Genomic DNA, 60,948 nt, shown 5'->3' with positions numbered 1-60,948 from the left:
TTCAGTTCTTGAAGTTAAATTATGCAGACTGTCAACATCTAAAGCTATTGCATTATGCAGAGAAACATGTTGAACAGAATCTCATGCTTTAGTGACAGAAAAGAGAAGTATCTTTTTCCAAACAGAAACTTTATTTCTATTGTGCTTTATTCTGATATGAAAAGTGACCTTTCCTATGACTTTCCATCATTCTTTTAAAGATCAGTTTCTTTGCCAGCTGCAGCATTTTAACAAATCTGCCAACATCTGCCCAGCTTGGCTTGAGACAGCAAATGTTTCTGAGTGTCTCTTTGCTCAAGACCTTAGGATCCTAGGTCCTTATTTTGGAAAGGCTTAAGAGTATGTGTTAGACTTTCCAGAATTGGAGCTTTACGTCTATAATGTTTATAGTACATAAATTTTCAATGACAGAAAGTAAATATTCCTAGAAGTAGATATGAAGAGACGAAATACAATAATCCCTATTGCAAATACACGTGTTCCTGTCTTCAAATGTGTCTTTGTTTACTTGTATTTCTTTTAGATGTTTTATTTAGCATTAAAAAGCCACTCTAAGTGGAATGACATATTCCAGATGTAAACGCGTACAGATGCTCCTCAGGTACTAAATGTCCAAACCATCACTGTGTGCCTCACAGCACAGAAATGTTTTGTGTGTGTATATTCATATGTGTATGCACATACTTTATAACACAGTGCCTTCACATGTTTTTCTCCCTAAATAAAAGCTCACACATAGGGAAGCACCGTTTCATAAAATATCCCTGTTGGCACCTTCACTGCTCCCAAGGAAGGCACGATCTATGATTTATTAAAAGCTGCAAGTACAATTAACCTTTTGTGATCTGTTATAATACATTGCATTTCATACACTGAATAATCTCACTGACGTGTTACTACAGTGCTATGAATGCCAGAGGTTTTGGGCAAAAGGTTGTATCTGTTTCTGAGCAAGAGGTTGTACCTGTTTCTAACCATCTCAACTTGCAGATTTTGTTTTGAGTTTTTGGTTCCAAGAAGCAGGATTTCGTTCTAAAAGCAGGATTTTTTTTCTTGATTAATGTCGATTTCAATGCAAAGCAATGCATATCATTTAAGTATAAAACCTACTCTGCTCAGCCTTATGTAAATCTTCCAAAATACACTAGGAGAAGGCATTTTTGCTGATAGAAATATTAGACTGGAAGGACAACTGTTTGGCAGTGAAGTACTAACCTTCCAGGAATTAATAACTGGTAAGTGTCTTTACCTCTCCATATTTATAGACTTTCTTTACAGTTGAGATGGGATGGCAAGAAGAAGCCAGGTCATTCTATGAACTGTTTATGCCTTCAAAAAGGAACAGATCTTATGGTCTTTTGTAATTCCTTAAAATCAGTAAGATGTTCTACTCAAGAACACAAGCTGAGATTTTCCAAGACAGAAGCCAGAGTGGCAACATGCCTTTACATATGTCAACAAAAGGAAATGAGCCAATTATAGCAAAACTAGTCCAACAAACCTTTGGAATTTTAGATGGAAAACCGGAAGATCATGTCCTCTCCTCCAACTGCTTTGGTCAAACTCATGAGGACAGTAAAGGGCCAACAAAGTCATCATCCCCATGACAAGTATCAGGGAAATCTGGAGCTATTGCTGTGGTCATGTCAGGTTTCTGCTCATGTTTGTGTGTCTTGCTGTAATTGCTTACTAAGTTTCATGGAATCTCTTTGTTGGCTCACTAAAAGTGTATAGATTCAACACATTCTCATATTTTTGCGTCCTCTAATTTTTAGAATAGGGATAGGTAGGACTATTGCAGTAACAGAGGGTTAAAACTACACTTCATGCCCTTAGTTATGCCACATAAAAGAAACACAAACTCCACAAACGTCACGACTTTCTGTTTCCCTTTCTGTTACTTTGTGTGTTAATGCCCGTTGTAGAGAGCTTGGAGTTTCCATTGAAATGAAATGCACTTTTATAGTTCTGTTATAACAAGCATCCTGTGTCAAAGATTAAGTGAGAAAGAAACTTCCCATCCTTCTAATTTTGGAGATATTCCTTACGAGTTAGGCTGGTAAGGCAATGCAATAATAAGCTGCTGCTATCCCTGTTCTCTCGATAAACAGAAAATTCAAAGCCTATCTTCAAGTTTTTGGCATGTACATTCACATGCCAGATGTGGGTACAAACAAGAGGAAGACTTCTTTAAAAGTCAATAGGATCAGAGTGTTATCTGCTCAAATTCATCAAAGGTAGGTATTTTTAAAGCTTTCAGTACTATTGTATTACTTGGTTCCTTGAATATCATATACAGGAGTTCCTGAGCTCGAGTCATCTCGGTCAGATGGAAAATAACATTGGGCAGGTCCATCATTCTCAGAAGATGCCTGCAACTGCCTGCTAGCACCTTGCCTTGTGGGACACTACAGCCTCCATCAGTGAGGAGGATCAGATCCTTACTTCTGTTCCTGGTGGCTCAGTCTCTAGCCAGACTGAGCATTTTTGCCCAGCTTCAGATTTCTAAGGGAAAAATTTTAAGAAGCTGAAATAAAAGCAAAATAGGATGGGAATATGAAAACAACATTTCTGAGCCCTGCTGAGTTCCAACAGCAACACAAAACTATTCCGTTTATATATTTAGTGAAATAAATCCTGGCATCAACACCAGTATGTTTCCTCTTATTGTGGGGGATTCTTTTGACTTGTGCTGGGACAAATATAAGTTGAATGAGGATAAGGTACAGATGTCAGTGATGTAAGTTAATGGGAAATGGAAACTCCCTTCATCAGCTGCTTTCAGAGTGTTCCAACCTGACCAGCACCATTCACCTGAACCAGGAGTGCTGAAGAAGACTAGCTGACGGACCTCTGCTTCAGCCTTCAGTTCCTCATGCCTGTACCAAAGCTGGAATCTGAAATAGCAGGATTAACTCATCCTGATGCTGATCTTCAGGGAGGCTTGGCCAACAGGGTCCCATGCCATTTGGCACTTTTCCTCAGCCCTTACCTGAAGACCATCACTCTTGCTGCAGCAGCCACTGACCTCAGCAAGGCACTGCTGGCTGATTTCATGTTGGAGAGAGGAAAACACTCCCCACGTCTGCACCCATTCCTCTGGAGATGCACATCTAGAGCCCACAAACTCACCACGTGCCAGTGCCAGCTATCTAGCTGCCCTTCTCCTCTCATCCAGGGATTTCTTCAGCTCGTCGCTTGTCCTTTCCCCCCCTTCTCTCTCCCTCCTGGCTTTTACATTTCTTCCACCGTGATGCATTAGGTATTTACCGGCAGGATAACGTGACTTTTCACACCGGCTCTCTGTGTGCGCTGCCCTGCAGACGGGGCTGGATAAAGCCTCTCCCCAGCCCCAGCTGGCTGGACATCTCCCCCCCCACCTTCCCCTCCCCTTCACACTAGCCAAGCCAAGGATTCCTCTCTCCCTCCCTCTTTCTTTTTCCACCCCTCCCGCCTTCAGTGCAAGCCCAAGACGCAGGATCCTGCCGAGGGAAAGTGCTCCTTGAAATCATCACCGCAGACCCCGCTGCGAAAGTGCGGAGGAGGAGAGAGAGAAAGCCTCGGTAGCCAACCTCCTGCGGCTGAGGGCTTTGCAAACAGGGCAATGGCTCCAGGCTCTGAGAGATCCCCTCTCACCTTTCTCCAGGGTGTGGGATCTGTCTTCTTCATCCTTCAGATCATCTCTGTTCAGGCTGATGGTGAGTCTCCCATTCAGTTTGGGCTGGGTTGCTATGGCTGGAATGAGAGCTGTATGTTGAAATGTGTTATTGCAAAGGAAAAAAAGAGAAAAAGCCAAACCAAAAACCTTTTTTTTTTTTTTTTCTTAATGAGAAGCTTAAATACACGCCCCAGTTTGGATTAGGAAACTTCTGATTCAGAGGTTTCTGAGACTCTACAACAATCCTGGGGTTAAACAGAGAAAGGAAATAAGATCCCAGAAGGGTAAGATTATTTTATTACAATAAAATGACAGGATAGTGAACTTTTCCAGAGGAAATAAGAATAATAAAACAAAGCCAGAACACGACTAAGAAGACTCAACTATGTTTTAGGAGATGTCTTTTCTCCAAAGAACTTCCCCATCTGCCCACTTCAGATGCTCTGCAATGTCAATTTATTTGGGCAGGCTCTTGAGGAAGGGAACACAAAAAGTGCAAAACTTTCATAACACTTTCTGTTCAGTGCCACACACGCTGAAGATGGCTGCTCACCTTTCTGCACATGAGTTTCATCTGCACTTCATTGCTGAGGGATGTGCTCAGGACATGAATTTGGCTGAAACACCAGCTGCCAGTTACTCTGAAATAGGACTTTTTACTCACTGATGGTAATCCTGAATAACTGTATCCCTTGAAAGTTTCCAGCAGCCTTTGCCCTTTTAATGATTCATCCTGTGATAATGATGACCACCTTGCCTTAGCAAAAACACGATTTATTTTTGAAACCACTCTGTCTTTTCCTGGGAGAGCAATGCTGAGTGGTCACATTTTTCCCCTTTCACAGCTGTGATAGATTTATGCCTGATCTCATGATTTTTTTATTTCAGTACACTAATCCTTTACCATTGATGTTTGCTGCATTATTCCAGAGAACAGATATTAAACATTGCAGGGTAACAAAAACCTCTTTTTGTTTTTTTTCTCAGAGTATTTTTCCTGTTTAACTTAAATTTGTTTCAGCTGGTGACAAAGTATGACAAAGCAAAGGGAGAAAATTAATCTTGCTTGTATATTTCCACCGTTTTGTGTAAAGTACCATTTGTACAACAGAACCCTGTCTTGTAAATATGAAGAAAATTACTTTTCCTTAAGCATTTAAAAAAAAAAAAAAAAAGCATCAGGAGGCTGCACTGTGTTGCAATAAGCAAAACTGCAATTCTGTTTTAGGATATACGCCTTCCCTAGCAAAATACCTCTGAAATGAGGGAAGAGCGGAAAAGCATACCAATGAAAAAGAGTTCTTCATAGAACTTAAGGAGACAGGACAGGAATAATAATTTCCCTTGCTAAGAATGATTCACCTGAAGAATCCCCTTGTTGTTTCAGGAGCACCTTCCAATTTATTATTTCTGTAGAATTAATGGCATCATCTAAAAGAGAAACAGGTGTCCTCGAAAAGAGAAAGGAGAAAAAATGTTGGAGATCATTTTCAGGCAGAGTTCATGACAGATTTTAATGATCATTCAACAGTTTGTCAAATTTACTCCACACGTGGCAAAGCATTTTTTAGAATTAAAGGGTAGAATATCTAAAGTACATTACAGTTGTCATGCATTATTATAATACTGTTGTTTCCATTTTTATCTTAATTCCAAGTGGCATTGTGAAAAATGTCTAAGTCTGTTCTTAACTTGATCTTCAGTGAACTGATCTTAACTTGGTTTTCCTATTATTGATATTCAAGCAAACAACTGTAACACTGTCCTATAAGCCATCTGGGTTATTATACAGTAAAACAGCAGAAAACAACGTATGTGGACTTTAAAATTTATCCCTATGTATTTAAGAAGATCTGAGAGGATTGTAAAGGATTCTGGCCTGATACAACAGAAACCACCTTCTCATTTTTTAAGTTGTAGGTGAAAATACAAAGGACCATTCTGGGTGACACATATGTGCTTGTGTATTTGTTATTTTTAACTAAAAGTAACTGACTGTTTTGTAAACCACTGAAGGGATTTTGAATTTGCCTGGTAAAAAAACGGCGAAATTCAGATTGGCCCCTGTTATAGTCAAACCTCTGAAACTGATTACGATGTATTTCCCTAAGGAAGACTTTTGCTTTATTATCTCACACACAAATAATGACAGAGGGTTGGCAAAAAAACTAGAGGCCATTGAGGTCTGGTGAAGGTGTAAAGCCACAAAGCTTAATTGATCTCTTTTGACCAGTATTTACAGCGGTACATAATGCTGTAGCACAGATAGGCTCCAGAAAGACCGAAGTAAATGCAGACATAAAATACAGCTTTGTTTCACTTTGCAGCTTTTTTTTTTTTTTTTTTTTACAATTAAAATGTGTTTGCTCATAGTTGTTCAGGTCCAGGTCAGATGGACAGAAGGCTCCCTGAGGGCTTGTTCCTGCCCTGATGGACCATGGAGTGCCACTACTGTTAGTGTGGTTACTGGAGAACAGTATGGGTTATTGTGGCAGTTCTCAATGGTACCAGTGCGGGGTGGAGTGGGAGTAAAATTTCTTTGAATTTGTGCTGGACTAGGAGAACAAGGTTGTGGCTTCCTATGTCCTCCACTGGAGTTGCCTCTGCTTTTTTTGCCTCCTTGTTTTGTCTTTCCATGGCTGCTAAAATATGCACATATATGAACCACAATTTTCTGCAGAGCACTTGCTCTGAGACAGAGCATGTCAGGAGAGGATGATGGCAATTCATCTACCCTACCAAGACACTCCTGAATTGAAAAAATGTGCTAATTTCAAAACTTTGCTAATTATTCCAAAGTGGAGTTGGTCTATTGGCTAAATTTGGATTACACGAAAACCCAATTGGTCAAGTCAGTCTGGTATCATTCACACTATAGTGACTGCAGAGGTTGCAAGGGAAAGGATCCAGAATGCAGAAAGCTAGGAACAAACAGGTGAGGATCTGAGATGCATACTTCTGACTAGAAACTGTTGATGTCCAAAGCAGGAAAAAAACCCTACTATAGTATTTTCTTTGTCTTGTTTTGTGTCCTTTTTTTTTTTCAAGCAAAGGGAAAAAAATGTGCTTTCTCTGATGCTCTCTCTAGATGCTCACATTTGAGTAGCAGGTGTCTAAGCATTTCAGGCTTCTGCTTTCAAAACAACACAGATTCTTCCATAAAAATTCCAAATATTTGATCCTAAAGTGTGTAGTAAAATCAAAATTTAGGCTCCAACTGAGTTTAGCTGAGGAGGAACCCAAAGGCAACATCCTGATTTTGCTATTTTTCTGATGATGTAATATTTTTTGAATTTAGGAAGACATCATTCACTTCAGTTTCTCACAGAAATAAACTTCACAGTCATGAACACCAAGCAGAACCAGTAGCTAACCAAATCTCTGTCTGCAATCTTAGAGTTTTACTGAATCCTTCACCCTTACTCTTACAATCAAGGCCATTGTTACACACACCCATAGAAATGGAAATTAAATTGCTCTTGAGGTACTTTCCCTGCTCTCTTTACCTCAATTTGAAGTTTTTAACATTCAAATAAAATTGTATTAGACTCCACATTTGCACATCTTTCACCCCATTTTTTTCCTTGAAACTGATTAGTTTTTATCCTTTTAACTAGGAAGTGTCATACCATGAGATTAGCACACTGGGCACGCCTTTTAAAGTGTTTTCATTTTATATTGTTTGTGAGAGTCATTCATACTTCAGAGTATATTTGGCTATACAATTTTATGTTCCTTCTTCAAGCATAATGCAAATCCTGCTGAGTGCATGGAGAAATTTGAATTAATTTCAGTGGGCTTTGAGCCGTGCCTCTGCACCTCAGAAGAACTTGTTGTGTCTGTTACTGTAATAGAATAAATTAGAAAAACTCTCTTCTTAATAACCAGGAGAATTCTGTTAATCCACTGACATTTCACAAAATATGAAGAAAAAGATTTTGGGTTGGTGTTATTTTTGAAGGGTTTTGGTTTTGGTGGATTTTTTGGGTTTTTTTTTGACTGCCATATATTTAATTGTAGATGGCTCTTCAATCTTGAAAAAATAATAAGGATCAGTTGTTAGAAGCTGAGTTTAGCAGAATTTGGAGCTGGAAATAAAGTGGCGTGAGAGTAATGAACCATTGGAACAGTTTACTATAAAGTGTGCTGTAAATTCTCCATTACTTGGAGGCATTGAATCATGACTGGATGCATGCTGAAAAGACATGCTCTAGTTCAACCATGAATTTTTGGACTTTATGGTGGAATTATTGGGGGAAATCTACAGTTGAGTTATGCAGGAATTTAACAAGGTGATAAAAACGTTTCCTAGAAACCCTGAGATCTATATTTTCAGAATATGTTGGGCTACTCCTAAGTAAAAACTATATTAATGTCTTTCTTGTTTACAAAGTTTTAGTGCAAATATTAATTAAAATATTATCAATATATCAAAATATAATCAAATTCTGTAATTACAGTGATCAGATAATGGTAGAGGCTAGCAATATAATATAGGCTAGTTTCTAAAGAGAATCTCTTTGATTTCAAATGTCTGTTTTCCATCAGAACTATGAATCCTGCTGACAATTAACAGTTGGAAGAATTATGTCTTATTATTTATGTCTTACTATTGAAGTTAAAAACTTTTTCACTGGTTTCAAATTGGAATCTGAAAGAACCTTACTGTGACAAGGATATTTTTCATTCTGAACCTGCTAAACTCAACATGTTCATTAAGCCTCCTGAGAAATACTACTTTGTGGATTTTATCTTGATCTTTAAACCATAGGGACTTGCTTTGTTCAGAAAGGCTTCAGAAAAGTACATAGAGTTTTGGAAACAACTTTTCACCCCACCTGTAGGGGTGAAAACATTATGGGAAGCAAAGGTTAAGGGTCAAAAATGAAGGAAGAGAGTTGAGAGGAAACTCAGACATGGTGGCTGTTCAATGGTGCCACAACCAAAGGCATACTACATTCTTCATGTAGACATGATCCTTCATCCTGTGTCTTATGGAAATATAGAACAGTCTTATATTTAAAACATAATGACAACACATCTCTTGATACTATCCCAGAAAGAAAACTGATCTCAACTACCCCAATGGGAAAAATTACTGTAATTTCATCAAGTATGTGAGATAAACCTTTTTAAAGAAACTTTTCATTAAAACTAGCAGTGGTAAAAATGTTACAAATAATTAACCAGAATTCTTAGATCCCCTTAGACTGATAATGATACCACTTTTGTGATGGAAAGTGAGAAAAATTCAATACATCAATATCTTGAGCATGTTAGCCATGACACTGTAAGGTGCTGAATTCAATTTTGGTGTTGCAGTCTTTTTTATTTAAGAGGATTTCCTGTTTTGATGCACTTTTGTATTTTTCCTATTATCATGCTAGCATGTCTCCTGTATATTTTTCCTGTAAATGCCCCTCAGTAGTATGACACATCTCGGGATATTGAGGATCCAGCTATTCCATTGGTCAAGCATCTGATAAGCTAACCTTATATCCTATTTTCTAGGCAAGAAATTAGGCAAAACCAGAGGACAAACCTTTAAAACTGGGCAGATAGCTATAGAGCTTCTAAAACTTTGGAGAAGATTCACAGTTTGATCTGTTAAGCAGGTCAGCCCTCTTTATCCACTTCTGGCTAACCAGAATTTCCTGTAAAGCAGCTCACTGTAATTTTCCCAACCAACATGTCTTTCCTAGCTACCCTAAAATCCACTTGTGTATATAATTTGAACATCCCAGATAGCTGTACAAACGACAAGACCCTGCTTTGAATCAGCACCTTCATAGGTTGTAGTAAGATGTTAGTGTATTTTAAGCAGTAGCAAACACATAAAAGCAGTTAGGGAAAGGTGTCTCAGCCTCTGTCTTGGATATCTAAACTCCTTTAAAAATGTAATTGTTGCTTACTGGTGAAAAGACTAAATTACTAACTCAATTTCTTCTAATTTTATCTAGATGGAACTCCATGCTTAATCATTTTCCTTTCTTTAACTCCTCTAATTGAAATACTAATAGCTGGAAAATAAAGATTACTACCATGTCAAACTAACATTTATGATTTACATCAGACACTATGCAAAATTACCCTATATGTCTTTGATGATGCATCTCAATCCTGACAGTCAAGTGGTGAAATGTATGAGTGTGGATGTTTTTAGAATATAGAAGTTCTTACCTGGGACAAAACCTCAGCAAAGCACTGCATTTGATCTCTGATTTCCTTTAGGAGCAAAGTTGTTTTGCAACTTCAGAGTGGTTGCTTAAAACCATCATCTTTCTGCTTTTACTATCTCTCTCCCTCAGCCATGCATACTTCAGTAGTCTGTTCATGGCTTTAGAAACAGGAACTGTGACATTAGTGTAGTGGGCATTATTTGGGACATTTTGCAAAGAAACCTGATGTTTGTGTACTTAGGAACGTAGAGGCTTGCTTCTTTCACTACTTTGTGTAAATTCCCCCCTCTGATTACAATTCATGGTATTGATTGCAGTTGAGGATCAAGATACAATGTAATCTACTGTTTAGGATACTGATCTGGGCTTCTGGTTGTATTCCTTGGTCAACTACTGTTAACTGCCTGAGAAAATCAGTCTGGGAACTTTGAATTTCTCTTCCTCCTCATAGCTGTTTGCCCTGCTTATTTAAATTGCCACCTGTCCAAGCCAGGATGATTTCTTACTGTGCACATGTAGAATTCCCACCAATGTAGAGATTTTCACCAGGACCCATCTGCACTTGCTAGCTAATGTAAACACAAAAACCATGCTCACTTGAGAGAAACCTTCCATTTTTTGATGTAAGACTATGATTCTTCCAGTGGGTTCAGCTGTGGACAGGTGGGAACAGAAATCTCTTGGGGACAGACCCACCCTGTATAAGTTCCTTGTATTTAGGATTAGAGTCAGATTTATCAATTTGTTGAAATAATATGTGGTGGGGGTGGCACTTGGTACAGAATCAGGCTGAATCAGTCTGAAGGATTCCTAATATTGGTCAATACATCCTATGAGTGTGAAGCTAACTACATAGTGAACACTCAGTATGTGCTGGAAGCTATACATTCCTATAATCACTACCACTAATCCACCTTTGGAAATGAGACATAAATGTGTGTTTCCAGGCATTTACTGGATGACCAGTGCTTAAAAGTTGTCTTCCTGCACCTACAAGCAAATTCAATCTGTATCTTTGAAATTTAGAAGTTATTCTGACTTAAGTATCGTCAGAAAGAAGATAGGTATGGCAGCTCTAATGTCAGCACTGTAAACTGCCTCATTGTTTATTTCTTTTTCTGGAGACATCCAGGTAATATGTTTATTCCATAACCCAGTAACTGCTCAAGTGTCATTGCCAAAAACGCAATTGCCTTGTTCCCAGGTTGCCAAAACCTCTAGCTTTCACCCATATAGCTTTCAAGGTATTAGAGAAATTAAAGTAAAATAAACTGAACTGAAAATATAAATAACACCAAAAAAATGTTATGCTAAACATGTTCTCATGCTCATTCAAAAAAAAAAAAAAAAGCCTTCCATTAAGAAAAAATTGTGTCTGTCTTTCTAAAAAGACATGATAAAAAAGTTTCTATTTAGACTCAAGTTGTCATATACTGCTATAATTTTGATTTTAGAGAAATTATAAATATAAATCTATTTCTACATGGGAGACTGGGTTGCAATACTGGCTTTTAGGCATGTGCTTACTTTATAGGTGTAGCTGTTATAAAGTAACTGTAAAATGTTTAGCAATGAATTCCAATGTTAGTAGCCTACAAGAGATGTTCTGACTTTGACTATATATGTGCATATGAGAGAGTGTCGTGGTTTTTTTCTCCAGATCTTAAGCACAGACCTACAGAGCAAGACAAGCTTCTCCTACGAGCTAGGAATGAGTAGGGGCTTAGCCATACTTGGTTTTCTGCTGGTGAACAAAATTAAAAGAAAAGCTAACAAAGATACTTACAGTCTTGATAAAATTATCCATTCCAAAAGGTAAGTTGCCCGTTAAAATAAACTTAGTAAAAGCATGAAGACTTTATTTGGTGATAATTTGCAATATTTCTGTTGAATATGTATTGAGTATAATTCCATGACGAATGGCATGTCCTTTCTTGGTGTTGCAGGGAAAGTCTTTGCACTTGAGTCCAAGAACAACTCTCAGGGTCTGGATTTAGCTGAAGCTGAGAAAGCTTGTGTTGACCTGAGTGCTCGCTTAGCAACTGCAGAAGAACTGAAAAGGGCTGTTCTGGACTGTTCTTTTGCTGGCTGCACCACGGGATGGCTCGCCAGTGGCTCCGCCGGGTAAGGACAACAGCATAACACTTTCTGAGAATTATGAATGACAGTTGTCAAGCAAGTTTTCCTCCTTTACTAAGAATATAACTGAAAAACTGGCCACACTTCAAGCACCATGGCATGTAGCTAAATATGCTGCTGTTCCCCCAGGAATTAATTTTTTGCAGTTAATATTGCAAGCACACAAATCTTCATCAGCCTCAGGTTACATATTTCACAGATTTGGTGCAATTTGCTCTTATTCCTTCTGAATTACATCATTGTGGTTCCTGTTTACTCGGCCTGCAGTGGTGTGCCGAGCCCTAAATAAGCTTGCAAGTTGAGGGCACAGTGCTGCAGTTAGTGTCAGTGCTCCTGCTGACTCTGTTATTCTCCGCTGTTTAAGAAGCTCAGCAAGTTGAACTTCTCATGGAAATCATGTATCTGTCTTAGGTATTGACCCGTGCCTGAACAGACAGTAGGCACGTTCAAATAGGTACAGCTTTAGATGCACTCAGATATGATAACGCACCTGTAGTAGAGAGTTTGTTTAGAGAGCCCACCAGGGAAATGATGGGCTCAATGTGTTTGAGGGCAGTTCAGGGGACTTGGGCAGCTTAGGTGGCTTAGCACTAGGCTGAGCTTTGCCTCGCACTACAGATAGTGTTGCAAGGTGTGCTGCCCTCCATGAAGCACTGTTTCTCCTGTAGAGACAAATTTAAAGCAGGAATGTAGAGGTGTCCTGTGGTGGAAACCACTTCCCTCTGTTGATCATAGTTTCACGAGGCTACAGTCAGCCTTCACAAGTACTCCAGAGGTCCCAGCTACTTTCAGTGGAATTCAAAATTTTGAGAACATACATCCACATAGGTGCAACTACGTGCCAGAGGCAGTATGGCCCTGCCACAGTGCCACTCTGCTGTGGCTGATGAGGGCTTCCCAAACTCAGCCTCTCTCATTCCAGTCTTGCACAGAACTGGCTATATGCAACTGCACAGGGCCAAGCACTCACATCCTAACTGCCTGGTCTCTTCCAAAATCAAAGTCTTCACAGCGTGCCTCAGGAACAGGTAGACAGGCTTCATAGTCGACAAAGAGATCAAATCACAGAAAATTCAGTTTAAAAAGAAAAAGCACCAAATGGAGGAGTTGAGGGTTTGCATGAATGTCTCATGTCCCTGAAGCTGGGACCATACAGGAAGAGGTAGATATGTTCCCAGAAGGATTATACCTAATCTGTTGTCAATGTTCAATGGTGATAAAGTTTTGTTTTATCAAAATACTGTTTCCAAGTTCCCAAACTTTAGCGTGTTATTGGATTTTGTGACAGTTATCAGTCACTCAAGTAAGCACTGGCGTTTCTGTATTTTTAGTGATAAAATTTCCAAAGGTCAAAAAATTGCTGCTATTAAATGAAAGGTGATACTTAAACAATTTCAAGCAAAAGCAACTCTTTTCAGTGATTCTCATTTTTCCCAGGTGAAAAATAGTTTGAAAATTTGCATGTTCTTCTGGTCTTTAAAAAAAAAATCTAGAAATCTCTCAATATATAAGACAGCGATCTAAACCCAAAACATTTTTCTAAAGACAGTTTCTGACATGTTACGCAGGCTGAAGAGCCAGGAAAACTATATAACTCTAAGAAGTGCATGGTGAAGTTGTAGACAGGGTCTTGTATATAATTTCTGTATTCTGGAAGTAAGGAATGATGATGAGTAGAAGAAACCATCTCTTTTGTATCTAAGCAATACCACTAGTTAGTCCAGTGAGATCCTTCATTACTGCACACACTGGAGTTACAACTATTAATAGACAAGCTGTGGACCTACCCCTGAAAATCCTCACCATCAAAACTGTGTACAATAATGAAAACACATCATACTAATGGGAAGGAAAAGAAGATTTTTCATCCCTTCCAACTTACCATACACATTCCTCCAGTAAGCTGTCTTTAGTGTGGAAGTCTGTAAAATATTCATCAGAAAGAACGTTGTGGGGTCACATCAGCACACCATTGTTGTGCATTCACCACATCTGACCTTCACTGGAGAGCTTCACCAGAGAGAAGTTCTGTGGAGCTGGAATTTTATACTCTGGGGCTATTTTACCCATGGTTGGGCAAGCACCAGCAAGTATGTTACTTGGTTCATTGAACTGGACATGTTTGACTCTGGGGGAAAAGTAGAAACTGTGTAATGCCTAAAAAGGCTATACTGGTTTCATTGATAGTTAATGTAGCTCTGGAGAAAGAAATGAGCAGTCGAGTGCAAAGTATGCAAACAGGACGAAGATGTTCAAGTTGAACAAGTTCAAGTTGAATATAGAGATTTACAGGGGGATTTAGATGAACAGGCAAAATTATGCCAAATGGAGTTCAATGATAATACATACAGGAGAAACATGCAATCTACTTGAAAATATCTTTACAGGATTCTGATTTACCTCTGTCAGTCCACCAAAGATATGAGGACAACACTGTGGGCAGCACAAAGAAAACCACTGTCAGACTGCAGCTGTAGTAAAAACAGACAGACAAACAAACAAGCAAACAAAGAAGTTGCTAGAGTGCTTATGGAATGGGATGGAGAATGTGAAAAAAACCCACATATACAGATAGCTCAGTGTAAAAGACTCCTTTGGAATATTATATATATTGTTGCTACTGCATTTTAGGAAATATATTAAAAGAGTCTCAAAAATTGGCTCAAGAATGATAAAATGAATGGAAAAGCTATTAAGAAGTGACTCAAAATATTTTACAAAATTAGTTATTTAGTTTTAAAAATTTACCTGTTCAATACTTTGGGCATTTACTTGATAAATGGAAACATGACAGCAAGGACAGCACTGGGCATGCCTTGTGTTATTTATCTTGATGGACCTCCACATCTTTGAATGAGAAGTGACGTTCCCACATTTGCCAGCGCCAAAACTGTTCAGGACTTTATAGGTTGGATCACAAACCTTGGAATCCTCCCAGCAGCTGACTGGCATCCAGTGCAGATCACAGAGCTTTGGTCTAATATTCTCCCATATCCTTTTGGACTGTGTACATCAGAAAGGAGATGAATAGGAGGGAATATCATAAAAGAAGTTCCTTATTTCAGGAAGAATGAAGTTTGATTTATTTATTTGGTGGCTGGAAAGCATCCCAGTCTTTCTCCTGAGGAAAAATGGATTAGACATTGGCAGTAGAAGTAAACACAAACAAATTATGTGAGTGAAGTCATTATAGTGTTGCAGATTCCCTTACATGCTTCAGCCCTCCTTTCACCACTTAGACTTAAAACTGAACAGGACCTCTAGCAGACATGTAAAGAGTTTTTCCCTGCTAGATCAATTTTCCAGGTTTTGTACGTCAGTGATTTTTTCACTTCTGATGGCTATTTTATGGTTTTAGTGAATGATCACAATCCCACTCCAAGTAAATATATCCATTACTGTTGGTTGTTGTGTCCTTACTATTATTTTTATGGCCAAATCAGGGCCTGGAAACTTGTAGGAGTTTTTCCTCTTACGACTTAGGCACATCACTGAGTCAGTGTGAGCATGTTTATATTGCCTGCTCTCTGGGCTATACCTCTACATGGACAAGGACAAGAATTTGGTCTAGAGAACCAGCCCAGTTTGGGCAAGTGGCAAATTAGTTTATGGTGACTTGTATATCCATATGTAAGTATGCAAAGTTTTCAAGATTATGATGGAACGCCTTCTGCCGACTTGTGGCCACCCAACTCACTCCAAGCTACTTTTCACTTACTGACCCACTGAAAGGACTGTTCCCTTCTCAGCTGTGCAGATAAATGCACTCATGTCTGGTCTATTTTAAGTCAGAAGTGAACAGGGTGGGCCACCAGCTATGTTAGGGTGTTAAAAACATTGTTCTGCAGAGATTGATGCTGGTGAAAGAAGACACCAATCTGCTGATGGAGATGCTTGTGTTGCACTCTCTAATCCACTTCAGTCCTTGCAAACTGGGCTAGCCCAAGCAGCAGGTCTTGACAAAAATGATTCATTTCAACTGATGTAGAATGGAAATTGCTTAAACAAATAGATCCCTGCCAGCAAATCCAGAGACACAATAAGCTGGGTGGTTTTGTGGTTTGAGCAGCCTGAGACAGAACCTCTTTCACAGGCATAAGGGGATGTTTTCGTCTTCCACTTTCAGTTGTTCATACCAACCCAATTCAGAGTTCAGGGCTCTTAGCACAGACAAGTCACTGGCAGGTCCAAGAACTCGGGAACTTTTCGAGAAGAGCCACTGACAATGTAGACAGGGCTAACTTCTTCCAGCAGCCCACAAGTAAGTAGTTTACAAGTCAGTCCTGACATGTGTAACTTATTATTATTACACATTGTTGCATTTCAGGAAATGAAATGTCGTTAGGCAAGTCTCATTTGTCAGATGAGCCCTAATAACTATTTATACTAAAAATGACACTCTTATGACTTACTTGCATGTCAGACAAGTGAGTCAGTAAAACCATCAAGTAATCTGCCAGAATATAAATGGGAAAAAGGTGGCAGAATTCTCTGAAAGGCTCTCACTGCTATCTTTTGAATTTAGATGTCATACTGGAAAACCTTGTGTCAAGTCTTCCAGCCATGGGCAGTGTGTCCTGTAGGGTCTTATATTCTTTTCTGGGGTCTTTGAAATTTGGAAAGTGAACATGACACAGTCTTATGATCAACCCTGTGCACGAAATATTAGAAAGCAGCTATTTATTTTAGAAACTGTTAAACATCCTCGACAGCTTGTATTAATATATTCATAGCAAATTTATTCATTTCCATTGCTTTTCTAGGACTGAAAACCTGAAGCTGTCTTATTCCCTATCCTGTTCGTTATTTGCCTACAAGAGAATGAAGCCATGTATCCCTTCCATGACAGCTTTGAATCTCTGCATAGAATGTCAGTTCTATGATAGACCTGCCGCAGGGCTGTCAACCTGTTCCCTTGCATGAAATTGCCCTGTGCTGGTTCCTACCTGGTCCCTGGGGGATTTATTTCAGAGGGGATAACTCTGGAGTGAGCAAGCAGAATCAACTAGAATAAGCTTTGCTGTGGAAGTCAGAAGGCTGGAGTTCTTTTCTTGGCTGACCACAGACCAGATGTTTGCTGCTAGGAAAATTACTTCATCTCTATTTTTCCTTCCTTTTGTTAGCTCTTTGGGTTTTGCCCTGACTCCTATTGAATGCTTCTACAGTGTCAAACACAACAGGGCCCTCATTGCAGATGACACCAGTGTGAAATGTAATAATAACACTCAGAAATGGCATTTCACAAGTCTACCTCCTTCTTTTTCTGCCTACTACATGGGACTTGCCCAGCACCTGACAGTAGGGTAATAAAAGCACATTTCTTGGGAAAGAAAAAAAGTAATATCCAAGGAGTGAAATAAAGGGTCAGTTGCTGACCCTTGCCAGTCCTCTCATCCATGTGTGCAAATCCCTGGATTTGTGGGTCCCTTGAAATTCATCCCAGGGTACATGCTAAAACAGCCCCAGTTGCTTACTTGCAGAGAAGCAGTCCTAGTGATACATCAATTTGGCAAGCTCTCTGTTTCATTTCAAGACTGTGCTCTGCTGTCTGATGATAACGCATATGGATTTGCTCCCAGATGTGTTTGAGGCAGGTCAAGTAATTCCCTTCAACAGAAAAATCCAGACATAGCTGACAGGACATGGTCTAATTCAAAACGCTAAAGTTGCTTATGAAACTGTCTGAAGAGGTCTTGTACTCCGAAATGCCTTTATGTCACAGCCTCTGGTCCCACAGCTCTCAGCTGGTGTCATGCTCCACTAGAAGATGACTTTGTCTTCTCATAGATTCTTGTCAACCATCTCAGAAAGTCTTACACAAAGTAACTGTATTTCAGGAAAAGAGATTTCTACATAAAGCTCAGCCAAGAGACTTGAATTTAAGGTATGAACTTGGCCAGTTTACTCCAATATCACTGAGCAATGTGGACATGAGCCACTTTGCATCAGCTTAGGGACATGGGAAGCAGGTCTTTTCTTAACACAAGAAGACAGCATGGACAAAGTACGACAGCCATGGTTCTTGTAAAACACACAACCCAATAATTGAAGAAATTTTTAGAAAATGTGCTTTTTGAGGAAAAACATCATACAAAAGAAAGTATATATTTCTGATGTATTTTCTAGGACAAGCACTCCAAACCCCCATCTGCTAAACTGTACCTTTGTCATAGTCCTCAGAGTTGCTGTTTACTTACATGTGACTTGCACCTTGAAACTGTGTTTTTACTGGGAGGGAGTTTTTTTTCAACAAACTCTGAGGGATTTAGCAAAGGTTTAGCACACTTTGACACAAAATGTAGGGGTTTGCTTGTGAAATTAATTAATGCCAGAAGGTTAGAAATGATTCTTAAGACCAAGGGAAATCACGATATTGAGCAGGAAGGTAAGCCTGACTTCGGAGATGGAGTAACAAAAATGGGGTGCAATGCAACAGTATTGTATGAAGACTGATAGGAATTTCTGCCTTAAACTAGCAATTCATCTGGAAAATGAAGAGTAGGAGAAAGAGCTGGGTGCAGTCACAGAACACAGGACTGCAGTGAAGCCTGTTGTAAAATAAAATAACTCACATAAAATTTGTGAGAAAAATTAATGCAGTCCACCTAGAAGACATTCGAGATAGAGGGCAATACTGAAGGGCTTGAACCAGGCACTAGTGAGACACCACCTACAATAATGTAGTGTAAGTCTTGCCATACGACTTCATATCTGAACTCAGACTAGGATTAGTCCAAAAAAAGCACCTCTCTTATCAAATGTGATTAAAGGTCATCAGCTTGTTTAGCTGAGAAAAATGAAGTCAGAAAGGGGATATATTTACTCTTTGCAAATGCACAAGAGTAGCTAGTACCAGGATTTTAACTTGCCAGATAGTTCTGATGAGGTTGATTTTTTAATTTTCAAAAGAAATTCACCTATTTTGCCCTTTTTTTTTTCTGGAATCTCTGTAATGCTTTGTCCTATCTGAAAGCCTTTTCTTTGAGAATTGAGTTTCCTTATAAATTGATAGCATTCAGAAAATACTATTGTATTTTTAAACCCTTTGATAACTAATCAGTAACATCTGTTATGAAAACCATGGATCAAACTGAAGCCCATAAAACAAAATTGGGTAAAACCAATTTTCTAATGACGTGTCTTTGAGCATGCAACTAGTCCAGGCCAGGAAGCAACATGATTCTCCTTTATATGCACTAAGAATGCTCAAATTATATGTACCTAGTGATATTAAAGTAAAATGGCTATATAAAATCTTTCACACTAGGCTACAGTATGAAAATCTGCATGAATGGGCCATATTTATTTAATGAACAGAGGCCTTACTATTTCAGTAGTCATATGTACAATTTTAAGCACAAAAGGCTGCATTTTGGTGCATATTTTTAAGAATCTAAAGGATATTGGTTCTGCCTTGGTAAGACCTCCTTTTGACATTTCCAGTGGCAGTATTGCTGTTGGAATGTCTCTTCATGTCACACTTAGCAGCTGCTTTCTTTGGGTCCCATCCAGCCAAAATTAGCCTCTATAGTTCCCAGTCAATGGACTTTCCAAAGCCCACCTGTGCTCCCCTTCATGACTTTTCAGGGAAATTTTCTTCCCTTCGGTAATCATGAACATGTCATTTATATTTTATTCCTCATCAGAGCCAGCTTTCTAATTTGCAGTTTCCCAAACTACAGAACGGAAAGACTAAGAATAAAAATCCCCAGGTTTGGCTTCCATACTACTGTTTTTTGTTGTTTTTGTTTTGGTTTTTATCTCTTACCTAGTTACTGCAACACAAACGGTAAAGCTGACCAGTGGGAAAAATTAGCAGAAGATGTAAAAGATTTATCTTAACTAAGAAAAGTGATGAAGTTTTTAACTTTCTAATTAGGAGGTTTGTTATAGTACACTATGAACCAGACCTCCACAGTGCCTCAACTAGCACATTGATGATGTTCTTCTGAGTGAATATATTCATATATGCAAGTTCATACTACTATGAATAAATGTCATAAGACCATTCTGACTCAGTTCAGTGAATTTATTGACTAAGACTACAAAACTTACAATCAACTGGCAGATAAAGTAGCGACTACAAAAAACCCCAGTCCCACCTACTGGTTTCTGTGCTGATGGATCATGCTTTGTCATATAAACTCAGCTGTTAGCTCCATATGTTTTAACTTGGGCTTACTGAAAAAATTTCAAGTATTGCCTTGTAATTATCTTAGAAATGAAAAGTAGCTGTGGATACGACTACAAACCAAAATGTATATAAAAATACTCTGTGTCTATTAAAAATACCTTTATTATACATACATACAATATATTACTTTGAGTATCATTACTACAGTTTGAGCATATCATCATGGTGTATTTATTAGTACATATTATATAGTGGCATATTATGACATAAATACTATTCATACCAGTTTTTCTGCTATTTTCTTCTTTGAACAGAGGAATTAGGAGAAGAGCAAAATATACCAGTTACTCATTGGTTACATAATATATTAGAAAAAAATTCAAGCAGCACAAGAGTAAGCAGAAGGCTTATGGGAAGTCTGGTTCATCCTTTATTGTGCTGCAGATTAGATTTTCTCCTCATGTGTGCACATGATAACTGCAGTATCTGAGTCATGGCACAGGAAAACAATGAGCAGCTTGGCCAACCTCTGATCTTTTTTTTCGATGTAGGTACAAAAGAAGGACTGTTAATTGTTTTTACTTGGATGAATGTGTTGTACAGCAGAAATTAAGCTGAGCTTCAACGCAGTGCAGAGTCTCCAGTCTCTGGTTTCCTCTATTGAGAGGAAAACCATGAAGCTGGTTGTCCTTCTAGGCTGGGTAGCGGGTGGTTGAGAAGATTCTCCGTAGTTTGTCTAGGAAACAAAGGAGACACCACCAAGCACCTTCCTATTTTCCATCAAAGATCAGGGGCTGTTGTTAATACCACTAAAATCCTCTCCTTTCCCCACTACATTTTTACTTTACTGTATAGTATATGGTATTTACATGGTCTATAGTGATAGTGTGTGTGAGTGATGGATTGATTGATTTTTATGCTGAGATTGTGAGTTCATGGCCATGTAAGAATAGTTTTCAGGGACACACGAATGTTTCAAGCAGATATGTATCCCAGAAGATTATTATGAATGATCTGCAGCCTGAACTCAGTATGTTTCTTCTGAGCATGTTCTACCTTCACAAGAGATCTCCACAGAAGAAGCAACAAAATTGAATCTATTTCTTAACTACAAGGTACAAAATCAGGAAATTGCATTGCTCAGAGCATCAGATGACATTGTATGCTGAGTAATGAGAAAGTCTGCTTCAGTTCAATTAATACATGAAAGTAGCAATAAATAGAATCAAAGTTCCCTACATGAATGGCTTTGTAGGTGGATGTATCCCCTAAAAAAGTGTGAAGTGACATTCTGTCAGCCATGATGCTTAGTTCAGTGCAAAAATTCAAAATAGTAAAGAAACGCAACCTCTCAGCAGAAGTGCTGAAAAGACTAGGAAAACTGTACAATTTTTTGTTTCTTATTTCAGCATGGCAGTGCTGCTGCTGAAGAAATTTTAAAATATGTTCAAGTCTGAATTGACAGCCATTTTTCAATCATGAAAAGTGTAGTGAAGTTAAGAGCATCAAATGCTACCTTTTAGAATGGAGACAAAAGTGTACCTGTATATTTAAACCGTAATTATAGATTAAAAGCTAGCATTTTAGGATTTAGGGAAACCCTCAAGAACTCAGAGAAAAGAGACTATTACTGTGTATTTTTAGTCATACCTGAAGTCCTACTGACTGCAAAGAGACTATATCTATGCCAAGGGCATTGCAGGTCTGATCATTAGACCCACTGCTAAGAAATCCTGAACACTCTTGAAGTTCAGCAGCTGTAATAATAGCTTACTGAAGATGTTTGCTTGCAGGACTGAGCTTGTGGTAGGAAACTACTGACAGAGAATGTGGAATGAGAGATACGAAATAGATTTTTTTCCTTCAGTTTTTTAGAATCAATATGCTGTGAAAAGATATCTAAGAAAATCAAGTCCAATCATTAACCCACCACTGTGTCTTGTGTACAAGACAAGATTTCTTTCATTTCAGAAGAATTGCTTTAGAAAGTTTTCAGTTTTAATCAGTTCAAATTTAATATGACAACAATCCAAACTAAACTCCTAAGTAGCAGATTAATCAGGGTCTAGTCTGCTGTAGAAAAAAAAAGAAATAAGCAGCAAGGGCAATTTTTCAGCTTCATGCAGGAAAAAAATTTAGTGAGAAATTTTTGTGAAAATATTAACGTAATTTAAAACCTTTCTTTATGTATAATGTTGAAAGGTACACCTTTCATGTATATGCAAGGTACACCTTTGTAAGTTTGGTCAGATTGGATAACAGCTGAGAAATGTTCTTAAAATGAATTAGCTAATCAATATATTCTATCAACTACAAACTTCTAAAAAGAGGTGAGAAAAACTTGCTCTTTAAATCACAATCTTACACGTGAGCCAGGTATCCTGTTTTGGATGACTTGATTACACCAGGGATGTGACACCCACGGATAACTCTTTAGTCTGTTGATGAACTGATAAAAAAATTACAGTGCTTTGGGCAGAAGCTTAATATATAAATATAGAAATTGGAATTAGAAATGAGAAACTTCAAGGAAAGATTTTCAAAAAATTCTTCCGAGTGTTAGGAATTTTGTTCCTTGATAGAACATGGAAATGGATGTGGCCTGATTTTCAGACACCAGAATTTTATTATGGCAACAATCTTCAAAATTGTTTGGTTTGTTAGGTTTTTTCCTCTCTTTTTTGTTTTGTTTTGTTTGTTTTTAGGTTGGGGGTTTTTTTAAAGATAGAGAGAACCTGAAGCCCTAAGTACACAGTTGCAGACAAAAAGCATGTTTCTTTACAGACATATCACTGTCTACTTGGTGCTGCAAGGCTTAAGTGATCCAAGGATCTAAGCAAATAATTGTTGGACAGATTAATGTTGAAAAGGCACTTTTTGAAGGGAGGCATAACTGTTTCACTCATTTAGACCTTGTAAGACCTGGTGGAACAATATGTGAATACATACATTTTCTAATTGATTCTTCCAGTCATATGAACTCAGTTTGGCAGATCAAGTCATTTTTGTCTAGGTGCCTAATTACTGACTTAGAGGTCTTGGACTTTAAATGCATTAAATTCTAAGAGAAATTGATTTAAAACTTGTATGGACAATATTCACTTCAAGTGGAGTTTTCCTTACAAAAGAAACATATTTGATTTGGAATCATAAGGGGGCTTTCAGCAGGGAATGACATCATGTTGTTTTCGGGAGAAGAAGTGTGGTAGGAACCATTCTGGTGCATAAGCATGACCACCACCATACGGCTTGTTTCATGTTTCTTTTGTTTCTTTATATTAAAAGAACATTAAAGTTGCTTATTTAGCTACTCCAAAGCTAACACATGCCACAATGAAGATAGTCTGTACAACCATAATTCAGTCTATTTCTGTAAATCAATTGTTACATATATTTAAGTGCATGCTCAGATACTGGGTTACCACTGGATCTTTTCCATGCTCAGTGAATGGGTATTTTATTTTATATTATTTTATATTATAGTATTTTTTATTCCTCAAATTCAGTGCAGGGCTGATAGCACATTAGTTCAAACCATTGCACAACACAAAATGATACATTTCCTTCACTGGAAGGATTCCTCTGTGCATTTTAGTCTTGCTCTCACTAGAATAGCTGACTGTGCCACACTTCTACAAGCCTGCTGTCCACAAAAATATAAATCCCACACCAATAATATCCAGCTGCAAAAATTTGGGCTGAATTCACTTTCCCAGCCTTTGTAACCTTTAATGTAACAGTAAAACCAGTGTTTTCTACAACAAGCTCTCTTCTATTTGTTAGTTTTAAGCAGCCAGTACAGCTGAGAGAAGAGATAATTAGTAAACTCTTCCTTCGTGTTCAGCATCCACAGGGCTGTAAAACCAAATACGGACAAAAACCTTTCTTCAAGCCTATGAGAGGCAGTAGGATGGATTAGGTACTGCTGAGTACCAAACCAGAAGGAATGGAGTTTACACAAATGTGTGAAATTACTATTAACCCCCCCCGCCCAGTTTTTATTCCAAGAATTCAAGATTAATTTTCTGACCTTGTCTTTGTTAGCCTTTGAGTAGTTAAATATGCAACCTAGTGGTTTTTTAATGTAAAATGCTAATGATTTATGATCTTTCAGATCAAACCTTGAGTTTTCCATTCATTTCTATCCAGGTGCCATTGGTGGGAATATGTGCTGCTGAAATGTGAGAGCAGAATATGGTCTGAAGTACTCTGGGTCTAGGTCTGATTTTTAGAACAATTACAGAATATAATAAGATAAAAATTCTTTATTGCTTCCTATGCCTTGAAATTATCTACACCAAACCTTTTTTTAATTACTTCTATTTCTCCCTTGGCTTTTTGTCATAGGTCTTCCCACACTAATCTCTTCCTTCAATCTATGCAAGAGTCAAGCTGAGGCTACAGCCTAACTACTCTGACAAAAAATCTTCAAATTTCATCTGCATGTACAACTCCAGAAGATTTCTGATTGTTTTTTTCTTCTTCTTCTTTATTTTAGGACAATTATATGCAGAAAGACGGGCAGCAAACAGCAGAGCGTGAAAGCCATTGATGTTAAAATTGAAACCGATCCCTTTGTGAATGACCAATATGGTGCTTTTTGTGTAAAGGATGAAGGTCAGCACTGATATACTTTTGAAATAATTCACAGTCACTGCTATCTTGTAACATTAAAAGTTTTACCTTCAATTTTTTCTTCTGCTGAGAAGTAAAAAGGAAATATTGAGGAATAAATCTTTATAGAGGAATAAATCTTTATAGTAATCACCCACTGAGTGAGCCAACTGCTGCAAAGACATTGTTGCAGCAAATAAATTGCATTATCTTTTGTCTTTGCTGCAGTTTAGCAAGTTCAAACAGCACTACTGATCCAGCAGAATCCATTTTGCTGTTCACAGAACATACTTTACGGAAAAGAATATATCTGGCATGAATATGATGGAGGTGCCTGAAGCACCTCCCTCACTCAGCAGTGTAGCTGAATGTAATTTTGCAAGGTGGTTTCCAGCCCCAAAACACCACAGTGTTGCATATCTATCAGTATACAACATTTGTATGCAAATAACCCCATTGTCTCCATTTTAGTTCTGTTTTGGGATTTTTTACTTTGTTAACAAGTGTAGACCAGCCTACCAGGGCCTCTGATACGTAATGGATGATTCCGGAAATCAAACTATTTCCAATGTAAGTTGATGCTTCAACTTTTTGATATTAAAATGCCAGAATCCACAAGCAAAGACAAATTCTGAAGGCAAAAAGTGAATTGTTACTGATAGTGTTAAAAAAGTTTGGGAACTCCTGACCAGATTGTTGATGTCCACAGTTTGCATTCCATTTCCAAGAAAAACAAGGGCAAGCAGATGGTATTTACTGAGAAACAGTAAATTCACCACACAGGGGTCATTCTAGTAACCAGTCAGTGGCAGCAGTGGAGATGAAAATACAGCTGAAGAGAAATGTAGCAGAGGTGATGTGTATTTGATGTGTACCAAATTCTTTTTAGGAAGAGTGATTTTAGTAGAGTTTGACCATCCTCTCAAATAAGCCTTGTGATATCAAGTCCAGGCTCCGTGCTGCTGTGAGCAATGCCAGCTCTGTCACCCAGTTGCTAATGTTGTCACACAAGCACCTTTGTGCTTTCTTCCATGCTGCTCCTCACATATAGGAGCAGCTCCCTGTAAACATCTGCAAAACTCTCTCATTGTCTTCCTTCAAATCTCTCTTTTGTCATCATTCCCCCCTTCGAGAAAAACCTTGCAGTGGGTGGGACAGCTGTGGGATGCTGAAATCATTGCTCTGGCCACTATTGTTCCATTGTGCCCTTGTGCTCCCCTGTCTGTCCCCACCTGCTCCATCTGAGCTTACACGTAGAAGCTGGGTCTCAGAGAAGGAGCTGTGTTTACCTTTTGCATTTGGTTACTGCTCATGGTAAAGCGGCAGTAAAGGTGAAGATAAGAACGTAACAGACAAGGTTATGCTGTAAAGGAGTACTACGTAGGACTCAGAAACTGCCTAGTTAAAATTCGGAGAAAATTCAGGTCGTTTACAAAGAGCAACCAATTTTTTTAACAACTTGTGTTGTACAAGGCGGGGAATTTTCTGATGGCAGAATGGGATAATCATTCCAATGTACTCACCAAATAGTTCTTACACATAGAAATGTTTCTGGATGACTGTAAGGTTCCCTCTTCTTTGAAAATATAAAACATTTGGGATGCAGAGCCGATGTTTGAATAGAAAGGCTTAAGAGAAGTTTTGTGGCAGAGCCTAGTTTGTAGCTGGTATGGAAAGAGCACAGTCCAGAAAGGAAATAGCTTTAACATGCAAGTATAACACACAGTAACACACAAGCCAGCACAGAGCTGTTGACTGATGAAATAATATCCTACACCTCAGGGATGCCACTTCCAGTTTTAGCAAATGCTCAGTAAGAAGCAGCAAAAGCAAACCCTGTGCCACAACCTCACACATAGCATATCTGTTCTGATGTTTTGGACATGTGGCTCATAGCTACACATCTAAATCTGGATTAATGAATTGATCATTCATGAAACCTCATGAATATTTTTTTCTTTTAAAAAAGTGGGCATCACTTTTAACCACTACAATTTCAACTATAATACAGCATACATTAGTATTAAGTACAAAAGGCAAGCTGTTTTACCCTGTTGAAACTGATAAATCCCAGTTTTTTTATGCTGAGACCTATGTCCTCATATTAATTTCTTCCAGCCCTTTCATTTCTTCTATATTCATCCAAACAATAATCTGCAGTCCCATATGAAACTCATCTGGTTCTTTCTCCAGCATTTCTCAACCTCACCCTCTACCCATCATCTCCCCACCCTCAGGGTGCTCTCAGCTCCTTGCTGGGTCTGGGAATGGCTGGCTGGGCAGGGGGCTGCTGTGCTGTGGCTGCCTTGGAGATATGAACACGCTGGTTTGTCCATCCATATGCAATGTCCATCAGTGGGTCAGCATTGCATGTGGGAATGGTAAGAGCTGAGTCCTACATGTGCCCATCTCAATGGAAAAGACACCTGGCTTTGGCTCTTTCCTCTTTTAAACTCATCTCAGCAGAAGGAGCCGACACTCAGCAGTTTTTGTTCTTTGTCAGGCTTGGATGAGATGAGCCAAATGCTCAGACAGACTGGTTGGTTGAGGATGGACAGAAGGAAGAGTCACATCAGCTTTCTCTTCTTCAGAAATTAAGCTGATGAGAGTAGCTCTTCACAACTATTTGCAATTCTCAGGGTTGTGCAGAGGGCATCTCAAATCACCATGAAACTTCTAGTACAAACCATCACAAAAACTTCCTTCTTAGGCCTTGATTTATAATTAACCTTGACTCAATTAACATTAGCATGCCCCAACAGCAGGCCCAATGGTCAGGTGCTAGCAAGAGCTCTGGACGCACTTGCAAATCAGGCAAATAAAAACCCAGAAGAGAGAGAGGCTTTTTTACTTTGTTTCTGAAATGGTTTTTGTTCTGTACGCATGCAATAATCACAGCAACCTTTAAGGCCAAGAGTTGTTTTACATGGAATTGGTACTAAGCATTCTGTTTGACAAGGAAAGATGTAGCTGTAATGTTTTATGAATGTTGTGAGAATAGCTGCAGTTTTCACAGTACAAAGAAATGTGTCTTCTTGGTTTCTCATAAAGTGATGTTTTATGCAGCCATTAGAGTCAGCAAGACAACTCTGTACCAGCTCAGGATGTGCTGAGATCAGAAAGTTTCTCTCTTAGCCCTGAGTGCCAAAATACACCTAAAAATATATTAGATTCTGCCTATTCTGAAAATGCATTACCACACATAAAGTCAGATCTGTAACACAGAGCGTGTATTTATTCTCTATCAAAGCTCATTTTCAATAAGAAAATGCCTCAAAGTATGAAGTAGATAAAGCAAGAAAACTAGAAAGCTGGAATTTTTCCTGCCTGTCTTATTTTTTTGTAATACCACATGCCATTTAATTCCATATTTATATAAACCTTTTGGTTCTCTTTCTTATTTTTTTTTTAACGCAGCAAAGGAAAGATCTTTTTGTTAGTAGCTCCCAAGTTTTACTGGTTCCTTCTTTCAGTCACCCACTGATATTTACAGGCAACAAGTAAGATCTCTGTTTCCATAAGGCTTTGATTTGCTGCCACCACAGGAAAACTAAACAGGCAGCGACTTGTAGTAGAGTACAGCATAAATGCAAATCAAACTTTTTTTAAACATGACTCCTGGCTCCAGATATCCATCGAAGCTTGATGGTTTATGTACATATTTCAGTTTGCCTTTTTCAACAGTATGAAAAAAGAAATTAGAGTGTTCTATACAGAAAATATATTAAATGTACTTTACAAGAGCAATCAAACTGCAGTTTGCTTTGTGTAATATTTGAGCTATTTCTTTGTATCTGTCATGCTTTACTGTGGATATAAAACTTTTCATTTTTTTTAGTGCTACAGATTTCTTTTTTCCGGTTTTGCATATAACTGTCAGTGAATTCCCACCTACATGGTGATGTCATTTAAACTAATAAAGTCTTACAAGTCCTATATGATGTAAGAGGTATTAGCATCCTAACACTGGTAGCTTACAAGCAACACTTACATTGGTTATGATTGAGGTTTGGTTCTTTGTGCCCTATTTCCTCAGCACCTTTATCCAAACAGAAAAATTCCATATACTTTCAGGTCTCTGCAATCAAGAAGGAAAACAAACATCTTCACTCGTCTCTTTCACAGGGGTGACTGTTAAGAGTTGTGTTTTCTAATTTCTTAATGACGAGATGACATCCTACAGATTCCAGTGGTCTCTCTGGGAAAACTCTGCTGAATTGAACGGTTGTAACAGGGGATGCTTTCTGTCAAAGTGGATGTCTCATGTCAGCTTTCAGAGCATGGTACACAGTCAAAGTAGCGACTGCAGATAAACAGATTCCGGTAAATTCCCAGTTCTGCCAGGTGATATGGAAGCTGAAGTCTGCATCTTTTTCATGTCGATTTTTTTCCTGCATTGATCTAAGGCTGCCCTTTCTGTAAACAGTGTTTTACTAAGACATCTCAAAAAGAGTCTTTACAAACTAATGGCATGCTTGTAATTCAAATAAAGATGCTTCTGGAGGAATCCAGATGGGGCAGGAGAGGTGCTGTGTTCTTAAAGCGACGTGTGTCAGCTCTTTGCCAGAAATCACGTATCACAAACTCCTTTCCACACAAGGTTTGGAGTTAAAGTCAATATTCTGAGGAGTCATTTTTCCTAAAAAACAATCATTGACTGAATGTGCTAACCCGATTAACAGTTCCATGAAAAAAATAGTTAATGATTGTCTAAGAGGTCTGTAAGCAGAGCCACTATTAGCACTATCTATGCTCAACACTTACATCTTTGCTGTGCCACTTATTCCCTATCATTTTTCAGATGTTGACTCTGGCCTGATTTCTATGCATGTATATTAAGGTCCTTCTTGACTGTAGTGGCGACTTTCACTCAAGGAGACAGTCTGTGCCAAAGTACTGCTGACAGGAGGATTTTCTGTGTACTTTAACTAATTTTCTTATATCTGTGCTGTGCTGTCTTGCTCTGTAGCCCAATCCACCTTTGTTTACCGGAGGTCAGTTGTCAACATATGGAGTCGTGTTACATGATTGATCTCAGTGTCAATTTGCAGAAAACTCAAGAAGGGTCATGATGTCCAGAAACGAATTCCAAGTTTCCAGGTTTGAGATGTGATCTTGAACACAAACAGAGAGAGGCAGAGAGAGCACAGTACCTGTTGGATGGCCCTCGAGTATCAAGAAGATCGTGCTCTTCTACTGGGAAGCATGCAGCGGGCTAATTTTTTTTGCAAGCACTAAGAAAATATGCTGGTTTATGGGAGGATAGATGTGGGGAAAATCAGAGCTCCAGATGAAGAGTTCAGCACTGGAGAAGCCCAGTCCTCATCTACCAGCATCACCACTCCAGGCAACCCCTGTGGTGGCCCTAACAAAGAGCACCACTGTTCCTCTACATGACAAGCTGCTGCCAACATACCCTCTGTCACGCTTTGTGGCCCAGATCTGCCTCCTCTCTTCCAGCAAGAAAATGGCCTGAATGCCAGCACTGAGCACAGACTGTTGTTACAAATAAGCCCATGCTCTTCCAGTTCCTCGTACAAAGGCTGTAGACAAAAATCTGAAGCCTGTCCCCAGCAGTGGCTCAGTTTGATGAGTTGCTGTGCCAGTGTCACTTCTGTACGCGTACCAGAAAGAACACGTTTGGCAAAAGGCTGAGCAGGAATTGTCATAGCAACCAAGACTGCAGCAGGATGAGGAGCCATAAGATGCTGTAACCCAGAAAATTGCTGTACATCTTACACAGGAGAGGACAGCAGCAAAACGGATGTAGGAACTTGAGTTTGCAGGATATCAGCTTTCAATTAAGCTTGTCCATGCTGTCACTCAATATGCTCTGCAGCAAAGGCATGACCTTACAAAGTCACGAGAGAATCAAAAGTTCCCTGCAGAGTGTTGGTCCATGAACATCTTTAAAATCTCTGCTTTTCTTTCTATTCAAACATCAGCCAGGTCTCTTTTTCAGGCTCTCTTAATTCTGTTACCATGTCTGTTGTCAAACTTTACTGTAAAGATCCCTCCAGCTTTCTTCTTTCCTGGAAGGTTATAGTGTGGTTTTTGAATGTGTTTGCCATATTTAACTAATGTGTTACTTGTATGCTTCCTCTGGCCACAGGATCAAGAAGCAAGGCTTTGTAGATAAGAATATCCTCTGATGTATGATTGTCCCATACAACCTTGGGATCAATACTTCCCTCAGAGCAGACACACAGCTCCCATTCGTACCAATAGAGGTAGCTATATAAATAAAGGACATGAAATGTAGGGCTCTGTAGCCTTCCTGTGAGGCAGTAAAATAATTTTTTATTCCTTTCATCCACATCAATCTCTATTCATCTGACCAGTTCACAGGAAAGGCATTAGCTGCTAACTGCTCCTCACTTCCTTGGATGCCAAACCTCCATAAGACTGTTCATAAACTGAGCTTTGTGTAGCCTCAAAAGCTTGTTTTTTTCTGTCAGTGTGTGTGTGCATAACTCCCACTAACTTCTGAAGGTGTTAGACAGTATATATATATATTTATATATTTATATATATATTTATATGTATGTGTGTGTGTGTACAGTACAGAGAACAGACTTCAAAGCTTTGACTTCAGTAGCATGTCCCTTATATTAGTGGCAGCTGGTTTTCAGCCTACCCAGCTGAGAAGTGGTTAGTCAGGTCTATCAGATGATTCCTGAAAGCCTGATCCAAAGGAACTTTCACAGAGGGTGGATGTTTATTGTAGGATTTTCATTTCACTACAAGGTAAACAGCTGACAACATAAATACATCATATTTCTAAACAAGCATGTCTTTACCTATGCCTAGGTCAGAAGCGGGTAGATGATGGGAAAAGCAGCAGCTGGGACTCACAGGGATTTTGCAGAATGTCTCCAGGGCAAAAGCAGGAAAGCCTGGGCTTTTGCAGAAAGAAGCCTGAGAGAAGCTTTTCTGTCAAAACTATTGCCCACTGAAAACACCGGACGTGAACTGGTGTCAATGGAACTGTTGCTTGTAAGATCTTATGCTGCTGATGCCCTAAAAGTGGACTCCAGCAAAATAGCAAGGCTGCTCTCTGAAAACGTTTCTCCTTCTACATGTTTAGGAGCATAATCTTGGAGGTCACTTTTTCAGCTTCCAAACAAAAGCCTTTTCAAGGAACATAATCTTTGCTTAGCCAAACTATTTCAACAGGAGAGATCAATACAAGAACATAGACCTGATCCTACGTTTCCTTATCCCATGTAATTACTAGAACTCATCTGCCTTTTTGTTTTCCGTTGTTCTGCAGCTGAGCAAGAGCAGGTTTTGAATCTTCAGTCACTTCAACAATAGGAACAGGTTTTTTTTCTTCCACAGTCAATAAGGGTTCTAGAACCACTAGGAAAATATCTCAGATTTGAGAAAGAATATAGAAGTGTCTATTTGTACCAACACTGCAGACTTTGTCCATTGGGTTTCCTGGTAAAAGCACGTTCTTGCATTATAAGGTTTTTGTTTGGTTTGTTTTTGTGTAACCAAGAGATACCAAAAAGGACTGTAAAAAACCTGGAGGAGAAAGGAACATGGCAAATCCCTCCTGAAGAGCATTCTGAGAGATGAAGACCTTTGAGAGAAGAGAATCCACAACGCTTAGAATTTCTCTAGAATACCTTGATCTACCTTGTCAACAATAGCCAAGATTGCTCAAACCTGAAAAAGAGAGTTAAAATTCAGTTTACATTGGGGTAGCAGCTGTCTGTCTGTCTCCTCTCTTCAATTCTTTCATACAACCAAAACACAAATCAGTTTTGTTGTTTGTAGTAATTTTTGCTTCCTGGATTTTAGTGCTGTCAAAAAAATAGTATCCAACATCTTGTTGGTTTTCATACCCTGATAAATTTAGCTCTTCAGATTCTCACAGCAGAGCTATGTTACCCCTAGGTGTTCTTAAGCTGAAGATCACAAGTCACTATTTATTTCATGGTGTCTATAACCTAAAATAAAGGAAATCTGAGTATCTGGGAAGAAACCTGATTTTAAGAAAGACTAGAAGATTAGTATGAGAAATGACTGGTGTTCACCTGGACCTTTTCTTTCTGCAAATGTGGACTGGGTCATTGCTCAGCCCCTGCTGGCTTCCTAAGGTGTAGTAAGAGATCAAAGTGCCCATCTTAAACCATTTCACAAGCATTTCTGCAGATATGAAAAATGACTATGTCCAAACTTTTGCTTTCCAGTCCCAACCTGATCAAGAGGTTTTTAGCTTTTGTAGAAGCAGGCAGGGAAGACAGCTGTAACTTGGCATCCTGACTTGTTTGAAACAAAGCCCATCTAGATGCATGACTGTTAGACATCAACAACATCCCGGTTATTGTATCACAGTTATAGCCCAATACATACCTTTCCAAATACAGCTGAAAATAGTTGTGAAGGAACATTAAGGGCAAAGAAACAGATGAGGTTTCTGTGGACATGTATAAGTTTATCTTCAGGGTAACTCTTTTAGCACCACTGTTAGTACCATACTAAAAGACTATTGTAAGGTCTCTACAATCTCATATCTTTTTATCTTTCAGACAAGCCCTGTGGGGACCCACCATCCTTCCCCCACACCATCCTGCATGGCCACACGGGCTTTGAAATGGGGGATGAGCTGCTGTATGTTTGTGCCCAGGGGTACATCATGGGCAACAAGGAGACAGCGTTCACGCTACTCTGCGACAGCTGCGGGGAGTGGTACGGGCAGGTCCAGGCCTGTGTCAAAGGTAAGCTCACCCAGCACAGGGAGCATCCCTCCAGAGCATCACATGTTCCCATCAGCCTAACCAAGATGGTTCCAGGCTCGCAGAGGTGTGTCCTGGGCAGTCCCTGTGAAGGTCGATGTCTTACCTGGTCCAACAAGGGTTCGCCAATCCCACTGGTAGACACCTCCAATAAACCACAGGCAAGGATAAATTACTTATATGAGCACAAAGTTTCTTTCTGGGCAGCAGAATCCATTCAACATAAAAAAATCTTTTAAGCTCTTGACTTTTTCCAGGGACCAGTAAGAAACTAAATGAGATGGTCTGAGCTTTTACCAGGCCTTTCCTTTAGCTTTAATCCTTTTGAATTTCTGGCCTTACACAAATGATAAATGCTGCTTCCTTTTGTTAGTTTGGGAAAATGAAAGACTTATGTAACTTAAGACAGCTGCCTGTGCCATAGAAGTCATCTGTGACAGAGTGGTGGAAATGCATTTTGTATTATAGCTAAGCAATGAGATGGAAAAATAAAATAAAAAAAAAGTGTATGATTTTTTAATTTGCCCCAATAAAAAGGTGAACAGTTAGTATCTTGTACCATGGTTTTGTCAACAAACACAACAGTAGTTGCCCAGATATTTATTCCTTTGAAAGGAATGATAGTGGATTTTTTTTATCAAATTACTTGACTCAAGAAAAAGGATTTTTATTTAAGAAACAAAACAAACAAGAAACATCTCCCCAAAATAAACCTAACCCCAAACAAAACAAAACAAAAAAACCCAAACCAAACCAAAACCCCAAGCAAAATGTAAAAGCTCTGGGAAAAATTATAAGAATTATATTTCCTTAATTTAAACCATCAGTAAAATCCACCTTTAGATGTTAGTTATTCTGCAGTAGTTTTCTAACTTTGTCCGTGTTTAAACATAAGCTAAATAGTACCATGAGTTCAGGTGTGGATGTAATCCGAATTCTGCTTTCTCTTGTTTCCCTGCTCAGTGCATAAACTCACCATTTTTTCCAATATTTAAGAACGGTCATCAGAGTATCTTACTATTTTTGTCAGGGAGAAATCACAGTTTTAAGATATTATTTCTAGCAAAACAGATAAATTTTAAGCAAAAGATTGGGCAGCCATTGGGTAGCTGAGCTATCTATATGGGCTGGAGTTAGCATATCAGTTTCAGAACCTATATATTCCTTAATGCCCAGGGGCTTGCAAAGAGTTATTTTTACTTATGAATATATACCATCAGGCAATGGATAATCATGAGAAAAGGTCAAACTTGTTCTTAGTAGAAATAGGTCATGTCTGTGCACCAGGGAACCAGACTTTCAAACCCATCCAAATGGGTAAAAAAACCCTCCAAAATAAAAGGACCAATATTTTTTTGAACTATTTCAGCTTCTGAAACTGTTATTTCAAACAGCAGTTCGGATGATTAAGTGAAATAATTCAGGGTATAGAGAAGGAGCATGGAGGGAAAGACAGAAAAAAGAGTATCTCCACCTGATCATAGAATACAGAATCATAGAACAGTTTGGGTTGGAAAGGACCTCTAAAGGTCATCTAGTCCAACACCCCTGCAATAAGCAGGGACATCTTCAACTAACCTAGTGGGTCTGAATCTCCTGTAATCTGCACCAAACTGATACTTCTTTTTCCTTCACTGAGATTAGTGGAAGTTGTAACTTCACCACACACAGAAATAAAACTGTATTACATCAAAGTAAGGAATGGAAAGAATCAGGCCATTTAAATTTTGTGTGTTTCACTGTTTCCTCTGGATAAATAGTCTATTTCCCCAGTTCTGCCTGAGCCTTGCACATAGCCACAGAGGAGAGAAAAATATTTTTGAAAGAAATAGGAAAGTGTCTGTAAAATTACAAACATCAACACTGAAACTTGGGGTAGATGTGATATCGTGGATTATGATTTTTTCAATTGTTTCAATGTAGAGTGCATGTTAAGGGGTTTCCTCCAATTAATGTTTTTCAAACACTTTAAGGACCTGGGATAGAAAATACAGTAAGTGTTCAACTAATAATTATGTATTTAATCCTCCTGATCGCTAGGGTTCTTTATTTTTTAAAAAGTAAGAATTCAGTGGAAAAGAACAGAAAAAAAAAAAAGGAATTAATTAAGAGAAACCTGATTTACAGTTGACTGATATTTTGGGGTCATAGGAGAGAGAAGAATAATTATTAAGTACTCCAGAATTCAGCACTCACAGTGCTTTATCAGTGCTTTGAGACAAGAGAGCACCTTCCCTATCATGAAGGTTAATGATGGGACTTAACAGAGAATTTATATCCCTGTTGGCAGAGTGGACTTCTTCTGTCCTAACCAGCTGACATCAGTGGAAAGATGTTTGTGAAACCTCCTCAGTGAACATCTAAGTGCTATGTTTAGAGGTTGGTAAGATGATACGGTTCCCTTGCTCTGCATCTGTGCCGGGCAAGCAACTGGAAATGTGAAGTGTTCCCAATGCTCTTACACCAACACAGTGAGACCACAGGGAGAAAACTGTGGTCACAGGATTGAGAGATAAGAGATTGTTCCTGTATTTTTCACTGTCTCTGAGATTAAAGAAGTCACTGTACTGCTCTCTGCTGCTTGCTCCACCTCACCTGTGAAAGAGTGATGACATTTATCTAATTTCATAAAGCTTTCTGAGATTTGGGGATGTTATACCTGCATGTCATTGTTCTACTTGGCATCTTCCCTGTTATAATGTCCAGCTGTCCAGGCAGAATATCAGACTAAACCACAATAACTGCATGTTTTTCTTGTTTGTGTAAAAACACTGGGCCTGCTTTACACTCCCAGTTGTTCATCCAGAGCAAATATGGAGCCAACAAACATCATCACACCAATGTCTAAATATAGCACTCAAGTGTTCTTTGAAGTCACTCCATGATCATCTTTCCTCTCTGTTTTGATCCAGTAAGAAGAGATACAGTCCATTCTGGCACCCAGGATGCAAGTGTGCAACTGTACAGTTGGTAGATTTGTAAATTCAATGAAAAAGAAGTTATGCATCAATACCCATATAACCCAAAATACACAGCAGAACTTGGCTATGGGCATAACTGACAAAAAATAATTTTGGGGTTATATTAAGTATGTGGTTGTTTTTTTTTTTATTATTTCTGTGGAAAGAATGCATTTGTTTCATAAAATATATCCTGAAGATTGGCGTTGTAGTAAGGTCCGAAAGCAGATGTACATATGCCATACTGTGGCTGTCCTGCAGGCAGAGACTAAAGTGACCATTGCTAAATGACTTTTTTTTTTTTTCCCCAAAATGAACTACAGGTTCAATATCAGAAGCATTAACACCAACACTTCTGTGGGGGAGGTCAGGCCTGCATTGCATTAGGCTGCATCCCTGAGAGTTTGCTTCCTCAAAGAGAAGGGAGATGATAAAGCTGGGAAATCCTGTCCCACCTCTGCCCTAAAACTGGCTCAAAAGAATATCATCTATTTATCCTTTTCTCTGGAATGCTTTGGGTTTTTCCCACCATATGCTTGTGGCAGAAGGGTCCATTTCTTCTGCACATCAAAGGGATCTCCCCAGTGTCAACACTTGGATACTTGTCTAATGTGTTCAGAGCTAATCTAACTGAGGACCGTACTTCTGATGTCAGTGTAAGGAGGATTTGGCTAACTTGACCATCTCTGAAAGTTTTACCTTCAACTCCCAAGTCATTTAGCCTGGTTCTCATTACTTTTGCTTATTCTCATTACTTCAAACATTGCTTTCTGAGTTGATTCACATTCATGTGGTCTGTAAGCACAACTGACCAGCACCATTTCCTTTCGTGTTTTTTAGGATGTTGTTTTGTCTGTTTGGTTGTTTCTTTGTTTGGTTGGTTTTTTTCAAATTAAGAGAATCAAACAAAATGTTTCTGGTGTTTGATCTTCTTTGGGAATGCTTTTTTATTTTTTTTTTTTAATTCTGAGAGTGCAAAGGAAGAGTTATGACAGAAAAATAAAATCAGCAACAAAATATCTCCGTGGCCTGTCAAAACAATTGTTATAACAAACTTCAGTTCCCTTTTCAGGCCTGTCAGTGAGTGGTTGTGTTAGATTAATGTAAAGTATCGATCTGACATGAACTGATTCTGCCAAATGGAATTAGAAAAAAAAAAAATTGATGGGTTATTTATTTATATTAATGGGCTTTCTGCTGGAATAAAAATTATTCTCCTTCTTGTAGTTATTGCAAAAGACAAAAAGCAACACAATTTCTGTCTAGCGCTCTGGTTGACTCGACAAAAGTGTGCTTGTGTGACTGATCCAAATCAAATGGATAATTCTTTGAGATGCTGGAGTTCACAAATCTGGCTGATCTTGGGCAAATTGGTCTACATGCTCTTTTCCTTCCCACCCTTAAAGACAGATGCTGTCTTGTTAACATTTGCTGTAGTTACTTTGAGATTCTTAGAATAAAGATGTTTTTATACAGTAGAAATGTTTATAATGATGGTCTACATAGAATCAAGTTTCCATTTCCTGTAGTCCAAAAATACATCCACAAAATATGCAGTGCACTTTATGGTTGTCTAAAATAGCAACACTCAAAATAGAGCTTGGATGCCAAAATGCTATCTAGAAGAAAAATTAAAGTGATCCTAGAGTGTGGAAAACCAAGCCTCTTGTATTTGCCTGTCTCTATGTTTGGTCACTGTTTTCACATTAGGATCAAAAATTGAAAGAGATAAAAGCTCCTAAGGACCGTTGCCTCCCAAAAATTAATAATTAAAAATTAAAAGGATTTTACCTTTTAATTTAGCTTCATGTCTTTGGTAGCATGTCAGTGCAGCATCTGTTGCTGTAAAAGGTTCATTTTAGCCTCGGTAATCCCTTAGACATCGGGTAAAACTCACTGATCCTTGAGTCTGCCAGAGGAGGGTAGGGGTAAGATGTGACAATGACCAAATATAGAAAGATTTTGGTCTTGGATATATTAATTTTAGTGACTGACTTTTCTTAAAACCAGACCTGCCTGGGTAGAAAGGAAGATGCAACCACTTTTAAATCAGTTACTAGTTGTTTTAAAAATGGGTATAAGTAGTGGTTACAACTACTTGGATAAGAGGTGGAGCTGAATCTACTTTGGTTGTTGCTGTTCAGTACCAACACTAAGATTCGGGGATCTCAAAAGTTCAAGGAAGTGCTGAGGAGGTGAGCAAAAAGAAACGCAATCTGTGCTTGGAAAATCAGGACTTAAAAGATTGTCGTGGTACTACGAAGTCACCAACCCCCATTTGAAAGTCAGAGGCCCAGAAGAAAGAACAGAGTATTGTTACTGTGTAAATCAATCCAGGATCATATAAATCAAAGCTTCAGAGTAAGGGGGTCTGTACTTCCTTTGATGGTTAGAGAGCTCAATAGCTGCTTTCATTCTGGCATCCTGTAAGCTAACATTAGTTATGTTGGTAGCCTTCGCTATAAACTATAGAAAAACGTGAGATTGCATATGAAAATACTTTATAGCAGCTTTACAACTTGGGCCACAATCTGATTGTCAGAAGGAACAAGACTCCCTTATGCAGTGACGAGCAGTGCATAATGAGCTCCAATCTCAGGCTCCCTTTAGACTACAATGGGCCTTTTCTTTCCTCAGCTCAGCATTAAGAAAGCATCAATTCATTTCCCTACAGGCAGGATCAGGACCAAAGACAGCAGGTTCGATGGAGACTTGATTGATGGTTCAACAAACCTTTAGTATGTTCTGATAGACTGAGGACTTGTATTTTCTTAGGAGCACATGCTTTTTCCTGATGTGCCTCCATGGGCTGAAACTATATGGCAGGAGAGGCACTAAAGAGAAAGAGCTTTGAATTCTATAAAAAGCGTGTTACTGCAGTTGTTAAGCATTCACCAGTGATCCATACTCATCAGTGAATGAGGATGGATCATACTGGCCATCTCATTGACCAGTACCTAAGATACTATAGTAGCTGCTCATTCACATAGCTAACTAAATAATAGGTCTGGAGGAAACAACACAAGCATGTGGATGTAATTTTTGATCATGGATGTGTGGGCCTACTCTAGAACACCACAACATAAAAATTAGTGTTTCAACCTCAGATGGATTACTGTAGTCTGAAAAGTAGATGAGTGGCAAAAATAGAGGTACAAGAGACACACAGGTGAACACAGACTGGTGTGATGATGTATCTCCAAAAAGAAAACAATTACTATAACAGCTGGTAAATGGTGACTTCTCACATTACAATGTTCCAGTTCATGTACACGCAACAGACATCTATAGGCTGTCCTGAGAGACACCGGACTTTAGTGAAGCAGGCATGCCAGGTATCAACCTCTAGCAGGAGTCTGGATGGACAACACAATGGTTTGAGACACCATTTCCATGCAAAGAGAGTGCCATCCAGGTAGAAAAATTCTTAAATGGAAGCAAGACAAAGGACAAAGTGAGACTAATGTTTGATGGCTAGTAGAAGTGCAACATAGCAATGGCCAGTGCCATGCAGAGCTTCATGAATATGTTGCTAAAATGCTTTAATATTCAGAGCTGGTCTCCATTCATTTATAAAATTCTGAAAAACTACTGGAAAATATTTTAGGATTAACTAGAAAAGTGAGAGTCCTACCAGGAAGCTTTTCACTCCAAAAGTTGTACTCCCCTGACTGTTAAGTTACCCTTGCACCAGACAGAAGTCTTTTCTGCTTTGGAGAAGATGGAGAGGATCTAGAGGATTATACAAGCAGATGAGGACACTGGGACCAGGAGGGAGAGAGGTCAGTTGCTGGTACTGTTTTATCATGGGCAGGTTTCCCCCAACACCCTTCTTGTGAGATGAGCAGACCTCCTCTACAGGAAGATAGCTTTCACAGAGGTATTAACTCTCCGCAAGCTATGGCACACGTTTTGGTTTCCTCAGCATAAGTGCTTTGATTTCTGGTAAACCCAGATGCTATTCCAAGGAAAATACCTTTTGTTAATGCTCATTCTGTTTTGGCACCTGGATTAAGCTGTTCTGGCAAAAAGTGAGCTGGTGTGAGCTGTATCACTGCTAAGCGTTTTTGGTCAGACTGGTTTGACAATATTTCTAATCTTTTTTAAGACGAGACCAAATATGGCTCTGCCAGAAGTCTGGGAAGCAGTCTCCAAGGAGAATGTGACTCAGGTGGAAATTGAGGTGTGCCCCAGATGAAAATGTAATGCAAAATTAGTTGAGTGTAGAAATGCAAAAAAAAAAAAGGTTTTATGAATGCATTGATCTGTAATACAGTTTCTCCTATTAATTTCTTGTTTCCTGTGCCATGCCAGGTCTATTGCTTCACTGTCTTCATGAAAGACTAAACACTCTCTTAAAAAGAAAAATTCTCACCATGATTCAGTCTGTTTTATTTTCCATATCCCAAGGCACTATTTTCTATGACTTTTAATGCCAGCATAAATCTCAGCAATTACATCAACTTTCTAAGGAGTAAAACTTGTGTGAGCTGAAAATCAACCACCCTGTCCAGTTTGGAAAATGTTTCATTGAGCTAAGGTTTTAGAAGAGTGAAAGAAATATAAATTACAATGCATTATTTAATTCAAATTCAAACATTTAGCTTCATGCTTTCAGTCAAGCCTATTTTGCTTTGAGTGCTAGATCTGTTGAGACATGGGGAGTATTGCTAAATCAAACTCAAATTTTGCAATGAATCCACCCCTCTGTTGCACTCAGTGGGTTTTTTTTTTTACCAGTTTGATTTTGGTTTTTTCCTCTCTTCTTTTTGGTAACATTTCATTTCTTAAAATTGGAAGCCTGAGAGTTGCTTACAGACAGTATTATCATGATACCTAGGAGTTAGGCTTTAAGTATTGGATATAAGTTCTTCAGATGAAAACAAGCAGAACTCAGTGTCAGCTTTGGTGGTGGGATCTTTCTGAGGCAGCTTTGAAGAGCTCTCATGGAATGAGAAAGACAGTTCTGGCCCCAGAGGTTGTATCATTGCAACACCAAGGTACCGAAGAAAAGCAGGATAATGATAAATATGTACTTTGATACTTTGAACATAAGATACTGGATATAATCCTTTAAAGCCATCTGGCTCAAAATGGATGAAGTTGCTGTAAAACTTCTTCTAGTTTAAAAAACCCCAAAACAGTTTGGTTTGGTTTTTTTTAGTTGTCAATTAGTAATTGATTACTTTTTTCTATACCTTCCTCTCCATGCACATTTCTTGCTTGAATGTGATGAAATTTTTTTCTCAAGTCTGGTAGAGTGATATTAGGGAGGGCAAAGATTTGAGAGAAGCATAAGCAACTGAAGGGAATCCTCTAACTGCAGGCAATAAGTTATTTATTATAAATTTTTAAATCTGGAAAGGTAAGATATTAGCAGTTAGTGTTGACACGTCTATGATGTTGTAAAAAATTTTGTATTGTGTATCAGCTTATGGTAGACCATATCCCTTTCAAATAAGCAATAACACAGAATGAAAAATACTGTCTAAGAGTCACTCTTCATTCCACCTTTCTTCTTGGCTTATTGCAACAGATGATCCCAGTGCTTTTCTGGAGAAATTAAATGTTGGCTTCTCTGGTTTGTTTTTAATGTTGCTAGATGAAACCGAGGCACACATCGACTATGAAGATAATTTTCCTGATGACAGATCAATACCTATTGTTGAGAATGAACATAGCAATGGCAAGGAAGAAATTGAGCAGGAGCAAGAACAGCTTTCCTTCAGTAAAAGTTCAGAGGAAGGAAGAACTGGAAGCACCAAAGGTGTTACTCAGGACACAGACACTTCTGAAAAAGGAAGCAGGACACCAACTGAGTCCCCCGTGTCACTTCTAAGTCAAAAAAACTTCTTTTGGTTTCCATCAGAAACTTTCAGTGAACCTGAATCAGAGAAAGAGACAGATGATTCCACTAAAGCACAGTTTCCTGAAGGTGATAACCACATTGGAGGGAAGACAACCTATGATGAGCCTGGTGCCAAAATGTTTTATGACAGTGACGATTTCCCCATTGGACCCATTCTCACAGCTAATGATACAAAGACAGTGATAGATGCAGTTGCCATTACTGATGAATCGTGGTTAGATGGTTATCCAGTAACACAAGAGGTGGTAGAGGAGGAAGTAGAGGAAGAGGAGGGCGATAAAGTTGATGGTTCGATGGGAACAGAAGACGACATCGTCCTCACGACTGACCAACCAAATCATGTTGAAGTAAGAAAATCGGGAAATGGCAGCCCAGCTCCAGAGGAAGGTCTGACACAGATTGTGGCAGCAACAACAAGGATAGATGATGAAGGGGCTAAAGAGACACCAGTATCACTTACATCAGCAAGTGGTCTGGAGAACTTCAGTGTGAGCAGAGGTTATGATGATGCTGCAGGGGAACATCCAGCTGCATCTCTGGAAACTGTGACTCAGGAGCCCAGTACAACAATACTGTTTGACATAACCAGCTTAAAAACATCCACGTCAGAAACCTCTGTGATGCTCAGTCCCTCTGATTACACTCCATACGCAGAACCAAAAGAAACAACCACCTACCCAGAACAAGTAGCAACCACTGCACCAGCTCCAGACATCCTTACTGACACAGCATCCCAGGAACTAGCTGAGCAAGAAAATCTCACCCAGGGCCTTGGAGAAAAGCCTGTCCCGACTTCTGAGCCCTGTGAGGGAGAGGATTGTCCCAAGTCCAGTAAAGGTGCTATCATAGCAGTAATTGTGATTCTTCTCTGCTTGTTAGTGGCTGCAGCTGTACTGGCAGTGTGGTTTTTCAAAAAACGGCAGCAAAAAAATTCTGTCTATAAATTAAATGGAAGGTGTCAGCCCAGACATCACTGCTACCACCACTACCATCACCAGCACATCGAAATGCAGAAAGTCTAACCAGGGGCTGTTTGGCAGAGATGCTAGAGATCAGAAGAAATAAACATACTGATGCTAGAAGGATCACATGACTCATGGATGCTAAAATCCAGCAGTGGAGAAAGCAGAAGAAAAACCACAATGCTAAAGGAACATAGAAGACAGAAGAGATTTCAACCTTTTGAAATCACAGTTTAGCATATTCAACTTTGCAGAGCTAAAGAATCTGTACATTTTAATCACAAGGGTCTTTTGGAGACATCAGCAGGACACAAGCATGCTCGGTACCACATCTACAATTTGTTCCGCTTTTACATTTTGCTCCTATTAATAATAAATTAATTGATTAATTTCTGTGTTACCTGGTTATAATGTAATGGTAGGGCTGGTCGGGCCTTTTTGGTCTATTCTCAGTGGAAGAGGAAAAGGAGGGAAGAATAGGAAACGGATGTTTTTGGAGCAACCACACATGTGGTGTTTGTTCCTTTTTTAGAACCTGCCCAAGCTGGTCAGGATAAACCACCGTAACAAACTATTACCTGACGCGTCTTAAAAAGAAAAACTATATGCTACCATACTTTAATGGATACTATAGCAACGATTACTAAGGTAATTTTCTTCAACATTGTGAATTTAACAAACCGTGAAAGTTGGATCATTGTGCTATTTTTCTGGAAGGTGTTCTTTTAGCCTTAGTGAAGAAATTCCATTCTTATTCTAATCTTCCTACAGAAACTATGATGTCTCCCTGGAATTCAGATAATACTCTAAGTGCCATTCTTCCTTAAATATCAGCAGGAGAGGAGTCAGAGCACCTTTGATTCCAGGTGTTATGATGAATAGCCTCTTATTACAGAGCCAAACAGTGATGAAGCACTTTCCAGGGGAACTCTATATAATAAAGTCAGCTGCTTTTCTGAACATGATGTTGACTGACCAAGACACTGAGTTTTAATTCACAGCCAGTAGTACCTCTGGCAACTGAAGCCATGTATAATACTTTTGCCATGTGAACTCTGTGGAAGGACTGATTTTTTCACCATTCTGCTCTTTCATCGGCTGGAGGGGTGTTTGGGGTGGATGCTGGCTATGGGAGATAGCCCTTTTGCATGCTGCTTATTGTGGTTTTAAAGATAAAGCAGACCTGAGAAAGAAAGAAATTGCATCCAGTTGACAAAATGAAAACACTTGGCTTTTTAGACTGGCTGTTGGTGTAAAAGCACTGAGGCTTTTCCAACAGCATGTTCCATTTTCAGTAGTTCTGAAAATAAATAGGGAGAGAGGGGAGCATGTTTTCTAGAATCCCATAACATAGTGTGAGTTTAGTATGAGGTACTCTTCCTTACCTTTCTGAACGAACAAGAGAAAGTCTGGCAACTGTGAGTAATCTGCAGGTCAGAAACAAATTCATCTGCCACTCAGTCAAAATATGCCAGTAGCTCAACACATCAAAATATTGGAGTAAGAAAAAGTGCCTGGGTGGGGTTCACCCATTTCCGTATTCTGCCTTGAGCCACAGTGGTAACCCTCTCTAACTCCATGGAAGGTAGGCTTTATGAAATGGAGTGCAGAATTGGGCCCCTCTTACATGCAGCCACCAATCTCAGGGCTGGTAAGCAAAACAAAGCATTTTTAGATGGTGGATATATGTTATCTTGGAGAATTTGACCTCAGAGTGGTAAGAGTTGAACCTAGTTGCCTGGCAAGAGTTGCAGTAAATAAAGAAGGACACAAAGTGTACAGATTTGTAAATATGTCTCTGACGTACACGTGAGTTTATGCTTTTAATGCATTCTAGACTATGAAATAACCTAGAATTTCTGTTGTAAACTATTTTTTTTTTATGCAGAAGAAAACCCCCCAACAATGGATTTTGCACTAAGCAACTTTATGGAGACTGTTAACTCAGCTAAAACTTATCGTCTGTAATCCCATGGAAATATGCTGAAAGATAAACAAGGGAACATCCATTAAAAACATTGCTTAACTGAAAGGTACGAGTAGGTGTTACAGTTCTGTGTAGCATCATTCAAAATGAAAAGTCAACACCATTTGGCTGAGGAACTGAACATGTGAAAATGAGACTCAGAATATAATTACAAACACAAATTGTACAAGGATCTTCTTTGAGACTTAAAAATACTTGTTATTCATGAACCAGAAGAAAGTGTACATTAACATAATGCTTTGGAGGTATTTAAATAAAAATCAAGTTACAAAAAAAACGAGGAAAGGAAGCGCCTTGTGTGTGTTCTTGTGCAAATCATCCAGTTTGCCCACGTTTATGAAGAAAAGATAGGTCTGTTACTTGGATAAGTCTTGTAGAAGATACTTTGATATTAAAAAAAATAGCTGAAAAGTGTATAGCTTAGACTGCCAGCCTAGTTCTGCTTTAGAATATCTACTCTCTTTTGTGGAATCATCTCTTTGTACTCACAGTATCCACTTAACCAGAATGATTCAGAGAGTTTGGGAAAAATAACAAACGGATGATCTATTGCTCTGTGATAAAAGTCATGTGTCATTCTCATCTAGGGAAACCACATATTACAAGAGGCTAATTGGAATCTGCTCACTGGGGTTAAAACTGAGATACGATCTCCCTCCTCCCTCCTTTTCATTATTAACAGCTACCTGTTACCTGAGCCTCCATTTCATATAGATCATGTGCTGCTGTGTCTGGACAGAGACTGCATAAATTGGCTTCAGCTGGCTGAGAACTGATGCCGTGGGATGAAACACAAAGCTACTGGAAATAGTTGGGGGTTCAAACCCTTGCAACCAAAAGGCGTTTGCTCCCCTTTGCACAGAAACACTGTGTTCATGCATTTTAGGTATTTACTGAGTTCTCAGGCTAAAATCTCCTCAGTTTCTGTGTTTGTCCTCGCATTAGTCAGATAGATAACAATATATGGTTTATTGTGTTGTACTGCCTTGCTGCTTAGTGTACCTCAAAAGCTATTATGCTGTGGATTTGTTGCCGTGGGCATTGGACCCAGCATTGATTGATTTTTTCCTTCAATGATTTACCTTTTTTTAATACCCAATTATTTCCCATGCAAAAGATACAACATAATACATAGCTATGAAAGATCAGAATATGTAGCTGTGAATGACCATTTAGAAATTAGTCTTAATAAGATATTATTAGAACGTTGTAAGACTTGTCAAACTACATGGTTTCCATCAGTTCAGGATAATACTTAAATTAAATGAATTAAATGTTTAATTCATTTTCAAATAAGTGATAGTGAGAATGGGGCAAAGGCAGAAAGCCTTTTTTCTTTTTTAAAGTTGGTATTTACATAAAATTACTCCTCTGACCCCCATATTTCCATGTGAAAGTAAGCAAGTTTCATTACTTTGCAAAAGAATCAATCAGGGAAAAAAAGCACATTTGTTACTTCATGCCGCTTAAAAGACCTACCCATGAGATCTATCAATGGGAAGAAAAAGTTAAAAGTAATCAAAGATTAGAAAGTTTGCCTACAGGAAAGGTTAGCATTTATAAACTTCAAAATTTGAACTCTCTACAGAACTTAGTTTCCATATATCATCAGTACTCCAAGGAGAGAGAAGAGAGGAAGGAGGAGAGATGGGTGCCTAAACCACAGAATATTTCCTTGCCAAAAATAAATAAATAAAAAGGTATCTATTTATTTTAATATTTTTTCCTAGGCACTGAAGAGGACTTAAGATACAAACCCCTGATTTGCTGGGGTGTGCAACCCAACTTACTTTGGCTATTTCTTACTTAATTCCTTTTTTGTATATAGCTTAAACTCTCCACACTAGGTCATTCAAGTCTTGAGTCACCAGGAAAAAGAAGTCGCTGTTTAAAGTATGGCAGACAACCAAAAGTTCAGACAGCTGCAATGAAGGATTAGTTGTGGGTTTTTCTCACTGCCTTGCTACAAACTGCATCACAGCTCTATGTTCAAACATTATTAAATGGGAATGTTTTCTCTGGCACTGACTACTTCTCCCCACAGTCTAAGTATTGAATTTTTTTTAACTGAAGTAGCTTTGGTTTACAGCTCACATTAGAACTTAAAAACATATTTCCATAGTAGCTGGCATATGCAAGCAACTGTTTATTCTCAGTACCAGCCATAATAAACACTTGTACTTCTATAATCCAACAAATCTTTGTCTAATCACAACTCCATTTTCAGAGCTGTAAAATTTGCATGCTATTTGAACCATTTTTCATGAAGACTCTCTAGAAATTGAAATATTTTCCAAGTCTGCCTCCATTATCAACAGACTAATAATTCACTGTAAAGGATGTGAAGACATATGGTGGGTATTAATGGCAACAGTCTCTTGAGAAAAAACTTTGTAAATCAGGGCATTCTATCAGATTTCTGTGTGGATAGTTTGTCTTCAGGAGACCCATCTTTAATTCTGCCTCAAACTTGCTCTGGAAAGTATGGAGAAAAGACACCTCCTCGGCTGGATGGGCTTTTTGGGTGAATTAAGAACAGCATCTGACTAACTTTTGGGTTTATATTTTAGCATTCCAAAGCAGTAAACCTCTGGAAAAGGGAGCAATTTGAATTTGCTTTTGGCTCATGCCTTGTCAACAGAAGTAATGAAGGTCTGCTTGCAGAATTGCTACAGCAAATGAAAGGGCCCAGCAGGACATTTGAATTCCCATTGAATTTGCCAGAACTGATCATTCTAAAACTATTTGTTTCTTGTAGCTGACTTTATTGGCAATTGGAATTGCCGAGGCACGGAAGTATGGAGCCTGGGATGCTGTTTTATGGGAACTGAATTAAGCTTTGAGGAGAAAAATCACTACCACCCTTCTTCCTTTTTTAATGAATGTTGCTATTTATGAGGATGAATTAGCAAGAAGCCAGTAACACATGAAGAATTACTATCAGTAGGAGTAGGGATTAATTTGAAAAAGGCTACATACTTAGCATATTCTGTGAGATGCACTGCTTTTCCACCTGTGCATCTCTTCCCTTGCCCAAGCTTTAGTTCTTACATAAGAAACTCTCCCGACACCCAGTGGTTGTGTTTTTCACAAAACAAATATCTACTTCAGTGCAATAACGCTTCTGACTCAGTTTAATCTTCACCTTCCAAGTGGTTCCCTGTCTGCAGGACCCCATCCAACATGAAAACAAGCACAGGACTCCCATGCATGCAGACCCCTGTGCTACACACCTGCCAGAAGATGGACTTCACCCACCATTCATCTCCAAGTGGTGACGGAATGACAGGCTCTGAATTACTGCAGACTTTCTTGTGAGCCGAAATGGAGGATCAGAGGCCAACAGCAGCTACCAGAAGACCCAGCTTTGGTACTAGAAATGTGAGCAATTATTAAAAAGTGTAATTGTAGATCTCTATAACAAACAATATTACCAACCAAGGCCAATATGAAGTCCACCCCCAGCGTCAGCAGACATGGCACTGATGTTCAAACCTGTCACATGAACTTGGTGGGTTCAACAAAATTATGTTACCGTGAGAATCAGCATCGTACTGTCAGCCTTGCCAAAAGAGGAAACGGTGATGCATCTAAATTTCCCATCTGGTTAGGTAGAAGTTGCTAATATCTGAGGCAGACAACTCACAACTACAGGAATTTGGGGTGGCAGAAGGGAGGCAAGAATATTTCCACAGCCTCCCAAGAAGAGCTGGCAGGATCAGAGGAGTGGAAGAAGAGACACTAAATTATTACAGTCACATGTAAATGTTGGCATTTAAAAACAGCAGCAGGAAAAGAAAAATCAGTTAAAAGAACCTGAGAATGCTGAAAAAAGCCACAATAAATACTGAAGAACTGGAAGAGGAGCTATTTCTCATTAGAAAAGAACAAGGGTTTGAGAACTACTTGTACTCATTAAGATGGAACTGGTTTGGGACTGTATGCAGTGGAAATTAAGAAAGCCAGAAAAAATCCAGAGACACCTGAACAAAATGAAAAAGGAATCATGGTGCCATTTCAGGAGACCACAGGAGTATCAGTTGCTTCCTCAAGTTAAATAGAATGGTAAAGGACATACTTACTTTAACTAGGCTTAAGGAAAATAAATCACTGGCTAATGGACATCTTAGTAAATCATGAAATTCCCCACCTGAGAAGGCACCATGGCAGGGGATTTTAGCTGCAAGATGGAGAGCTGAGGAAATGACTGAACATGAGAAGAGATCAGCTTAAGGAAGCCTTGATGATGGAATCACGAGCTTACCAGAAAATTGATAATACCCAAGAGACTTGCAATAACCATTGAAAAACTGTTCAATGAAGAGGAAAAATTAGGGTTCATAGGCACTAAATGTATTCCCAGTGTAATCCACTGAAGGCCAATGAATCACAAAATAGGTAACTCTGGCGTGCTCTGTTTGTTCCAGTGGAATGAAAATATGGCAGTATTTCACCACGTACTTTGCTCTTTAAAAAAGGATAATAGCAATCTTGGACAATTAGTGTTCAAAAGGGGAATGGAGTTTTTTAGCTGGAGAGAAATAATTCTGGGTGGCAAAACAAAGAGATCCTGGAACCTATTTTCTGTCATCTTGTACCTACAGCAGTCTTTGCCACATGCTTCACCAACAGGCAAAACCCAATTAGAAGCCTTACACACCCGTGTTATTTCCACATAAGATGTACAGTCATGGAAAACCCCAGGCTCAGGAACTCGAATTTCAAGCACTGCTCTTGGAAGCCTTTCAGGTTTTACCTTGAAATACCTACAAGCAGCACGCAAGAGTTCGGGCACCACAGAAACAAAGAGCCAGGCAACAGCCGGTGCTTGGCAGAGCTCCGAAGTCAGTTTGGTAAATGGTGATTAGGAAAAAAGTAAACTAAAGAAGCAGAGGTAGTCTAGATGGATACATCCACCTCCAACCAGCTCCATGCCCTTTAACAGTGGGATTTCTGGATTTGAAAGCCAGAGTATCAAAAGATGAAGCTATTTTGGTATATGGTCTTAAGATCAATCGTTGAATTCCTGAGGAGGGAACCTGGAGTTGTCTATGAAGGTTGGAAAGCAGAAGGACAAAAGAGGACTCCAGAGCAGTAACCTCTCCCTTGAGCATACACGTACCTCCAACAACAGAAAACAAATATAAATTGAAGAAACTACCCCAGCAGGGTATTACATGTAATTCATGAGGTGAAGTGATGGTTTACAATCAACTGCTTTTACGTTTTAAAAGCGAAGTTCATTTCTTACATAAAATTACAATAAATAGAGTGATAATATTGTGCGGAACAAAAACCATGACAGATTTTGTTTGACAATTCACTTCCATTAAGCTGAATAATAATTCATAATAACAAGTCATAAGAGCACTGAATGCTTGTCTGCCCTTGATATAAGTGGGATGAAATCACTTGCAGGACTTGATCCTTGAAAACAAAGAGGAAAGGAAAGGATGAAATCCTGGATCCTGCTCTGAGGTCAAGGGGTTTCTGCTCTTCAGTATACTTATCTGCCAATTCACTACTCCTCTCTAACATACTCTTTTGGGTCTTCAGAGTATTTGTGTGTTGGAGTCTGCCGTACAGCTAATAATAAAAACGACAGGAATTCACACATAAATATTTTTCAAGGTTCCATTTAAGATCACCGTGTTTCCACATGTACTTACTTTTGGATGAAAATTATGCAGACAGTCCCACCAGACTGGAAAAAACCAAGCAAACCGTTTTCTTCAGAAGAGGATACAAAATACATCAATTCTCAATATTTCATAGAAGATTGGCCCCACCTCACACAAGGACCACCGCTTGTTTCAACAGAAAGAGTAAGAACTGGTAGGAAGAAGAAATTATTTTATTCTTAATTGCACATCATGGAATTTAATTCAGTTTTTAAAAAAGATCAAAACTGCTTTCAGAATTCTTTAAGCAATTTTTACAAGATCACTAGCTGTGCTTCGTTAATCACCTTATTTCAGATATCTAAATGTATCTTAACACCTTTCAGGTGCGGTGGGATTCACTATAACTTTATTCATCATCATACAAAAAGGCATATATAAATAATAGAACACATAGTTCAGAAAGAGGAACTGTTATGTCTTCCATGGTTCATAATCTTCAGAATTTAGCTCTATTGCCACAAATTGGTAGAGCAGCACCGAAATGAGGAACCTTAGTGTTATCCCAGAAAATACAAATAGTCTGTTTTGTTGTTTGTGTAAAAGGAAAGAATGTTCGAGAGGCAAACTCATATGCACCAATTCTGCATAGTGAAAAGCCATGCTCACGGATGAGTCAGTGCAGCATGGAAGTGACCTTTCAGGAGTGGATTTTGGGACATAAAGTGGAGCTTAAAGAAGCACCTTTGAGGTATATCTAAGTGGGACTACAAGTGACCAAAAACAGTAAGGAGCAATGGTGAGTCTTCACTTTTGTAAAGCACTTCACGGTGATTTCATTCATCAGGATTCCTTCTTTTCATCCACTTCTAACAGCTCATCAAGGAATTCCACAACTTCACCCTAGAAATCATTAAATTTAACAGAAATAAGTTAACTCTTTACTGCAAAATTGGTGGGAAATTTTTGCTATTTTAATCAAAACATAAACTGTAATAATAGGTGTCCAAATATTTTTAACACCCTTCATGTAGGCACTAGCACAACAAGCCTATTAAAGGCAAGTAAATGGCCCATACAGAAGTAGCACAAGTACTTGCAGGGACACAGACTTAAAAGAAGGAAATGTTACACTTCACAGGAAATCCACTGTACTTTTTCAGGTACTTTAAACAGACAATGAAATCCTCAAACTTAGAGAGGAAAAAATGTTTAAAGCACCTGTTAAATTAGGAAATTGTTAAAATATCATAAAACATTAAAGAATTTTAGAAAGCTTCAAAATTCAAACTGATAGTGTTTTGTAGAACCGTAACTTTGACTACGTATCTGTCTGCTCTAACCCTTTATTTCCCATCACACCCTTCAACACACACCCACTCCATTTTCAACCCCAGATCTTCACATGCAGCAAAAACGTGAAGAACCAGAGATAACAGAAAGTTTTTCATACTGGAAACAAATACACTGGGTTTAGAGTCCTCACAGAAAATACTACATTTAGAGGCTCCACTCTGCTAATACAGGGTACCAACACAACATTAACAATCTAACTTTCTTTCTTTAAACTACTCCTAACATAGTTATATATATGTCCTATGCCACAGCAAAATGCCTTCTCGCAGTCAAGCCTGAGTATTTTGGGATGATACAGCCACACTGGCTGGAACTTAAGAGTCTTGTCAACTAAGCTACAGTAAATGAGCTAAAACCTGTTGTAATCATCTACAGCCCAGTGTAACACCTTCAGTGCTGAAAGGCGAGTAATCAACAGCAAATACGCAGCAACCTCTCCAACTACTCAAAACTGACTGTAGCAGCCCACCTGCTGGCACACTCAGAAACACCAGTGTTTTCTGGTTTGCCTTCCACGCACAGTTCAGAAACACTGCCGGAGATGGGAGATTCTGTGGGAATACCTGCGCATATTTGCGCTTCTTGGTACAACTCAAAAACTGAGCTGTACGAGAGATGTGGATGCTCAAAGTTACATTTCCAACCTTTTATTCTAATATGTTCTGATAGCCTCTTAATTTCACTACGTTTTCTTTAAACTTTCCTGCCCTTTCCTTCTTGACATGTTCTAAAAAGGTCTTAAGACGCTGTTTTTTTCCAAAACAAATTGTCACTTTCTGGTAGAAAAAATATTCTGCTGGAAAACCTGATCAGGTCTTACTCACTCTCATGTTTAAATTAATAAGAATTCATATCAGCTATATTGAAAGCAAGTTGTCTTGGCATGGATGCTCATTCTCCCTTTCACGACCCACTTCAAGTCTTCAATTTTTTATTCTGCTGAGGAAAGGCTGTTAAAACCTCTGGCAGTGAAAACAGTAAGAGTAAATAGAGAATTTCGGCTATTTTAATACAATAACAGTATTATGGATATTGTAATTAAAAAGCATTAAAATCATATTTTTCAGAAGTGTGATTAGTGAGGAGATAACAATGAGAATCAGGCAAGCAAAAATAAAAGTGGTAGAATACCTGTCTAGAATAACTGTTGCTTTTGTTCCCTGCTTCACAGTTCCATCTCAAAAGACCACTGAGTTTTTCCAACTATGAAGCAGTATTAGCAAGTCCTGAAGGATGGCAATTTATTGTACTGATACCTGAAATCTCCAGTGCCTGAAACAGCTCTAAAGGAAAGCTTGACAGAAGCTATTGCGGTCTAATTAGGTGTACTGAGAAGTAACAGAGTTTGAAATACGGCAAAAATATTTTAAAAGTTGCTAAAACAATACACATACATAAAATATGCTGCAGTGCAACTGAACAATTGCCTGGATGTTGGTTATTTTTGAAAAGGCAAAACCTCTGGATTACACTTAAAGACAACCAAAAGCTGCACTTAAAATAGTTTTGCCTGTGCCTTCACAAGCAGAATGTAAAACATTTGCAAGTTGTCCACAGAGCAGTTGGCAGCCTAAGGCAGAAGTGATAATGCTGCCTCAGAAGAGCTGATCTCATTGTCACACTGGCAGCTGGGACCTGACCGATCACTGTCCTTGTCCCATTAGTGCTCACTTGACACTGCATCAGGCATTTAGTGTGACTGAAGTCAGTAAATATTTCACAGGTGTTCATTCTAGGGAAAAAGCCTTCTGCCTGCTCACATCTAGCAACTTCCTGCTGGCCTGTGGATCTAGGGTATGAAATGAGTCCTTGATACTATTTAACCCTTCAGTATGACAGAGTTCCTCATGTTATCTGGTATTCTCTTCAGCTCCTTCCTGCCCTTATAGAAAGAACATCAAATTTTACATGGAAAGTCAGCTGCAAACCTGTAATTCTTTCCCCTGCCAGCTACTACAGAGGGGACAACACCCACCCACCTCTAATGCAGGTTACATAAATATGCTGCTCAAACATGGTGCTGATGCAAATCATGGGTGAGTAATATATGGCCCAAAGCACAATGCAGCTGGCTGGTTGATAGTTAGGAAATCAGTATGTGGGGTCTGACTAAGCTCAGGGAAGAGCAGGGTTTGCTGCCAGCCCGGTACGTGCCTGATAGTTAGGCAGCCGACAACTGGGAAGTACACACATGTGGACTGCCTCGTCCTCCTTGGCTGGCCCTTGGTCCACAGTCGCTGCCTCCAGGTTCGCACTGGAGGCCAAGTACCTGCTGCAGGTTCAGCAGCTCTGTGGCACCCCACAACCACCCTCCCTGGGCTACCAACCTCCTCCCTCTACAGGGACAGTCAGTGGAAAGTGGGACTGACGAAGCAAGGATGTATAGTAAAAAGATGGAACAGATATCGCCTGAAATATGGGAGGTGTGATATCGACCAGAAAAGGGGAATGTTTCCAGACCAGTGTGAGTGGTTTGAAGAATCAGAGAAGCTGATGTGACCAACTGGAGCCTCTAATTATCTGTCAGATATGCAATTTGAGCACCCTTGGCTTAGATTAACAACTCAAACAGAGGCACTGGACAGAAAGAACAAGTTTTGTGCCACAGTAATTAATTCAAGAAGGTTTCAGAGAAGATACATGAATAAGTGGATTATAATAAAAATTAATTTTAAAACAGAGTTCTTGGTTAATTCTGAATAAGCTAACCCAGGCTATTGAGATTGGGGCACTATTATAAGCTACCAATACGTGGCTCAGTTATGGCACACTTAGGGACTGATGGTCCAGCACCAACTTTTCTTTTGACAGCAGCATTTAAAAACAGCACCCAGCAGCAGCATTTGCATTGCTCACTGACAGACCCAGACACTTTACCATTGCTTACAAAGACTAAGCATTGCCTTCTGCAAATGCAAATATTAATCATTCACGGTCCTTGCCTCCACCTACAATCTTGTTCTGTCCTTTCTCAGGGTGGACTGGAAAAGTTACAGGGAAAAAATAACCCACACTTTCTATGCAAATCTGCTGATGGCCTTTTCTATAGGGGTTCTGTATGCACTGCAGTGGGATAGCCTGTTATTCAGGGTAGCAACAGAGAGTATAAAAAAGATAGTGTTCTAGAAGGAATTAAGATCTACAGAAAAATATTATTCTGGACGTGCTTTTATGCATGACTACCAGTGAATGGATATAAAATAGCCTTTATTCTAACTCATCCAACAAACTAAGCCTTAGGAGACAATAGACGGAGCAAGAAGAATTAGCTGTAACTTTGTTTCCTTATAATCTATGACCTAGAAGGAAAATATTTACCCCACATAAATGTTCCCCAGTTGTCCTTCACAGCAAAAATCCAAATTTTGCTAAAGTTCAAAGATCCTAATGACTGGAAACTTGTTTAACAGTGAGAGTAACAATTTGATTTCCTTATGTACTGGCTGTAGGTGGCCAGGTCAAGGCAATGGGAAGGGTTGCACAAGCGGTCTCTGAGGAGAGGTCAAGGCTGCCCTATAACTAATGAGTAATTATCCTGTAATTGCTCTAGTCACTAATTTGAGTAAATAAAAGGAGTAGTCAAAAGGAGTTACGAAAACCAGCAGATTTCATTCTAGAACAATTAATTATCTTGCAAGAGTGAAGACAAAGGTTTGACATGAACAACTGTGGAGGATTTGACTCCACAAACCTGATAGAGCCTGCAACTATACATCACATAGCTCACTGGTCAGCAATATTTTGAAGGGGGAAAACATTATTTCAGGATAACAGTAAGGCACGTGTCAACGAGTGGCTCAGCTTGAAAGGTTTATTCAACCTTCAACCAAGAGAAAGTTCCTTGATCTAACCTTCAGTTAAAACATGAGAGTTCACTGTAACCACCTCAAAGCCCTCACAGAACCTCCATGAGCTGTACAGACCAGGTTGGACACTCCTCGCATTCTATCAGGGAAAAAAAAAAAAAGAAAATCCCCCAATTCCTTGTACAGAAAAAGTATTTGGCCCATATTTTTCAGATATTTAGTCCACAGTGCGACCCACTGCCACATGCTTTTAGGGCTTTTTTTTCAATACTAAGAGAGCTTAGTGGGTTTTCACATGTATGTTAGCTAGTTTCTCAAATATTTTTCCATTTCATTTGTTAACTGTTCTTTTCCCATATACCATGGGGGGTTACAGTACATTACAGTTATTACAATAGTATTTTACAGTAAACCAATAAATACACTTTCCTTTTAAAGTGTTTATAATGCCTATAAAACATGAGCCAACTCAGCTTCAGAGGAACTTCAACACTGCTCCGACTGCACTGAAAATAGAAGTCTTCTAGTGCCTTTTTTCTGACCTCTGCTTATGCTCTCTTGCCTGCTTTATGCTACACAGGGAGTCTAAAGAAGATCTGGGCAGTAGAAATTCCTCCTAATGCCAGTACCTGCAACCTGGGGACGTCCTGCCACTTAAGCCCAACTATGCTGGCAGCTTCCCATGATAAGTCGTTTAAATGGAAGGAAGAACACCTTTGACTAAGATATCCATCCAGTGGTGCAGAAGCAAGAGGAGAAAGCAGGAAGGTCATGGAGAGGCAGCCACATGGGACAAATCTCCACTGGGAAATCAGGATGGAAAAAAAAAAAATCTTTTTTTCTTTCTTCTTTGAGGAAGCATATGTTGAACAGGGACTATAACACTGCCAATTAGCTGCCAACTCTCTCTGAAACAGCTGCCACCAGCTCTTCTCAGCACAGCGGTGCTGCTGCAGTTTTCTGAGGTCACAGACAGGGCAGGGTTTACAGGTCTGGACTTACAATTTGCTTCATATACAGCACACTTGTATAAAATCATCTAAACATATGTAAAGAGTGAGTCAATAAAGCTGGAAATACATCGTTAGCAATTCCCAAACAGAAAAATAGGTTGAATTCAGATTTGCTAGCAGTAGTCCATCGGGCCCTTGTGCTTTGATGCTATTCCATACATCCTCTTTCCACCAGTCACATTAGTTCAATACTTATTCTTTTTTGCATCACACTTAGGAATGGAGCGTTCTCATTTCAGCCACTATTCAAATGGACACAGGCATTATATAAAAACAAAAAGAACAAGATGCCAAAAAAAGTGGGTCAAAGCTGCCAACATCTTTTCACCTACTGATTAAGTACTGAAAGAAAAATCACATTGTAGGATCATCCCAGCCAAATACTTGTGGTTCTTATGTAATTTAGAACAGCTAAGTAGCTATCCCCCCCTCAAAAAATTCCTCAAGAACACCGATTTTATGTGCCAAAAACATGTCTCATACAATTAGTGTAGTAATGAAGTTATTTCTACACTAGCTGGGTGTCTGGCTCTTAATGGCATTTCAGTTTGCTATTTAAATCTGCAATACCAGGAGTTGTATCCATGACAGCCTTTACGCATTACACATCTGAAGAGAAATCAAAAAGCTTGTCTATTCATGGCCAACTAAGATGGCAATACTGTAATGTTCTTTTAACTTCCCTGTGGAAAACTGCAAGGATATTTAAGAATAATTACTTTTTCTTAAAAGTAATTTGTAGGTAGTTGGCGTTAATATTCTCTGTCACCTCTTCTGTGTTAAATGTTTGAATTAGAGTTTTTAATTTCCTTGTGGAAAAACATTAATAAAGTAAGAGGAGTAGGACAATATTTCTTGTAGTAACATACGCAAAAATCATTACTGCCTGTTCTAGCCTCTGCAATTACTGTTATGTATTACAGAAGAAGCCAAACTTGCTTTGCTAACGGGATTTAAAAAGATACATGGATGATCTGGGATACAGGAGCACTGAGAAATCTAAATAAAACACAATTCTCCACTTGAAAATAATGACACTCACATAGGAAGATATGTCTTGCCACACCAATCCTTTTTACTTCAGTCAAGGAAAAAAAGAAACATTTTTTTTCTGCAGATTATCTTACGGGCTTGCTGGCCCACAAGCAACTTCACAGACAGCAAACATGGACCACAGAAACTCACAAAAGTTACGGTCTATGGTCCAAGAAGTACATGGTTTAAATAAACAGAGTGCACTTACAAGAGAAGTTGCCTCCATCCTTAACAATTTTTAATAAAGTTTTTACTGTAATGTCTTATCTGGGTTTTTCATCAGTTTTCAACATTCCTATGGAACAAACTTTTCTTTCTGTGCCAGAAGAAATATTAAAAAAAGGAAAAAAATCCACTTACACTACCAGGTCCTGCCCATACAGCAGAAACTGCAAGGTAGCAGTTTTACCTTTATGCTATTCCTGCTCTGTCTGGACTCCCTGGAAGGCTCTGGCAGCCAAAGACAAGTTCGGGTGGCCAGGGATTTATGAGTTCACTAGCAAAAGCCGGAGCCAAGCCAGAGGCATGGACAGCCTCCATCCCTCTCAGGTTCTTCAGCCATAGCAAGGGAGGGCACAGAAGCCCTTCGGCTTTCCCCCTGGAGAGGAGAATGGTAACTTTGCTAATGCAACGGCAGTGTGAGGTAGGGATAACGGTGGCATGACCAGGCCCAGTAATTTTGGTTGTTTAACCCAAACATCTAATCCAGTGCAATGGTACTTCCTTGTCAGTTCTCCAAAAGTTTAACTGGTATTTTCACTGCACTTCCCTCTTGCGGTTTGCAAGGTCATTTATAATTGCCCTGATGAAAGGGGCTACAGGAATGAATGCCCGCAAATGAATGCTTGTTTACTCTACATGCAGTCCTTGAGGCTGAAGACTGTTTCTATAAACAACACGTGGGGAAAGCAGTCACAAAGGGCTATGTCTCCCCTTCCTTAATTTCTCATCTCCATGTTTTGAAGCAACAGATATGAGAGAAGGAAAAAAATGGCAAATAAGTTTATGCCTGACATAAGAAAACCTTATGGGCAAAGCACAAACCAACCAGGGAATATAAAAAGTGCTCAAGCATTTCACACTCCGATGAAAATCCATACCAACTAGTCCTCATCTAAGCTTAACCTTTAAATAAGCTTATTAAACTGTCTTTCAGGGCGTTTTATCACAATGGAAAGTCTTCCTAAAGTCTGGTAACCTTGCAGTGGAATTTTACATAGAGTTGCTTTCAAGCCCTGAGAATACTGAAGGCAGTACAGACACTACTTCTCCACTATAAAATATTATCTCTCCCTATGTGATGGATAAGACAAAAACTGCAAAGATGATTTCATTTTTTAACATAAACCATCTTTGCCTTTTCTAACTAGAAGAGACCTCGGAAGTTCTCATTACAGGCACCCTTGCCCCATGCCATAGCTGAGCAGAGCTCTTTCTTTGCCAATGCCACCAACAAACTTTTCTATCATTTGAAGATTTCTTTAAACCTCTAAATAAAGGTCACAAAACCAAAGTAAACAGAAATCCAAAACCTTCCACGTTTTATACTTTAATTTCAGCTGTGGGAGACAAAGAAATGCCCTTTCAACAATTGAACTACTTTTCTTGCACCCCTCCTCCCCCAAAAAAACCCTCCATTTTACTTATTTCCAGTGTAAATAGTAGTCATTATATGTTATTTGACCATGATTTCCACCCATTTAAGAAGTAAGACCTGGTGATCAAAATGTTACTGAGTAGAATAAAATAAGAGGTAACAAGACTTCCTTTGGACAAAAATTACAACTTAGGTGGTTACTTATGGACAAAATTATAGGATCTTTACTATAATTTAAACGACATTAAAAAAAACCAAAAACCCCACAAACCACACACAAACAAAACCCCCAACCAACCACCAAAAAATAAAACAAAAACAAACAAACAAAGCCAAACAAATCCTCAAAACAACAACAAAAAACATCCCACCCAAACCTAGGAAAACGTTTGGTTTAAAAATATATACCACTTCTCTGCCCCCTGGTGTTACAGCTTGCAAAGCACACTTTCTTTTTTTCTGTGGGCTCAGTGCATTATATTTACCTTTGTGTTAATTAGGTCAACGTTTTTTAAAATGATATGTGATGTTCTTTGGGTTCGTTCTTACATTCCACTTACAAAACCAAAAATCTATTAAAAATTGGTCACGGTTACAAGAAGATTTTTTCCATATTAGTTAAATCCTGAAATTACATCTATCTATCAATCATCCTCACTTTAATGTGATTGCTGGTTTTTTGACCACGATTTCATTTCTAGAAAACTCACCTCATCATCATCCATCAGATGTTCCTTCGCGAATTCATACATTTCCAGCTGAAGTGTGGTTATGTTGTGGTATCGAACTGCCTCCTATCAAAAAACCCCAAAATTTCTACGTCACTTTAGGGCAGCAAGACTGGGAAGCATCACCTTACACACGTCACCTCAAACTATACCAGTAAAACCAGACTGAACCTTAGTAGAAGGTAGACCCCAGGAGGGGTTTATAGTGTTTGAGAAAGGGAAAGGCAAAACAGCAAGCAGTGTATCCAAACTCTTCTGTGGATCTTCATAAGCACAATCTCCATCAATCTGAGAACACAAAAGCATTCTCCTCCTTCTCACGTTTCAAAGCATTGGCAAGTCTGAAAATAAGACTGCCAGAGCTGAGTAGCAGCATGCGCCTGCATTCCAGTGGGCTTTGGACGTGAGAAAGCCTCTGCCTCCCTCTGTGCTGGCGTATGGCAGCAGGCAGTTCTGGGAAAAAGAGACACTAACCTATTTGCATGATAATGACTCACCACCCCAGCTCGAGTCTGGGCTAGGAAAATTCTGCAAGGTCTCTCC

General features: G+C 39.0%; 2 protein-coding genes across 2 annotated transcripts in view; one reads left to right on the top strand and one right to left on the bottom strand.

The window, feature by feature from the left end:
* Nucleotides 1-3,589: 3,589 nt before the first annotated feature.
* Nucleotides 3,590-43,394, top strand: SUSD5 (sushi domain containing 5). Its single transcript, XM_050318675.1, has 5 exons — nt 3,590-3,698; nt 11,784-11,961; nt 24,609-24,727; nt 33,265-33,453; nt 42,034-43,394. The coding sequence occupies exons 1-5, from the start codon at nt 3,605-3,607 to the stop codon at nt 43,320-43,322; spliced, it is 1,869 nt and encodes a 622-aa protein (XP_050174632.1). The 5' UTR covers nt 3,590-3,604; the 3' UTR covers nt 43,323-43,394.
* A 7,691-nt stretch (nt 43,395-51,085) lies between these two features.
* Nucleotides 51,086-60,948, bottom strand: part of CRTAP (cartilage associated protein) — a 20,852-nt gene continuing 10,989 nt past the window's right edge. The window contains exons 6-7 of the mRNA XM_050319511.1: nt 60,388-60,471; nt 51,086-51,773 (exon numbers count right to left, since the gene is read on the bottom strand). Of these exons, the coding sequence (XP_050175468.1) occupies nt 51,714-51,773; nt 60,388-60,471 (144 nt within the window). The 3' untranslated portion in view covers nt 51,086-51,713. The remainder of the gene's footprint in view (nt 51,774-60,387; nt 60,472-60,948) is intronic.

This window comes from Myiozetetes cayanensis, unplaced genomic scaffold (genome assembly GCF_022539395.1).
Source record: "Myiozetetes cayanensis isolate MyiCay16 unplaced genomic scaffold, myiCay2020 scf1, whole genome shotgun sequence".
Taxonomy (NCBI): Eukaryota; Metazoa; Chordata; class Aves; order Passeriformes; family Tyrannidae; genus Myiozetetes; species Myiozetetes cayanensis.
Note: the sequence above shows the minus strand (reverse complement) of the source record. Positions and strands in the feature narration are given on the sequence as shown.

Coding starts and splice junctions, on each gene's coding strand:
- SUSD5 (XM_050318675.1), top strand. CDS start 3,605: ATGGCTCCAGGCTCTGAGAGATCCCCTCTCACCTTTCTCCAGGGTGTG. Junction 11,962..24,608: donor CTCGCCAGTGGCTCCGCCGG/GTAAGGACAACA, acceptor TCTTTATTTTAG/GACAATTATATGCAGAAAGA. Junction 33,454..42,033: donor GGTCCAGGCCTGTGTCAAAG/GTAAGCTCACCC, acceptor TAATGTTGCTAG/ATGAAACCGAGGCACACATC.